The sequence below is a fragment of the Pelophylax lessonae genome, assembly GCF_965119305.1.
Source record: "Pelophylax lessonae genome assembly, chromosome: 10".
NCBI classification, from domain to species: Eukaryota; Metazoa; Chordata; class Amphibia; order Anura; family Ranidae; genus Pelophylax; species Pelophylax lessonae.
The window spans coordinates 183,655,768-183,727,856 of record NC_138777.1 but is presented as its reverse complement, the minus strand read 5'-3'; the positions used below and the strand labels follow the sequence as shown (position 1 = coordinate 183,727,856).

At 44.3% G+C, this 72,089-nt stretch overlaps 1 protein-coding gene across 2 annotated transcripts; it reads left to right on the top strand.

The window, feature by feature from the left end:
* The first annotated feature begins 39,570 nt into the window (after positions 1-39,570).
* On the top strand, positions 39,571-71,320 carry LOC309565656 (uncharacterized protein C16orf46 homolog). 2 transcript variants are annotated; one of them, XM_082270610.1, is made up of 3 exons: positions 39,571-39,759; positions 56,280-56,496; positions 70,273-71,320. In XM_082270610.1, the coding sequence occupies exons 2-3, from the start codon at positions 56,302-56,304 to the stop codon at positions 71,260-71,262; spliced, it is 1,185 nt and encodes a 394-aa protein (XP_082126736.1). In that variant the 5' UTR covers positions 39,571-39,759; positions 56,280-56,301; the 3' UTR covers positions 71,263-71,320. The 2 variants fall into 2 exon arrangements, with proteins under 2 accessions (XP_082126736.1, XP_082126735.1); XM_082270609.1 differs by lacking the exon at positions 39,571-39,759 and adding an exon at positions 39,786-39,857.
* The last annotated feature ends 769 nt before the right edge of the window (positions 71,321-72,089 follow it).

The window sequence follows — 72,089 nt, the reverse complement described above, 5'->3', positions numbered from 1 at the left end:
AACAAAAGAAAAGAACAACAATTTAGATTATGTTTTTAGGATCTGTCAATGGTCTAAAGCAAGCAATACGTTAACTCTACGGCTCCCAGTTTGGAAAAGCCCTCAAGCCGCTCATTCTAAAATATGAAAGGCAATTGCAAGTAATGGGCAGACAAGAATTTAATATCTATTACAAATGACTGCCTTGTCTCCATGACTCAGCGCCCTCGGGTACAATCAAGCTATTTTACATTATCTCATCCCTCATGTTTTCTAAAGCATCATGATTTTCAGATTTTTTTTAATCCTTAATCACAACTGGGCATTCTTTATACAAAATATCTGCAAAGAAGACTGAAGCCATAAATCCATGAAAAGCCGTTCTATTCTATATGTCATTTTTTACTGTTAAACCTAACCTGTCTTTCCCACATGGAGCAATAAAACTGATTTGTTTTAAAGAGGTTGTAAACACCAGAAGGAAAAAAAAAAAGAACCTGTAAGACAACTTCCTAATGAACTAGTATGCATTGCATACTAGCTCATTATGAAATACTTACCTTAGAATGAAGCTGCGCCTGCTCACCGCTAAGACGGCTGAAATCTTCCCCAGTGTTTCTTACGGGTTTACGGTCTCTGGCGCTGTGAGTGGCCAGAGCCACGATAACATCACTCCTGCACATGCGTGTGAGCCGCCGTTTATGGCACGGGCTCTGAAGGTCCTGTATGGTAAACCGGACCTTCAGGGCACATGTGCCGATGACGTCATCGGCTGCATGCACTCTGAATATCTCCTAAACTGTGAAAGTTTAGAAGATATTCACAGTATGTACAGGTAAGTCTTATTATAGGCTTACCTGTAGGTATCGTGAGGAAAAAAAGTATTTGATCCCCTGCTGATTTTGTACGTTTGCCCACTGATAAAGAAATGATCAGTCTATAATTTTAATAGTAGGTTTATTTTAACAGTGAGAGACAGAATACTAACATAAATACCCAGAAAACACATTTCAAAAAAAGTTATAAATGGCTTTGCATTTTAATGAGTGAAATAAGTATATGATTCCCTATCAATCAGCAAGATTTCTGGCTCCCAGGTGTCTTCTATACAGCTAACAAGCTGAGATTAGGAGCACTCTCTTAACCACCTTGGCGGTAATCCCGAGCGTGACTCGGGGTTGATTTTTCCTATTAGGAGCGGTAACCCCGAGTCACGCTCGGGGTAGAGTTGCAGAGTGCCAGCGGAGCCCCCCTTGGCTCCCAGAGGCAATTCACTTACCTTGTCCCGGCGATCCAGCGATGTCCTTCGCTCCGATCGCTGGGTGACCGGCGTCTGACTTCCTGGTTCCGTTCCCTGCGAGCAGAGGCGGCGCACGGGAGCGGAACTGGGCGGGAAATTTGAAAGTGAAACCAAATAAAAGAGGTGATACACTGTAATCTGAGAGGATTACACTGTATCACCACAGATAATTACACATCTGACAGTACAGTGCCCCTTCTTACAGTATACTTGTGATTTGTGCCCAAAAAAAAAATATATATTATGGCATCAAAAAAGCGCCAGTCTAAAACGCTTTTGGACCAGCTGAGTGACAGCGACAGCGACCTGGAGGTGCTCGCGGAAGTGAGCGATAGCGAGTCATGCGGTGATTTGTCGTCTGACACTGACACTGACACGGATCTGGCAAGTGACAACGGCGATGACCCTGACCTGAGCGATGTGCGCACTTGGTGCGCTATTGATTGCGATGCGGACCAGGTAGCGCCCCCAAGATTCCCGTTCACCGGATCACCTGGGATGAAGGTAGATGTCGAGCGTGACAATCCTCTGGCCTACCTGCAATTATTCCTCACTGAGGAGGTAATGGAAAAAATTGTCACGGAGACGAATCGCTACCAACAGCAGCAATCCGCTACGCTGCATGCCAGGCTTTCCCGAAGCAGAAGGTGGGAACCGGTGACGAAAGAGGACATGTGGCTGTTTATGGGACTCCTCTTTCTTCAGGGGTTGGTGGGGAAACCGTTCCAAAAATGGTACTGGACCAACAACAGGTTACTGCCCACTCCGTTCTTTGGCACCGTGATGTCTGAGTTTCGCTTCTCCCTGATTATGAAGTATTTCCACTTCACGAACAATGAGGAGTTTGATGAGGCCACGCATCCTGCGCCCAAACTGAAAAAAATCTGGGAGGTATGGCAAATTATTGTGGGCAATTTCCAGCAGACCTACGTGCCAGAAAGGGACGTCAGCGTGGATGAGAGTTTGATGGCCTACAAGGGTCGCTTAAGTTGGATTCAGTACATCGCATCCAAAAGAGCGCGGTTTGGCATCAAATCATATATGCTCTGCGCGTCATCCACGGGGTACATATGGAATTCCGTAATTTACACCGGCAAAGGCACTAAATTCAACCCCAGGTACAGCGGCTATGGGATGGCCACATCATCCGTCCTGACACTTCTGGAGCCATTGCTGAACCAGGGATATTGTGTGACCACGGACAACTTCTATACGTCCCCGGAACTATATGATGTTTTGCTACAAAATAGAACCGACGCATATGATACCGTTCGGCCTAACCGTCGAGACATGCCATCTTTTTTTGCCAAAAAAAACCTAAAAACCGGAGAAATGGTTGCCTGGCAGAAGGGTAAGATGATGGCAATGAGATGGCGAGACAAGAAGGATGTGTGTCTTATGAGCACTGTGCACACTACCTCCACTGCCACGGTCCACACAAAATGTGGGACAGATGTGCTGAAACCACAGGTCGTGATTGACTATAACAAAACAATGGGAGGTGTCGACAGAGCCGATCAGGCCATGACCTTCTATCCCACTGTACGAAAACAGCAAAAAAAAAAAAATATAAAAAAATATTTAGACATCTTCTGGAACAATGTCTATGGAACGCTTACATCCTGCACAAAGCCAACAGTGACAGGCCTCTTGCTCATTCCGAGTTTGTCTGGAAGGTGGCTGAGCAGATTTTTGTAAAGTACCAGACACCATCAGGAGTTTAAAATAGACCTGGACGTCGCGCTGTTGACGTGGTCAACCCACAGCGTCTGACCGGCCGTCACTTTGCAGACTATATTTGCAGACTATATAACTGCAAAAAAGGCAGCACCGACCAGGATGTGTGTTGTTTGCTGCTCGAAACGCAATAGAAATGGAAAGAAAGTCCGAAAGGAAACCAGGTTCCATTGTCCTGACTGTGACGTTGGACTTTGTGTAGTTCCTTGTTTCAAGATTTATCACACGCAGCATGTGTATTGAATTTTCTTTCTTTGACAAATTTCCTTATTTACTGCATTATTGAATAAAATTACATTATTTATGAGATTATAATTCATGATTTTGTGTTTCAAAATTTATCACATCTGGGATGTCTACTAGAGTCTTGTTTTGCTCAGGTTTAAGTCAGTAATTACTAAGAATTGTAGGCCTATAATACATAACACCAAATTTCCATGAAAATAATTGTACCGCTTTTGGTATAAACTTCCAGACATAATCATACCGCCAGGGAGGTTAAAGGGAGTGCTCCTAATCTCAGCTTGTTGCCTGTGAAAAGACACCTGTCCACAGAAGCAATCAATCAGATTCCAATCTCTCCAGCATGGCCAAGACCAAAGAGCTGTCCAAGGATGTCAGGGACAAGATTGTAGACCTACACAAGGCTGGAATGGGTGAGCAGCTTGGTGAGAGAGTGACAACAGTTGGTGCAATTATTCCCAAATGGAAAAAACACAAAATAACTGTCAATCTCCCTCGGTCTGAGGCTCCATGCATGATCTCACTTCATAGAGTTTCAGTGATCAGGAGAATGGGGAGAAATCAGCCCAGAACTACACGGGAGAATCTTGTCAATGATCTCAGAGGAGCTGGGACTATAGTCACCAAGAAAACATATGGTAACACACTACGCCATGAAGGACTGAAATCCTGCAGTGCCCGCAAGGTCCCCCTGCTCAAGAAACCACATGTACAGGCCCGTCTGAAGTTTACTAATGAACTTCTGAATAAATTAGAGGAGAACCGGGTGAAAGTGTTATGGTCAGATGAGAACAAAATCGAGCTCTTTGGCATCAACTCAACTCGCAGTGTTTGGAGGAATGCAGCCTATGACCCCAAGAATACCATCCCCACCGTTAAACATGGAGATGGAAACATTATGCTTCGGGGGTGTTTTTCTGCTAAGGGGACAGGACAACTTTACCGCATCAGACAGGGGCATTGAAAATGGGTCGTGGATGGGTATTCCAGTATGAGAATGACCCAAAACACACAGCCAAGGACACAAAGGAGTGGCTCAGGAAGAAGCACATTAAGGTCCTAGAGTGGCCTAGCCAGTCTCCAGACCTTAATCCTATAGAAAATATGTGGAGGGAGCTGAAGATTCAAGTTACCAAACATCTGCCTCGAAACCTTAATGACTTGGAGAGGATCTGCAAAGAGGAGTGGGACAAAATCCCTCCTGAGATGTGTGTAAACTGGGTGGCCAACTACTTTGTACAAGAAACGTCTGACCTCTGTGATTACCAACAAGGGTTTTGCCACCAAGTACTAAGTCATGTTTTGCAAAGGGGTCAAATACTAATTTCACTCATTAAAATGCAAATCAATTTATAACTTTTCTGAAATGTGTTTTTTTTATTTTTTTTGCTGTTATTCGGCCTCTCGCTGTTAAAATAAACCTACCATTAAAATTATAGACTTATCATTTCTTTGTCAGTGGGCAAATGTACAAAATCAGTAGGGGATCAAATACTTTTTTTCCCTCACTGTACTAGTGGTGTAACAGAGTTTACAACCACTTTAATGCAGCCCTCCCAAGCAGCTACTTAACCACCTCCCACCCGGGCCATTGTACATATACGGCCGGGTGGGAGTCTCGTCCTTCTGAATGGACGTTCCGGAACGTCCTTCAGAAGGAGCGAGATCGCGCCGCCGCGGGCACGCGCAGCGGCGCGATCCCGATGTGTCCCTCGGACACAGCGCAACAAGATGCGTCAGGAGGGCCCTGTGATTGGCCCTCCTGATCACATGACGGCTGTGTCCAATCACAGCCGTCATGCAATGTAAATACAGCCGTTGTAACGGCTTCGATGTCTTCTCCTCCCTGACAGATCCTGTCAGGGAGGAGAAGAAGAGGATCGATACTGGAGCTGGGGGTGATCAGTGAGTATTTCTAAGTACTCACTGATCACAGGGGGGGTCTGTGCTGGTAATCAGATGATTGATTACCAGTGCAGCCCTGGGGGGAGGGGATGCCACTAGAGCCACCAGGGATGCCCACCCATGACCACCAGGGATGCCCACCATGGCCACCAGGGATGGCAAACAGCCTGCCAGTAGTGCCCTCCTATCAGTGCTGCCCACCAATGCCATATATCAGTGCTGCCCACCAGTGCCAGTTATTGCCATCCACCAGTGCTGCCCACCAGTGCCCATTATTGCCCACCAGTGCTGCCTATCAGTGCCCATCAGTGCCCCCCATCAGTGCCCATCAGTGCCCCCCATCAGTGCCGATCAGTGCCACCTATCAGTGCCCACCAGTGCCTATCAGTGCCGCCGATCAGTGCCCATCAGTGCTGCCTATCAGTGCCCATCAGCGCTGCCTATCAGTGCCCATCAGCGCTGCCTATCAGTGCCCACCAATGCTACATATCAGTGCTATCTATCAGTGCCACATATCAGTGTCCATCAGTGCTGCATATCATTGCTACCTATCAGTGCCCATCAGTGCTGCATATCAGTGCCACCCCATCAGTGCCACCCAATCAGTGCCACCCAATCAGTGTCTCCTCATCAGTGCGGCATCATCAGTGCAGGAAAAAACGTATCTATTCACAAAATTTTATAACCTAAACAAAAAAACTTTTTTTTTTTCAAACTTTTCGGTCTTTTTTTATTTGTGCACCAAAAAAGAAAAAACCTGACAGTGATCAAATACCACCAAAAGAAAGCTCTATTTGTGGGGAAAAAATGACACAAAACGGAATTTTTGTAAAATCTTACCTGTAAAATTCCTTTCTCTGAGTCCTCCGACAGTCGCCGCCTCTTCATATTCGTCACATATGGGGTATTAGACTTTGCTCCGAAGGAGTAGCTAGGCAACAGAATATGTTAACAATAAAGCTTTAACATATCCCACCCTCAAGGGGTGGTCCCCTCAGTCAATACCCTCCTACTTCCTGCAACCATATCTCAGTTTTAGTGGAATAGCAGTAGAGTACACATTCAAACCCCAAAAGAGGGGCGGGGGGCGGCGACTGTCGGAGGACTCAGAGAAAGGAATTTTACAGGTAAGATTTTACAAAAATTCCGTTTTCTCTTACGTCCTCCGACAGTCGCCGCCTCTTCATATTCGTCACATATGGGGACGTCCCAAAGCAGTGCAAACATGAGGGGTGGGAAACGCATCCGCGCCGAAAGGCAACGCAGTCTCCACATCAAAGAAAGGAACCTTACCAAAGGAAGGAAACCAGCTGGGCAACAGCAAAAATAAGTGCTCAACAGGAGCAACAACCCAGGAAAAGACAAAAAAACCAGGGGATACAAAAAACTATCCCAACAGCCAGGAGTCCCCAACAAGGGACCCTATGGAACAGCCGCACTAAGAACCTTGCGGCCAAAGGAAGCATCCGCCGATGCCTGAACATCTACTTTGTAGAATTTTGTGAAAGTGTGCACGGTCGACCAAGTCGCCGCCTTACACACCTGGGCTACAGAAGCCCCATGACGGCAGGCCCAAGACGTACTCAGAGATCTAGTAGAGTGCGCCTTCACAGGCACAGGGGGAACCTTCCCCTGCAAGGCATAGGCCTGTTCAATGGTCTGCCTGATCCATTTGGCGATGGTAGAGGCCGAAGCCGCCATGCTCTTCCGAGGACCCTCTGGAAGAACAAACAAGGAGTCCGTCTTACGAAAAGACTCAGTCGATTTAAGGTAAACCCTTATCGCCCGAACAACATCCAGAGAGTGCAATCTCACCTCCTTTGGATGTTTAGGCTTCGTGCACAACGAAGGCAAAACAATATCCTCGTTAAGATGGAATTCCGAAACTCGTTTCGGCAGAAAAGAAGGATTAGGTCGCAAGACCACCTTATCCAAATGAACAACCAGGTACGGAGACTTGCAGGACAAAGCCACCAGTTCCGACACTCTGCGAGCCGAAGTGATCGCCACCAAAAAGGCGACCTTTTTGGACAACATAGACAACGAGATCTCCCTGATCTGTTCAAAAGGAGCACGTTGTAACACAGATAGAACGAGATTCAAGTCCCAAGGGGGCAAAGGATCCCTCCTAGGAGGAACCAGATGCCGCACACCCTGAATAAAGGTGCCAACCAAGGAGTTGGAAGCCACGGGACGTTGAAACAGAACGGCCAGCGCAGACACCTGACCCTTTATCGTAGCCAGCGCCAAACGCTGATCGACACCCGTCTGAAGGAAAGACAGCACACGGGAAACCGAGTACGTGCGGGGTGAAAACCCCCTGGACTCACACCAGGCAAAATAGGCCTTCCAAGTACGGTAATAAACCTTCCCCGAGGAAGACTTCCTCGCGTTGATCAAAGTATGAACGACCTCTGGAGAGAGACCCTTCCCCTTCAGGACCTCGGTCTCAACAGCCAGGCCGTCAAAGCCAGCGACTGTAAAGCAGGATGGTAAATCGGTCCTTGAGACAGTAGATCGTCTCGAAGAGGCAGACGCCAAGGGGCGTCTACCGCCAGATTCACGAGGTCTGCGTACCAGGACCGGCGAGGCCAGTCCGGTGCCACAAGAATCACCGTGCTGCGTTCCGAGTGTAACCTGCGAAGGAACCTGGACAGCAACTGAATCGGTGGAAACGCGTACATCAGTCTGTACTGATGCCACGGGGCCACTAACGCGTCCGACGCGTCTGCCCGAGGGTCGCGCGTCCTTGCCACGAACCTCTTCACCTTGTAGTTGAGGCGAGACGCGAACAGGTCCACATCTGGAAGACCCCACTTCGCGCACAACATCTGGAAGACAGCCGGGTGGAGAGACCATTCCCCCTGATCCAGGGTCTGGCGACTCAGATAGTCCGCCTGCCAGTTCTCCACTCCCGGAATGTGAACCGCCGTTATCGCCGGGACATGAGTCTCGGCCCAAGACAGAATGTCGGCCACTTCTCGAGCCGCTCGGGCACTCCTGGTGCCCCCTTGGTGGTTGATGTAGGCCACCGCCGTGGCATTGTCCGTCTGCACCCGAACCGGGCAGCCCCGCAGCCGGTCCTTCCAGCGATGAAGACAGAGCCTTATCGCACGCAATTCCAGAATGTTGATCGGGAGGGAAGACTCCCCCTCCGACCAAGTTCCCTGGGCGGACAGAACGCCCAGAACACCACCCCAGCCCGACAGGCTGGCATCCGTGGTGATTACCGTCCACGAGATCGGACGAAACGACTTGCCCCCGGACACCAACGGGGACTGGAGCCACCACAGAAGGTTTTCCCTGGTGCGATGACTCAACGAGATCTGAAGATCCAGAGATTGAGGTCGCCCGTCCCACCTGGACAGGATCTCCGCCTGGAGACCCCGCGTGTGAAACTGCGCGAAAGGAATCGCCTCGAAGGCCGAGACCATCAATCCCAGACATCTCATACACGTCCGCAGAGACGAGTGTGGAACGTCCCTGAGGGACCTGACTTCCTCCTGAAGAGTCCTGAGTTTGTCTTCCGGCAGGAAGACCTTCGCCTGCACCGAGTCCAGTATCATTCCCAGATAGGGGAGACAAACCGACGGACTCAGTGTCGACTTTGGAACATTTATCGTCCAACCAAACTCCTGCAGAGTTTGCATTGTGACAGACAGGTCCTCCTCCAGACCCTGTCTGGTCGCAGACCGAACCAGAATGTCGTCCAGATACCCCAGGACAGAAATGCCCTGGGCCCTCAATAATGCCAGAACCGGTGCAAGCACCTTGGTGAAGACCCGCGGAGCCGAGGCGAGACCAAAGGGCAACGCCACGAACTGGTAGTGATCCTCCGCAATGGCAAATCGAAGGTATCTCCGATGACCCTCGAATATGGGGATGTGAAGGTACGCATCCTTCAAATCGATGGAGGCCATGAATTCCCCCGGAACCAGGGCAGCCACCACCGAGCGCAGGGATTCCATGCGGAACTTGCGAACCCGCACAGAGCGGTTCAGAGCCTTCAAGTCCAGAATCGGACGAACCTTGCCCTCCTTCCTGGGCACGGTGAACAGATTGGAATAAAACCCCCGAAATCTGTCCCGATGAGGCACCGGAACCACCACTCCCTGAGCCCTCAGGTCCCGCACCGCCAGGTGCAGATCCCGCAGGCGCTCTGGAGACAGTTGAAGATTTGAGGGAAAAAATCTGCTCTCCGGCCGAGAGAGAAACTCGATCTTGTACCCAGATCGAACGATTTCCAGAACCCATCTGTCCCGCACACGGGCCAACCAGGGCTGAAGAAAACCGAGCAAGCGTCCCCCCACCCCAAAACTGGGTGAGGGCGCCCCTTCAGGCCGAACTGTTATGGGCCGCAGGTCCGGATTGGCCGGACTTCTGTTTCCCAGACCAGGGCTTCTTCTGAGAGCCTTGGCCTTTGAACGGTTTGCCATTGTAGTGCGGCCGAAAGGCACGAAAGGACCCCTGAGGGGGCCGAAAATTTGCATGCTTCTTCCCAGAAGCCCCCTTAGCCTTGGGGAAATGGGGCAAGAGAGTGCTCTTACCCCCGGTGATCCCCTTAATCAACACATCCAGGGACTCCCCAAAAAGGCGAGACCCATCATAAGGCAGATTGGCTAAGGTCTTACGTGAAGATTGGTCCACCGACCAACATTTCAACCAAACCAGGCGGCGAGACAACACCGCCACGCTGTGCACACGTGCAGCCAACGGAATCAGGTCCAGGTCCGCATCACACAGATACATGACACCCTGGTGGATCTGATCCACCATATCCAGGGTCGCCGCCGAGGCCGAATCGGCCACTAGGACGCGCCTAAGCATCTGCGTCCAACTTGCGATCGCCTGGGCCGCCATGAGAGAAGCAAACAGAGCCTTAAGCATAGAACCCGTAACAGAATAAGTATGACGGGCAAGAGACTCCAGTCTCCTATCCGTGGCATCACGGAAAACAGGGGAACCCTCTGCAGGAATCGCAGTGGCTTTGTTCAAAACCGCAATCGCATGATCCACTGGCGGAGGCACACACCACCGTTCATCAGTGGCAGGCGAGAAAGGATAACGCAGCTTGAATTTATTTGGTACCGCAAAAGGCTTGCGCAGATCGCGCCATTGATCCTTAACAGCGCGCTGAAAATCAGCATTGCAGGGAAAAACCTGCGGCGTCCTGCATTTTCTCTGCGTCCCATAAGCCGCCAAGGCAGCGGGGGGACACACTTCGTCCTGCAAACGTAGCGTCTGCTTAATGGAAGCAATCAACTCATCCATGATTGCAAGCTCTTCAGGCGAGCCAGGGGGAGAATTATCAACCCCCTCAACTTCAGCCTCTACCTCAGACCCCACCAGATCAAGAGAGGAGCGGGACCCCGATAAGGGGGTCCCTGCCAGAACAGCCCCATCACCTTCACCCTCAGAATCAGAGGACAGAGCAACTCTGGGCCGTTTAGTAGATTGAGCAGCCACCAGCATTTGCACCTGGGCAGCAAGGCCAGCCACAATAGTGGCTAAATCCCCCCCTGGGGGGGAAACAGCGGTCCCCTGGCTTTCCACCAATACTGTAGGAAACTTGCCCTCCTGAGAATCCATTGCCCCTGTAATGCCAGACAACCAAGGGTTAACTGCCCCCTTTTAGCAAGCGCGGCAAGCGCAGCCCACCGCACCACACTCAGGCACAATGAGACCCCCACAGGGAATATACAAACTGAGTACAGGCAATGGATGACAAGAACAGAAGGATAAAACCTGAGGAGACCCCGCTGCTGCTGCTGCCTCGATCGGTGTTCCTGGAAAGAGGAAGTGATGCTGCCAGGGCGCTCTATGTAAGCCTATGGAGGCTACAAGAAAATGGCCGCCGTGCATGTAAACCATGCGGCCGGAGCGGGCGCCGGTAAAATGGCGTCGTTTGGCGCCGAAAACGCCGCTCCACAGTGCATAAAAACACACACATTACATCCCAATATATGGATACATGTTAGATCGCCGCAGCGATCGCTGTATATGCCCAAACATGCCAAGAAAAAACATGCCCCACAGCACACAGCTCCTCACACTGCCCAGCCTGACACACACAGTGTCATACAGCTCCCCCCCCCCCCCTTGCAGCCCACAGCATGCAGCCGAGAGATAGGGAGACAAGCAGTGTGATTAAAGGCAGGTTACACAGTCCCAGACTGAGACCCCCCCCAGACAGACAGGTCCCCACATAAATACACTTACCTCACATGGCGTGGGGAACCCGCACAGGCGAACAAGCCGCTGCACATGAGGCAGGGAGAGTCGCAATTCAAGACGCACACAATGGAGGTTAAGAAACCGCACAGCGTCCGGTGAGGTAGCCACCTCACCAATCATCCCTGCACCGAACAGGGATGGGTCGTTCACTGTGCCAGGAGCGTTACCTGGCTGAACGCTCAATGGCAGGCTGGGAAGCCACTGACCCACGACCTGCGACCAGGGGGATCAGCCCGAGACCCAGTCCGCATGATCCTCTTCGTCCGAAGAACTAACTAATGCTGACAAAAATAACAGCTAAGTAAAGGTAGAGAGAAAAACTCAAACAAAATATTAAAAAGAAGAAAGAGTCTGGGACAAAAAGTCCCAGCACAGAGAGAGCCAGCCACTCCTGACAAGCTAGACATTAAAACTGAGATATGGTTGCAGGAAGTAGGAGGGTATTGACTGAGGGGACCACCCCTTGAGGGTGGGATATGTTAAAGCTTTATTGTTAACATATTCTGTTGCCTAGCTACTCCTTCGGAGCAAAGTCTAATACCCCATATGTGACGAATATGAAGAGGCGGCGACTGTCGGAGGACGTAAGAGAAATTTGGTTTAGGTACAGTGTTGCATGACCGCGCAATTGTCATTCAAAATGCAACAGCGCTAAAAGATGAAAATTGGTCTGGGAAGGAAGGGGGTTTAAGTGCCCAGTATTGAGGTGGTTAACTTTATTAGGCAAAGCCTTCTCTGAATGGCACCCCTACTTAGCAAGTGATCTCCTGTGTTCAGAATCAGTAGTGAAGCCGCTCGGCTCAGGACTCAGAAACTAGTGGAAGTCACAGTAGTAGTGATGCTTACTACAGTGAGTTTCACCTTCAAAGAAAATCCCACAGGTACGGTACTGTATGTGCACAGTACATTGATCCAAGCTGGACCAATGTAACTATGTAAAAATATCCATAGCTGGAATTCATTTTAAGGGTCCATGCACACTGGTCTTCAAAAAATCGCTGCTTCTACAGGATTTTTGCTTTTTTTTGCCTGTAGAAGCAGATCAATGTTATCCTATGTCTATGCACATTAGGATATTTAGAGGCATATTTTTAGCTCAGCGGTTAGAGGCAGGAAATACCTCTTTATAGTTCGTGTTTTTGACGTTTTTTGGAGTGTTTTTGGAGTTCGTAGGCAAAAAAAAAGCTACACACTTAAAGAGGAAGTAAACCCTCCTCTGCAACTTTTACCTATAGGTAAGCCTATGATAAGGCTTACCTATAGGTACTGTAAATATCTCCTAAACATGTACCGTTTAGGAGATATTTACCTTATATGCAGCCAGTGACGTCACTGGCGCATGCGCTCTGAAGGAATGGCCGCTGATAGATATCTATCAACAGAGACTAATGTGGGATTAAACAGGTAGACTTATGGGTGTTGGTGGGGATCTGGGTTTGTACAAATTCATAATACAGGGGTAACAATTATGTACATTTTCTGTTAATTTTGGTATTAAGGGTATGTTGATAGATACAGGCAGAGCCAGGACAGGGACAAGGCCATCCAGCACTTAGGGCAGAGATGCCAAGCTACGCCCCACCTTTCCCTTAGGGTTAGGGTCAGGGCGCCTATATCCCTCTAATAAACCAGTGCGCCCAGGGCAGCCATCCCTCCTGCCCATCCCTTTGTCCTGACCCTGGATACAGGATTTCATTAATATATACCCAAAATTAATTGAAATACTTGCTTATAGGAGCTGTCAAAGTAGTAGTGTCCAGATTTAGGAAATTGGCAGAATTAAATTTGCAGTTTCATTAGGCTCTGACTGCTGTTATTGATCCACAGCAATATGACAGACAAACCTTCATTTTAGTGTATTGTAGTCTTTGTAATTTTGATTATTATATATATAGTGCCAACATATTCTGCAGCAAGAATATGTAACCATTTATTTGAGCTGTTAGCAGTAAAATACTTTCCTCTTTCAGGCTTTTTCGTGATGCTTTTTCATATAAAATAACTTTTTCACTTTGATGACTTAAGTTTACAGTATATGGATTATTATGTCAATCACTGTAGATCATTTATAAGATGGTCATAAGAGAAGCAGATGAAAATATACCTTGGGGAAAATCCAAAGCTTCAGTCACATGAATATAAAGGTATTGATTGCTCTGTGTTACATATCTGTGGGTAATGAATGGAGGGGAATTGATGAGGTCGCTATTGCCCTTACCGCAGCCGTGTTGTGGTTTCTTTATGAACCCTGCAGACATGCTGCATATATCATTGACCTTGGCGAGGACAGCTTGTCATCGTATTTATGTACCTATGTGGAATTTAGCTGTATAAACAATTGCAGACAATGACTTCAAAGGGCCTACATTATAAAATGATTTACTCTGCAAATAGTGAGGCTGCTGTTTACTAATGCTAAGCAAACCTTTGATCATTTTTAATTTTTTAATTAAAATTCAACTGTCCCTATTAATAAAAGAGGCATTTTTAAGGCCGGACAATATTTATTTTCCTGTAAATTGATATTGAGAATGAAGGTAAGTATAGATAGGACCTTAATGAACAAGCTATTATTTCTTACCTCCCATCCCCCATTTTTTTCATGCAGGTTCCGGGAACAAAGGAGTAATTCAAAGAAAGACTCTACAATAGACACTTGTTATCCACGATTATTTTAATAATATTTCAAAGGAAATTTTAATATGAGTGGATGATATTAAACAGTATGCAGGCTAATAATAGTCACTAGTGACCTAATTTTGGCACGCCTTAGTGATAGTACTAATACCTAGTGAAGTCTAAGTTTAACCACTTAAGCCCCGGAAGATTTTACCTCCATTCCGACCAGGGTTTTTTTTTGCGATTCGGCACTGCGTGAATTTAACGGACAGTTGCGCGGTCGTGCGACGCTGTACCTAAACGAATTTGACGTCATTTTTTCCCCACAAACAGAGCTTTCTTTTGGTGGTATTTGATCACCTGTGCGATTTTTTGATCATGCGCTATAAACAAAAAAAGAGCGTCAATTTTGCAAAAATAACAATATTTTTCACATTTTTTTATATGAAATCCCCCCCCCCCCAAAAAAAAGGTAAAAATCAAAATTTTTTAACATTTTTGGCCAATTTGTTTTATGCTACATATGTTTGGTGAAAAAAATTGCAAAAAGCGTATTTTTATTGGTTTGCGCAAAAGTTATCGCGTTTACTAACAAAGGGAAAGATTTTTGTCATTTTTGTTGTTTTTTTTTTAACGCGTAATGGCGGCGATCTACAATTTTTTTTGCGGTACTGCGACACTGCGGCGGACAGATCGGACCCTTGACTGACATTTTTGACACTTTTGGGGTTACCAGTGACATTTCTACAGTAATCAGTGCTATACATATGCACTGTTACTGTAAAATTACACTGGCAGTGAAGGGGTTAACTTTTTTAGAGAGGGAGGGGTTATGTGTGTCCTTAGAGGCGTGATTCTAACTGTGATTGGCTGTGGCTACTAGTGTAGGAACAGTGATCAACGGTCCTACATAGTGGAACCGAATAATCACTATTTCTACACAGGGTAGAATGACAGGCGGCTTGTTTACATCAGCCGCCTGCCTTTCTCCCTCTGCACCGACGATCGCCGAGTGACCGGCGGACATCGGGTCCGCCGGTCACACGCGCGGGGGGGTTCCGTGACCGCGCGGGAGCGCGCCTCCGGGGGCGCGCACTCGCTCCCTAGACCCTCACAGGCTAGCGACGTAGTACTACGTCGCTCTGCCTGTGAGGGGCTGACCGCCGCAGTAAATAGTCGTGCGGCGGTCGGCAAGCGGTTAACCACTTCAAGATCGGACTGTTTCACCCCCTTCCTGCCCAGGCCATTTTTCAGTTTTCAGTGCTGTATCATTTTAAATGACAATTACTCATGCAACACTGTACCCAAATAAATTGTATTTCTTTTTTTTTTCTCAGAAAGATTGATCTTTTATTTTTGTGGTATTCAATCACCACTGGGGTTTTTTGTTTATTTTTGTTTGTTTGTTTTTTTTGTTTAAATATTTTTTGCTATATATAGGAAAAAGTGGAAAAATAAGAAGGGATAGTGGCGCTGCCTAGGGAGATGAAGCCTGATAAACATAAAGGAAGTGCAGGTATGTAGTAGAGCACACATGTAAATAGAGTGTCACTTAATAAACTGAAAATACAAAAATACAAGCCAATAAGTATGAATATCACAAAAATAATAATAAAGGTCCGTGAATATTAACTGTGTGAAATAAGTGAATCAATTAAAGTGCAGTCATATTTGAATTGCGATCATCCACAAATAAATAAATATATAAATAAATAGAAAGTGTAATAAATCACAGCAGCATACTACTGTAAGGTGCAATGATAAAGTGACCAAGTGCATATAGTGATGAGGTATGTCACAACTGAATAAATAGATATATAATGAGCAATAGTGAATGATCAGGTGTTCCAAAAAAATATAAATATATGTATGGGTTGAAAAAATGAATTAAATAAAAAGTCCTTGCAACCATGCAAATCCGGTGAATAAAACAGTGGCCGTGCTGTTTCCCAAATAACAGGAGGAACCAGGTGAAGCTGGAGTGCTCGTTTCTATAAAGGAAAAAAAACATTTTTTTTAAAAAATTACTTTTTTCTTAGTTTCTTTCATAAAACTTTGCAAATAAATAATCTTTCTTCATAAATTGAAGCCAAAATGTATTCTGCTACATTTCTTTGGTGAAAGAAAAACCCCAAACAGGTGTATATTACTTAGTCTGTGTGAAAATTGTAAATTCTACAAACTATGATAATTATTTGAAAATAGATCAATCATGATGTACTGATTGCCTCTCTCATTTCTTGAGGTCACAGCGATCACATGGTACAGGACCAAAGAAATTGTCCCTGTACTTCAATCTGTGATTGCTGCATCCAAGGGATCACGCACTAGCAGCGAGAAAGGGAGGACATACTGGTACTGTATGTCCTCCCGGATCGATAAAGCAACACCCCCGCAGAGGTTGCAGATGACTGGTCCCCCCCCCCTCCTGCACAGCCAGGCAACAAGTACTTTTCACTTTCATCCAGACACAATGAACAGACTTTGAGCTTGTCTTTTTTTGTTTATTAGGGGTAATAATTTGGATGGGGCATAGGAATCATGGGATACCCAGCTTGACTGCAACAAAACAGGGACTACTTCCTCCCGATGTACACATTCCAAAACTGTCATCCTCCTGAATACTAATAGTCTCTAAAAATAAAACATGCAAAAGCCCCTTAAAGTGGTTGTTAAAGCGGAGTTCCACCCCCCCTCCAAAAATTAAAAGTCAGCGTCTACACATACTATAGCTGCTGACTTTTAATATTAGGACACTTACCTGTCCTGGAGCCCAGCGATGTCGGCACTGCAGCCGATGTTTCCATTGGCTGTCGGGTGCCATTGGCTGTCGGGTGCTGCCGCCACCATTGCCAGTAAGGGAACCGGGCATTGAAGCCTTGTGTCTTCACGGTCGGGACCCTACTGCGCATGCGCGAAGCACGCTGCACATTCCTATTGGCTCGACGGCGGGGGATAGAGGAGGGGACCAAACATCCGAGGGACGGCGCCACGGCGCCATATCCCGGAAGTGGGGAAGGGAATCTGTCAAAAACAGGTACCTGTTCCCCTCTCCCCCCTGAAAGGTGCCAAATGTGGCACCAGAGGGGGGAAGAAACAAATGAGTGGAAGTTCCACTTTTGGGTGGAACTCCGCTTTAAGCCATGCAACAACCTTGCAACAATTCCCTCTGCTATGTCAAATAATGCCCTCAGTGCACTTTTTTTTAAATGCCGATATCTACCTGATTTCAGAGTGCCAATCGGCGCTCACATGATCAGCCGCCTCGCTCGAGCTGACAGCAAAGCAGACAGGGCTGAAAAACCACTACTGATGTCAGCCAGGAGGAGGAGAGGAGGAGAGAGGTGGTTGGTCACGTGAGCTCCAATCGGCGCTCTAAAATCAGGTATACAGCAGCATTTTTTAAAACAAACAAATGCACTGGGGACATTATTTAGCATAGCAGAGGGGATTGTTGCAAGGTTGTTGTATTGTGAAAGCAGTAGGAGGGGAAGATAGTGGGGTGGACAGAGCTGACAGGCAGGAAGGAGAGGGGGGAGTAGGACAGAGGAGACAGAGAGCAGAGCTACAGATAACAGCGGATGATGGAGGCACCTAAACTGACCACGGTGTCAGGGCTCAGCAGCCATTATAAACCGTGGTCAGTTTACAGAGGGGAGGGCATAGCTAGGCAGGATCAGCCAGGCATTTCAGGTGATACAGGGGACCAAATACACAGCACAAGCACTGTGCTGTATAACATGCTTTAAGGGAACAGGATCCATTTTTTTTTTTAACAAACACTTTAAGGAATAGGAACTATTAGTCCCTTAGAAAGTAGCACAAAGTGTTGTAGGCTGTATTCCAAGGTATCCCCAACCCCACCATAGACACTGATCTCAGCTTTACTGCCTGCAGGAACTTCCAACCCATCTGGCTGCTCTGAAGATCTCCCAGGACAAGGGAAGATTAACCACAACGCTGTCTTCCAGAAAGGTTTGCTACATGTGGCAGTCTCTCCCCTTGTGAATTCCTAGGTGTGTTGATGCACTCACCAGACTTGTATAAAGTATTCAAAATTTCTACTTGAGTAAAAGTACAAGTGCTCGATCAAAAAGTGACTTGAGTAGAAGTGGAAGTGCTCGCAGAAAAAGTTACTTAAGTAGAAGTACTAAAGTATTCAACATTTTTTTTACTTAAGTATTGCAAGTAGTTTTTTCAGAAAATTTGCTACTTAAGTACTAAAAGTAAAAAGTACCAGTAGTTTTGAAAAAAAATTTCTACTCAAGTACTGAAAGTAGAAGTACAAGTACTGTGTTATGTAGTTATTAAAGAAAGAAGTCAAAAGTTTGAACATCATATTGTTTTTTTTATGATTTATTCAAATGATTAACCTAAAGGAAAATCACAATTTCTTAGGCTGTAACTTTTTGTAAACAAAAAACAGATAAAGTATGTCCCTCCCTTCCCCTTTTAAAGCATCCACCTTTTAAAGCAAGGGGTGGTCTCCTTCCTGAGCTTCCTCACTCTCACAGCCAGGCAGATCACTTGAAGTTGAAGGGCCAGGGGTGGAAGGTGGTGTTTTTGGTTCGTCCATCTTTTCAGCTGATCAAAAGGCAGAACAGGAGCATGCGCAGTCTTCTTAATCGCGGTTTGATTTGATTTGCTCAATTGATGATGATGTGCCAGGCCAGCTTCATCAAACCTACAACGCTTAAAGTTAAAAATGCATCAAAAACTACTAACAAAGTGGCTGTGCTAAAAATGCTAATAAAGTGCCTGCAATTATATATATTCTTCTTGTATTCAAAATCATCGCCCACAGTATCAAAAATAAAGTGACATGTCTGTGCTAAATGCAGTGCAAATTATTCCCACAATGTAAATTTAATTCATATAAAATATATATGACAATACCACAATAAAATAAGTTGTGATTGTGAATAAGTTAGGTGCAAGTTTAAGTGTGTAAACTAAACTTTATAACGAAAAGTCCATAAGGCTACATTCACACCTGAGCGTAGCGTTTTCGTGCGTTTTTTTAGCGCGATTTTACCGTGATTTTTATCGCGATTTTTACTGCGATTTTACAGGCGTTTTTTGTGCAGGCGTTTTTAGATTGAATAGAAACCAATGGAAAACGCCTGTAATCTGCCCAAAAAGAAGCTCATGTACTTTTTTGAGCGTTGGGCGTTTTGCTTACAGCGTCAAAACGCTCAGATGTGAACAGGGGCCATTGAAATGAATAGGATTTGTCTTGTTGGGCGTTTTGAGAGCTGATCCTAGAGCAGAAAAACTCCCCAAAAACGCCCCAAAACGCCTACATGAGGACGGAGCCTAACTGAATTCCAGTGTGCAATCTAAGAAGTGCTTGTCACTTGCTGTCAGATGCTTCCACCTTTCTTCTGTGATCTGCTCAAGTAAAGTGGTGGACTGGATAGCCTCTCTCTCAGTCTCACCTTAGTAGCACTGGCACTGCACTGGTTCAAAAAGCTGTCTATATTATTTTCATTATAAGAACTTGTCAGAACATGCTTCCACCACCTGTCCTTCACACTAGTAGTGCTCATTTGCTTTGCTCAAGTCAAGTGCCACTGCCAGTGGCCACTGCAGTGCGGGCACAGGCGCACAGGCAGAGGCAGGCCGCAGGAAGCACAGGCACCACCACAACACAACACTTATGGTCCATGGATGGTCGGATAATCATCAGAGCCGTCAGTCTCACTCTTCTTGGTTCAAAAAAGCCACCCATGACCCGTGTGTAAATAATATATTAATATTTTATATTGATTATTTGATTCTCAAATGGCACATTTGCCATGGCAAGGATTAGGCCCTCTCCCCGGTCCACCTCACTCACCTCATAGAGAAGAAGATGAGATAATGAAGAAAATGCTCCGAGTCCCGCTGCCCGTGTCACAACTCCTCTCAGTAAGGGCCCTAAGGGGTGGAGTCTGAGTGACACACAAAAGGTCTAGAGGCAGAGACCTCGAGCGGGAAGACGGCAGCATGGCTCCTCCAGTGCGGTCTTAACTTGATGATCATGACAGTGATTCCACGGGCCGCGGCGCGAGCGAGGCTGTGGGATTGATTGAATTGAGTTGTGCTGCCTACTGCTACACGCTACCTACTACTAAATTGTGAGTCAGTTATTTTATTTAATTTTTATATATAAAAGCGGTATTGTTGAGCACTACTAGCCACTAGATCTCCTGGCTGTCACTTTGTCACATGTTGGGGAATCACAGCGGCTCGGCTCCAGAAGTGGCGGGTGTCCCCGTCATCCTGCCAGGGCCGCCAAGAAGTTCATCACCTAATCTTAAGTTATTAATATCTTATGAGGAGAGGACCAATGGGATTGAGAATTGAAATAATTAAATATATATGGCTTTTTGAACCAGTGCAGTCAGTGCCACAGTGCCACCCAGACGCTATCCACCAGTGCCACCACCATTAAGTGTGTTGGTCGGTCACTCGAACACTGAAGGAGGTGGAAGCATCTGACAAGTGAAGTGACACTTTAGATTTGCACACTGGAATTCATTTATGGACTTTTCGTTATAGATAGGTTTACACACTTCAACTTGTTGCACGCACCTGACCTAACTTATTTCATAACTTATTTTATTGTGATTTATTGTCATATTTTATATGAATTGAATTTACTGTTACATTGTGGGAATAATTATTTTCACTGCATTTAGGTTTTAGCACATTCATGTCACTTTATTTTTGATACTGTGTGGAGTGTGGGCAGGGCACTGGGGGCAACAATGATATTATATCGATTGCACAGGCACTTTATTCGCACAGCCAAGTTGTGTTTGTTAGTAGTTTCTTGATGCACTTTAAGCGCTGTAGCACAATTTATTTGTTTGTTTCATATTTTCTTTTTATTGGAAAGATTTGGTATAGCAGCTTTTATTATACACAGCCTTTTTTTCGTATGCGCTGATTTAGGCTGGCCATACACTATACAATTTTCTTGTTCAACTTTCCTTTAGATTTACCAAAACCATGTAATATAGGGTCAAACCTAAACACTTTCAATTTGTATGCAGTCAGGCAGGCCCTTGCACTACATAGTTTAAGGTAAATCTAAAGGAAATGGAATAAGAAAATTGTATAGTGTATGGCCAGCCTTACAAATGACATTATACACATTTTTTTGAGCTTTATGTAACCTGCCATCTACTGTTCTGGCAGTGGTAATTTTTTTAAAAGTAACTAGTAACTATGCAGCACAAAAAAAAAAAATACTTGAGTAGAAGTATCGAAATCATCGAAAAAATGTAGTGAAGTAAAAGTAGAAGTAGGAGAAAAAAATTCTACTCTAGGAAAGTACAGATACCGCATTTCGGTACTTAAGTACAGTACTTAAGTAGTTCTACTTCGTTACTATACATCTCTGGCACTCACACTGTCCTCCTTGCTCCTTCTGCTCCCTAGGTAAGATTCCTTTCAAACCGCACTGCTGTCAGGATCCTCCCAAGCTCCAACCCAAGGCAGAGCCCCCCCTAACCAGTGACCCCTCTCTGAGGCCACCGACAGTCCCCTTAGAATTTCCCTCAGCATCTTCCACCCGACTCCACTGCTGGCCTGACTCATCCATATTTAAAGTGATGCTAAAGTCATGTTTTTTTTAGTTAAAAGTAACAAATATGTTATACTTACCTGCCCTGCCTCAGGTCCCTCTTCTGTGCTCCTTGCCCCTCCCTCCTGTTGAGTGCCCCCACAGCAAGCAGCTTGCTATGGGAGCACCGAGCCGGGCTGCAGCTCCATGTATCCATTCAGACATGGAGCTGCGGTTTGGCCCTACCCCCCTCTCTATCCTGATTGGCTAACTGACTTTGATTGACAGCAGCGGGAGCCAATGGTGCCGCTGCTGTGTCTTAGCCAATCAGGAGGGAGAGTCCCGGGTTTGGCCGAGGCACTTGTGCACATAGCTGGATCGAGAGGGGGCTCAGGTAAGTATGCCGCACACATAAGGCTTTTTATCTTAATGCATGAAAACCTTCTGCCTTTACAACCACTTTACCATGCCAGGCCCAGTGCCTGGGGATTGGCCAAGTCCCCCTAAGTATGCAGCTCAACCCTCCTGGCCCCTGCCCACTAACTTCTAGAAATGTTTCCAAACTTCTAGAATCAGAGGGAAGCACCAGAGACCTCCATGTATGAGTCATCCAGCCTGACCTACAGTAAACCCATGACCCAATTAAGACTCATAAGTTAAAAACATAAATGTGCCTACACTCACACTAGTAGCACACTAGAGGGTGCTAAATATATATATATATATATATATATATATAAGGGCAATGCATGCAAAATGAAACCAGAGAAATTCCCTGCTCAACTTACTATCATCTAAAATTCAGCCTGTACAGTAGTTGGCCTTGTTCGCACTACCCAACTGGATAAAAAGTACATTTTTCAATTGGTTTATGTTGGATTAAAAATTTTCAACCAAACAGGGACTGCATCCACTCAGTCACTGTTAGGGTATTCAAAAGCTGTGGGTCCCATCAGCTGCTGAAAAAAATAGCTATCAGGGGAGATTCCTTCTTCAAAACTGCTTAGTGTAGATGGGGAAATCGATTGATTTCTCTTGTTCTGGTTTCTATATACAATAGCTTTGGTGTGTGTAAGTTCAAACATTTTTTTGTTTAAAGCGGGAGTAAAATTTTTGTTTTTGGGCCCTGCAGGTGGGTTATGCCATAATGTGCTTGTTTGCACTGCATTTAATACATTATGGCAAACTTACCTGTCATATGGTATCCTCCAGCGCTGCGGTGGGATCGATCGCCTGGCCCTAGTACTTCCATCTTCACCTGCTCTATTTCCTGGATCCTGTGCCTTTCACCCATTTGATAGGCCAGGCCGCAATGATGTCACTCCAGTACATTCACGGGAGTTACATCGCCACGGCACAGATTGGGGCCGTAAATGTTCGCTGAGCTGTGCATTCATGGCTCAGTGAACAAGACAGCTGACTAGCAGAAGGATACATTTGAGGTAGAAGAGACAAATAGGGGTCTCTTCTGTCATTATTACCCTGCCTGTCAGCCATTTGTTTAACCCCTTGCCGACCTCTCACAGTAATACTACTGCGGCAGGTCGGCTCCCCTGGGTCCAGCGACGTAGACCTACGTCGCTGGACTCCTAGTGGTCTCGGAGGCTCGCTCCCGCTGCACTAAGACACAGCGGGAGTTGGGCCGGAGGAGGAGAGGCTGCGGTCGCCGCCTCCCTTCCCCGATCATTGGGGAAAGTGTGAGAAGATCTGCCTACTTGTGTAAACAAAGCAAGCGGATCTTCTCTGTGACAGACAGGGAGAGATCTCTGTCTGTGTCACAGAACCCCCCCCCCCCCCCCACACACACACACGTCAGTAAGCATGAGGCATACATTTAACCCTTTGATCACCCATAGGGTTAACCCCTTCCCTGCCAGTGTCATTATTACAGTAACAGTGCATATTTTTAGCACTGATTACTGTGGTAATGTCACTGGTCCCCCCAAAAGTGTCAAAAATGTCAGTTAGGGGTCCGATCTGTCCGCTGCAATGTCGCAGTCCCACAAAAAAATCGCAGATCGCCGCCATTACTAGTAAAAAAAAAACAATAAAAATGACATAAATCTTTCCAGTGGTTAGTAAACGCGATAACTTTTGCGCAAACCAATCAAAATACGCTTATTGCGATTTTTTTTACCAAAAATATGTAGCAGAAAACAAATTGGCCTAAAATGTTAAAAAATTTTGATTTTTACATTTTTGTTTGGGAATATCATGTAGCAGAATGTGAAAAATATAGTTTTATTTTTTTTAAATTGTCGCTCTTTTTTTGTTTATAGCGCAAAAATTTAAAATTGCACAGGTGATCAAATACCACCAAAAGAAAGCTCTATTTGTAGGGAAAAAAAGGACGTAAAATTTGTTTGGATACAGCGCAATTGTCCATTAAATTAACGCAGTGCCGAATTGCAAAATAGGGCCTGGTCAGGAAGGGGGTCAAATCTTTCGGTCTTAAAGTGGTTAAAATCAGCTTTACTTACACTTTAAAAAAAGCAGGTAAGAGTTGAACCCCCTATAAACTTAATTTTTGATTCTTTGTAACACTTGTCAGATTTATATTACTGTCATAGAGATGCAACAGGCAATCTTTCCAAAGTGAATGGAATTACCATCTTAGAGAGTTGTCATAGGAATAGGTATCAGCCCTAGTTCTGGTGACAACTCTAATGTTCTGGTTTTCCCATCACTTTCTGTTTTAGTGACTTGGGTAACCAAGGAAAAAATTGTGAGTTGACTTACCCTAGCAGGGATATAGCAATAACATTGGGTAGGTGATCTACCACTTCCTCATTCTAAACAAAACCAAGCAAAAAAAAGTTTGCCCTCACATATACACAGTGGAGGCTGGTGCTCCATGGGCCGGGAGAGGGGGGCGGCAGACAGAACACACCATACCCCTCCCACCCGGACCACACCAGCCCGCACACCATACCCCCCCCCCCCCCCGGGTCGCCAGCTCACTCACCATGTGGAGGGCAGGCAGGCAGCAGCAGCGGCGACTGCGGCTTCCTCTCAATCTCCTGAGTTTCCTCCCTCCTCCTCCTCCTTGGCCAATGGCATGGCTTCTCCTTTCGTCCAATCGGGAAACGGGTCTAAGGACCCGCTTCCTGATTGGCCAGGAGGAGTATCCGTGTGACAATAGCCCACCCTTTTTTGAAACCTATTAAAGCCTCTGGCTCTAACCACGTGCTTCAAAAAAAATCCCATTGGAATCCATGCGTCCGGTGCCCTGCATGTAGATTGGGGGGCCGAACGCATGGATAGGGGGGGCGGCGCCCTCAATGGATGGGCCGCCACTGCATATACAGTACTTCCAATACTAGAAGGGTTGGTTTCGCTTGCGCTGAGGACAGGTACACTTTTAAAGCTTTTCTTAAAAAAAGAACCCTTAGGAACACAGCAGTTCACAAATAAAGAGAAAAAGTAATGAATTATCTCCTGCAGGGTCCAGCTAAATGTTAGAATTAAATATTTTATATATTTTTGGTGTAATTCATCTGAAAAAAGCAATGGAATCCTGACTTCATGCAGACTGCATCTAGGGCCAATGATCCGCAGGTAACCACTACATACATGACTGATTACATGCAAACAGCAGCTAACAGTTGTGGGCAGTTAGTCTTCCATTGCTTTGAATGGGGCTTCCCATTTAAAGCTATTCGCAAAGAACACCGCTGAGTCTCCCTCAGGTAATTGCAGTCAGTCCCATTGTCAAGTGTGAATAGGGCCATAGAGCTGGGGATTTAAAGGTCACTGCGGTGCATTTTCATTTTGAGTTATGATTGCACAGATTGCATACAAATATTTTGTATGCGTTGTGTCATTTTACCTCTTTTCTGTTCAATTATTCATGACGGTATTTCATGTAGTGATGTATGCTATCTCTGTAATGGTTCTCTATATATTAGGCATTCTATTCCCTGCAAAACCTATTATGACATTACAGAATAAATCACATTAAATATATAATGTAATTCAGACTAAGTAGACAGATATACTAGTATTAAAGTGGAGTTCCACCCATTTTTTGAAGGTCCAATTCCTGTCCTGCCCATCCTAAATGCTGTAGAAAATGGCATTTTTTTTTAAAAAAATTTATTTGTACATACCTTTTTTAACTTTTCTTCTGCAGCACTTTTGGCTGCGGCCGCCTAGGCGATTACGTCACTAGGCGATTTGCAAGGGCTCCTGGGATAGCGGCGTCACGTATCCCAGGAGTCCTTGCGAATCGCCGAGTGACGAAATCTAGCGTTTTTTCCAGACTGGAAATGACGCAAATGGGAGGATCGGGATGTCGTAAATGACAGGTTGCTATAGCAATGGGGCAGGAACTTCCGCCGATGCCGCCATTGTTATGGCAACATGTCGGGAAGACAGAGAGCCACTCAGTGCGCAGGCACGGGATCGGGAGGTGCATGCTGGGTAGCCAGCTGCATCGAATCCCGGAAATCAATTGAAGAGGGCTTCAGATGCCCACAGATAACATGGACCCTGCCTGCTTCCGAGATCTGGTTAGTCTTCAAATATTTTAACACAAACTACAGGGACTACACCTAGGACATGTTCTAAATGTTACTAGATATGTTTAAAGCGGAGTTCCGGGCACAGAAATGATTTTTTGATGAACATACCCCCGGGACAGTCAGGGCTAGCACATTCCACAATGGCTAGCCTCTGATCTGTCCCGGTTCGCACTTACCTTTTAGAAGAAATACTTACTTAGAAAATTTCTTCCACAGCGTTTCCATCTCTGTTGTGGGCAGCTGAAGCCGGCGCGGTCCTCTTCTCTGTCTTCTTCCGCGTCTTCGTGTCCCAGAATGCACTGCACCGGCCCCTCTCGTCACTTCCGGTGCGGCGCCGCATTCCTAAACAGCTTCTGGGCATGCCCAGAAGCTGTTTAGCAGGGGAATGCGGCTTCGCCCGGAAATGACGAGCGGGGCCGGTGCCGTCGCATTGATTCCTGGGAGCGATGACGTTTAGCTTCCAGGAATCATCGCGAGGCAGGAAGTGACGGGGTGAGCCTCGGCGCTGGAGGAGGAAGCTGTCATAGGTGAGTATTTACGATCTTCAATAAAAAGGTGAGTAAACAAAAAAAATAAAAATAATTATCCAATTCCTTTTCAGGTGAGCTCTACCTAGCGGAGGGGCACAAAAAAAAAAATCGTTTTTGAGCCCGGAACTCCGCTTTAAGCAAGTACGGAGGAGTGTTAGAAAATAAGTGTTTGGGGGACTTGAACTCCGCTTTAAAGAGGAAGTAAACCCTCTGAAAAAAATGTGAAGAAAAAAAAACCTGTAAAGACAAAGGCATAATGAATTAGTATGCATCACATACTAGCTCATTATGAAGTACTTACCTAAAAACGAAGCCCCCGCAGTGCCGACAGGACTGCCGACATGTTCGGCCGTCCTGCTTCCTGGATTGCGTCCGACGGCCATCTGATTGGCCGGAGGCGCGGGAGCCCACGTTCACGGCACTGGGCTCTGAAGGAATGGCACGGATGGGCGTTCCTTGAGAGCGCATGCGCCGATGACGTCATCGGCTGCATGCACTGTAAATATCTACTAAACGGTGCATGTTTAGGAGATATTTATAGCACCTATAGGTAAGCCTTAATATAGGCTTACCTATAGGTAAAAGTCTTTAAAGTGGGTTTACAACCACTTTAAGGAAAAAAAAGGGAAAAGTGCAATTGCTGGTGTTCTGAAGTGTTTAGGAGTATTGCAGTTGTTTTCCGAGTTCTTTTTTGCACTTGTATCAAGCTTTAGGAGTTTGCTTCCTTGGCTCGGCAAGGAGAGTAGAGCAGTTCTTTAGAGCAAAGGGGTTCTGTGTCTTTAAAAAATGCACACAAATACATGCATACTGCATGTTTACCTTTCGTTCACACCTATGCTTTTTTTTTTTGTGCATTTTGCAGAACTACCTACAGTCCATTTACCATAGTTTCCTACGGTACACATTCACATCTATGCATCCCCATTAAACACGGGGACAAGGTGCTTTGGGGTGGGGGCAGAGCTGCTCTGAACCAAAGCACCCCTCCCGTGTTGAGGGTATGCGGCCTGGTATGGTTCGGGGGTGATCGCTCGTCCCCTCCCTTTCCTGACCTGCCAGGCTGCATGCTCGGAAAGGGTCTGGTATGGATTTTCAGGGGGGAAATGAGCTGACAAGGAACAAGCTAAGGGGGGGGAGAAAGCAGAGTTATTAGAGAGATGACATCATCAATCTGCTACTCCTTCAATATCCAATCACAGGCTAAAGAACAAACAGATAGGGCCACTGTATTATTTTAACTACAACAGTGGTGCCTTGGTTGCGTGGACAGGAAGAACAGCTCATATATAATAGACCAATAATAACAGACAAAATATATATTCATCAAATGAATGCACAAACATAAAGAAGCTAGTGTGGATTTCAATATATTGCAACAAAAGGTAGGTAGTGGGATTTTAAATACCCCTCCAGTGATCACACAATATGCGCAAAATCTTTATTTTAAACAATAAAATATTTAAAAACACATATCAAATTATCATGGATGCATACTGATACCAGCAAAACATTATCCACTACAAGCATGTATGGCTGTTTGTCGAGATGAGGAACTAGGGTCAATGCATTTCGCGGGAATGACCGCTTCTTCAGGACCTCCTAATTGTTCCTGATCACAAAAGTAGATTCTTTTTCTGGAAGATTTCATTTTATATATTTTTCATGAATCTTGTAACTAGACCACACAGTATACAGAGTAGGGCTGCACGATATTGGGGAAAAAAGTACATTGCGATATTTGGTTTTATCTTTTATATATCGCAATATTTCTCCCGGACAGTCTCCGGAGGAGGGATCAGTGAGCAGAGCTCAGCTCTCCGCCAGGGGATCCGCCACACTTGCAGAACTTCTCCCGCCGGAGCCAGAGTGTAGAGGAAGCGGGCTGAGTGAAGTGTCCCTAGCAGTAGTATGGTGCAGTAGTATGGTAGCAGCCTTTGTCCCCCAGTGCTCCTCCGCCATGCTCCGGACGTCTCTCCCCCCTCTCCTGCTGCTTTGCACTGTAGCGCTCTGCAGCCTCTCCGCCGCCATGCAATCCAGCCTTCCCAGCTCTGCCTCTTAGTCTCCTGCTGACCATTACTCCGCCCTGCTCCGCCCATTGTCTCTCCATTGAATCTATTTACAATACATTACAGCCTGTTCCGCCCCCGATGCAGCCAGGAGAGACAATGGGCGGAGCAGGGCGGAGTAATGGTTGGCTGGAGACTAGAGGCAGAGCTGGGAGGGCTGGATTGCATCGGGCTGGAGGGGCGGAGTTCCGATCACATCCGAAAGCAAAACAGATGTGTCGGCTGCCAGCACTGTGAGTCCTCCTCCTCCCCCCGAGTCCCGACTTCTCCCTGCCTATGCTAAATATCGCATCTTCGGCGATATGAATATCGCCCACGCCCGCAGAACGATAGTCGATATCATATCGACTATCATTCAGCCCTAATACAGAGATGTACTGGTGGAATATCCAGTGAGGTATAGTCTCGCCGGTCCATGGCCCATGACCACACAGTAAACAGAGGATGTTCTGGTGGAATATCCAGTGAGGTATAGTCTCATCAGTCTATGGCCCATGACCACACAGTATACAGAGATGTACTGGTGAAATATCCAGTGAGGTATAGTCTCGCCAGCCCTATGTATACTGTGTGGTCCTGTTACAAGATGCAATGAAAATATATAAACTGAAACATTTCCTTGAAACGCGTTGACCCTAGTTCCTCATCTCAACAAACAGCCATACTTGTTTGTAGTGGATAATGTTTTGCTGGTATCAGCCCCCCCACCAGGAGAACACAATGGCCCAGCAAAAGGGATTCCCGTATCAAACACTATCTGTGTTGATGGGGGAATCAAGTGAATTTCTTTCATGTAACCCGTGCTGTGTATGGCCCGCCTTAGTTGTATAAACCAGATCTGGAAACAATCAGTATAGCATGGTATAGTAAAGAAAAGCGTAAAAAGTGGAGTAGAGAGGGCTGCCTTCAGAGATAGTAATGAGATGGTAATTGTGTTGATATTTATGAATACTTTGGAAAATGGGTGTATCCTGTAAGAAGGGATGGAGAATGGTAGCCATTATGTTGTTAAGTCTATAATTATGACTTAGGTTTTGCAAAGGTCAACAAAAAGTTGTTGGCACTCTTTCTCATAAAAGGATCCCCCCCTTAAATTTAAACCGAAGACCAGTGTTTATTTCGATGACAAATTACCATCTAGTTTTAGTCATAGTCTTTTGACTAAAATGCCATTTTATTTTAAATCATATTTAAGTCATCTGCAATTGTTTTAGACATATTTTAGTCAACTAAAATCTCCAGTTCATTTTAGTCAACTAAAATCATTTTAGTCTACTAAAATGGAATGGGTTTAGTTAAACTGTAATGAATTATTTAAGCAATTCTCTGTAGCACTCTACAGGTAGGTGCTAGGTAAATGCATAGTGGGCCTTGTCTGCCTAACAGCAGGGCCATGTTTTTTTTTGGTCAGGGTGTCATGGCTTCCATTGTGTGCCTGCTGAAGAGGGGAGTCTCCCCACTGGTTCCTGTGAGAGGCTTCTCATAGGGCAGTGGAGGAATCCAATCAGGGGACACATTCAGGCTTGTAACTACCCCAGAAGGCAGATTATGCCGCAAGGGATTCTGGGAGTGGGTATAAGTTTGAGGGAAGTGCGTGACACGGCGTCTTTGGCGGGAGCAGAGTTCCAGGAGGGAGAGATTGGCTGTCTCTCCTCCTGTCTGAGGAAGAGGATGTCTCGGGGTGTCGCCTGAGAATCCAGAGAGTGCTGAGTTGAGCTGAGAGGATCCGGTGTGCCGAGAACCAGCGGAGAGCGAGAGGGGTCCAGTCCCAGGAAAGCCTACACAGGTCGTGAGTACTGAGGATTGCCCCTGGGGGTCTGCCTGAGGTGTTAGAGGAGACTCCGGAAGAGGTTCTGGGATCCAGTATCAGCTAGCTGTAAAGGGGGTACCTAGGTTGAGGACCCTGAAGTGACAGAGGGGGTACATAGTCAGTGGACCCTGAAGAGTTAACGGTTAAAGGGGGCGCCTGCAGTTTGGGCCCTGAATTGTACAGAGTATCAGTTGGGAGTTGCAGCCATACAGGATTTCACCACAGTCTACCTCAAGCCAGCGCAAGGCTGGAGGGAGTAGTCAGTGACTCTGCAGTGCAAACAGTGTCAAAAGCTCTTTATTCTTCAGTCCTGGATCTTCTGGACTCAAAGTCGGGGATCTAGCACTTCTTTCAAGTTACAGGGTGTTACCGAGTGTCAGTGAGCGTTGGCTGGCTTCAAGGCAGCGTTAACAGACATTTTCTGGATAAAGTCCCAAGTTGTATTTAGTTGAGCCTAAGGGACTATCCCACTCATTCCTTTCTCCCATCCCCTTAAATACAAAAAAAAAACACAAAACAAAGATGCCGGAGTTGTCCATGTCTCAGTTCTCACACCCAGGGTCGCAGCTCACATGGGCTGGAGAGCTAACCGGTAACAATGGCAGACCCACATCAGGCCCAATGCCTGGAAAACCTGCTACATCTCTAAAATTTTCAAACTATTTTTCAAAGAATTTTCAAACCTATTAAGACGGTGCCATAGAAAGACATTAGGTGCAAATTAAATGTCACAAAAAAGAAATCTAACAGATTCCTCCATCCCTGTGCTGGGCTATTATATTTTGACATCCAGAATGAGCTGTCAGAATCAACCAACAGTGCAAGCATCTGATTGGTGCTGTTTGAACAGCAATTTTCCAACAGGTTCCTTTGTTAAAAGCCGATTGAACAACTGACTTTTGTCGAATGGAGGTGTGCCAGCAGGGGCAAATCTTGAGTTTTCGCAGGAATCTAACATAATTCAAGCAGTGTATGGTCAGCATTACTTTTTATTAATCAAACTACTTGTATTGAAAAAGGAACTCAGTTCTTGAGAATTTTATTTTACCTATAGGTCTTACACATCCTCTCCCTTTTTAGCCCAGCTGTCATGAACCCTGGGTTCTTTGGTCTACAATGCTAATGTAATGATGCTGTTACTGCTAGCAGTGGCCAATCCCAGTTACAGAGGCCTTCTGCAACCAAAGCCGCAATGCCTGCCCACTGCAAGTACATCTATCAGCTATGATGTACAATTATTTTTGGGACATGCAGTCCATAAATGGATATTGGTGCTAAGAAGTCACCTGTGCGCGTACTCCTGAGCCAGGCTGTGTGTATCCATAGACACATGCAGCACTGGCAAGCCACACACCCACTCCCTCCCTCACAGGAGTTTCACTGACATTAGCAGGAGAAAATGAATTTAGGTGAAAAACTTTTGAGTTTGGAACTACCTTAATAACTTCCCGACTGCGCTTTAGCCAAAAGAAAGCTACAGCCCAGTTGTCCAGTTCTGGGAGCGAGTCCCTGGAAGTCCTCCCAGAAAGATAACCCCCACATGCTTTACCATGTAATCAGCTGTGTCCAATCACAGCTGATCATGTTACCAAACTTGCCAGTTATTGGCATTCCTTTCCTCACACACTGTCACGGGACAGGAGAGTCGGCAAGTGTGACGGGATATTTACACTGATAATCAGGGCCAGATACAGTGCCTATCAGTGCTGCCTATCAGTGCCTTTTCATCAGAGTTGTATAAAGTACTCAAAACCCATATTTGAGTAAAAGTACAAGTGCTCGATCAAAAAGTGACTTGAGTAGAAGTACTAAAGTATTCAACATTTTTTGTACTTAAGTATTGCAAGTAGTTTTTTTTTAAATTTTGCTACTTAAGTACTGAAAGTAAAAGTACAAGTAACGTGTTATGTAGTTATTAAGGAAAGAAGTCAAAAGTTTGAACCTCATATTGTTTTTTATTATTTCAAATGCAGCTTTTATTTATACATACAGTAGCTTTTATTTTCGTATGCGCTGATAATACACATGTTTTGAGCTTCATGAAACCTTCCATCTACTGTTCTGGCAGTGGTAATTTTTATAATTGTAACGAGTAACTATGCAGCACAAAAAAAAATACTGGAGTAGAAGTATTGAAATCATTGAAAAAATGTATTGAAGTAAAAGAGGAAGTAGGAGAAAAAAATTCTACTCTAGGAAAGTACAGATACCGCCTTTCGGTACTTAAGTACAGTAGTGAAGTAGTTCTACTTAGTTACTATACATCTCTGCTTCTCATCAGTGCGGCCTATCAGTGGGCATCAGTGCCACATTTCAGTGCCTTCTCAACAGTACCCATCAGTGCCGCCTATCAGTGCCCATCAGTGCAGCCTCAATAGCACATATCGGTGAAGGAGAAAAATTACCTAATTGCAAAATTTAAAATAAAAATGTTTTTTTTTAGGCAAAAATCTAAAAAAACTCAATGGTGATTAAATACCACCAAAAGAAAGCTCTATCTGTTTCAAAAAACGATAATGTCAAATGTATGTATACAGTGTTGCATTATCATGCAATTGTCATTCAAATTGAGAAGGAAAGGGGTGAAAGTGCCCAGTATTTAAGTGGTTAATTGTGACTTTTAACCCCCAAAAATCCCAGAGTTTTAAGCCATGACAAAATTATGTCAGATTACACTAATAAAAAGGTTAAGGTTATGTCAAAATTGCTATTGGGCAAACACTGCAATAATAACTCATAATATAGCCTTTATAAAAAATACGCTTTGATTTCCCTTTAGTCAAAGGAATAGAGGGAAGGTCATTTGTACGCAGAACCTTGTGTACACAGCCATTCTTCAGCCTACCCATGCCACTTTAAATTTACTTCTATTCCAACAGGATGAGTGCAGCTGACCTGAAGCTGCAAATAGCATTTATTGAAAATGCAATCACTGCAACTGAATATGGTGTGACATAAGCACACTGAAGAACTTTCATATTCACTTCCCATGTATAAAGGTATTTTCATGTTACCTATTTTTTTTTTTTATACCTGTCCTTTGGGGGTTTTAAATGACAACTAGAAAGTAAAGGACGCACAAAACATCAGCAGTCACTCTCAGCAAAGCTCCATCAGTGTATACATCGGTGTTGGTTGGAATTTAGCTAATGACTTGTTTTTTCCCCAACATAAGAGCAGAGCCAGGGCTTTATATTATACAGAATGAGGGGAAAAGGGGATACGCCTGTATAAGGCCCCCTTTTCCTTATGGGATCGTGGCAGTTAAATAATAAAGACAGTACTTCAGGCAGTTAAAATTAATAATTCAGGGCTATTCAGTAGCAGTTTTTACAGGAAATTAATTGATTGGTTAGTCAAATTTTATCCTATTAGGATAGGTCAATAAAAGCAGATTACCATGGAAAATTCTGGAAATTTTTAATTTTCCTCTATAAATAAGGGCAGCACTCCAACGGTTTTGCCAGTTATCTTGGAAGAAGACCGTCAACAGCACTTCCCGCCCCCCCTTCCCCTTGTCGCGGCTTTTTATGTGGTGTGGTCCCTCTTGTATTTAATTCGGAGGGGATAGTTTTATTTATTTGATATTGTTTTCATATGTTTAATGTCGGTTCGAGTCTTAGTGGCTGAACTTTTTTACTGTTTGAGTAAATATGATATTTTATTTTATGGTTAATATCTATGTATACCAATACTAAAGCCGCGGCCAAATTAATTCCAAATAAATAATTCAAATTTATTTACAGTGTCTTCGTTTTTGTTATGTCCAGGTTAATAATAAAAAATACTGCCTGCGATCCCATTATATGCTTGTTCGTGGGATTCAGGTATGCATACTTACCCTTTAGCAGCTACTGGAAAGTTGGGTCCCTCCTAGCCTAAAGCTCCGTACCCACGAACATATTATCGAACGATCTGCCGTCCGTTTTTTGTGGCATGCTTGTCTGATGTGGAAAGTGAAGAGGTTATTTTCATACGAATTTTCCCGTACGACAGAATTCTACTTCAGAAGTGATGTCATGTGCTGGATTGTTTTGTATATGTTCTTTCGTCTCTGAGCATGCCTAGTCTTGCTCTTAAGATTTTTTTCCGTCAAAATCTGCACTAATGAGACGAAAATCGGACGTTGTTTTGATGGACAACAAAAATTATATAGCCTGCACATCAGGATTTTGTCAGCCGAAAAGTCGGAGTCAGCTGTCGAAAGCACCATACTAACAATCCGAAAATGGACAGATCGGTCGTCGGACGAATTTTCCCTACAGATTTTCTTATCGTGTGTACGGGCCTTTACTCTAGGTGCACTGAATTGCTGTTGCCTCAAGCATTCATTGACCCATCAGCGGCGACCCAGTGATTGACATCCACTCCATCAATCTTTTATTGCAGGTTTTTTTCTGCTCAATGTACATGGGAGAGAGGGTTAGGGATTACATGATACCCATAAAATAGCAACATAGTCCTCCCTCTGCTCAAAAGAACTTAAAGAGGTTGTAAACTCGCATTTTTTTTTTCACCCTGCAAGAGAAAGACATAATGAGCTAGTATGCATCGCATACTAGCTCATTATGCAATACTTACCTTAGAACGAGCCCCCGCCGTGCCGCTCACTCACCTCTATGACGGGCGACATGTCCAGTCGCCCGTCTTCTGGGATCGCGGCATTCGGCCATCTGATTGGCCGGAGCCGCGGTGACGTCACTCCCGCGCACGTGCGCGAGAGCCGACAGTCACGGCACGGGACTCTGAAGGAACGGCACGAGCGGCCGTTCCTTCAGAGCGCATGCGCCAGTGACGTCACTGGCTGCATGTAAGGTAAATATCTCCTAAACGGTACATGTTTAGGAGATATTTACAGTACCTATAGGTAAGCCTTATCATAGGCTTACCTATAGGTACAAGTTGTAGAGGAGGGTTTATTTCCTCTTTAAGTAATGCCTCTCAAAGGCTAACAGTGTGCCTTTAAGTCAGGGATGTAGATCTTTAATTGTGTGCATTTGAAGTTGAGAAGGGGAAAGGACTGAGCAATCTTTTGCTGAAGGTGCTCCCCTTTAACATCCATCTTCCTGTCTTCCAGGCAGGCCCTAGCATAGAACTATTTCCAATCCTTGGAATTTGGCTCTGGAACAACTTTCTTTGCAGGCAGCAAGAACCGCTAGCCGACCGCCGCACGACTATTTACGTCGGCAGTCAGCCCCTCACAGGCAAAGCGACGTAGGGCTACGTCGCTAGCCTGTGAGGGTCTAGGGAGCGAGCGAGCGCCGCCAGAGGCGCGCTCCCGCGCGATTCACGGACCTCCCTGCGCGTGTGCCCTCGTGTACTCGCGATCTTCCGTTACACCGGAAGAAAGGCAGGCGGCTAATGTAAACAAAGACGCCTGTCATTCTTCCCTGTGTAAGAATGTAGATCAGACGGTTCTACTATGTAGGACAGTTGATCTCTGTTCTTACACTAGTAGCCACAGCCAATCACAGTTAGAAACACGCCCCTAGGACACACTTAACCCCTCCCTCTCCAATACAGTTAACTCCTTCACTGCCAGTGTCATTTTTACAGTAACAGTGCATATGTATAGCACTGATTACTGCAGTAATGTCACTGGTAACCCCAAAAGTGTCAAAAATGTCAGTCAAGGGTCCGATCTGTCCGCCACAATGTCGCAGTCCCGCAAAAAAAAATCGCTGATCGCCGCCATTACTCGTTAAAAAAAAAAAACAACAAAAATGACAAAAATCTTTCCCTTTGTTAGTAAACGCGATAACTTTTGCGCAAAACCAATCAAAATACGCTTTTTGCGATTTTTTTTTTTTACCAAACCTATGTAGCATAAAACAAATTAGCCGAGAATGTTAAAAAATTTTGATTTATACATTTTTTTGGGGGGGAATTTCATATAAAAAAAAGTGAAAAATATTGTTATTTTTGCAAAATTGATGCTCTTTTTTTGTTTATAGCGCATGATCAAAAAATCGCACAGGTGATCAAATACCACCAAAAGAAAGCTCTGTTTGTGGGAAAAAAAGGACGTAAAATTCGTTTAGGTACAGTGTCGCACGACCGCGCAATTGTCCGTTAAAGTCACGCAGTGCCGAATCGCAAAATAGGCCCTGGTCAGGAAGGGGGTAAAATCTTCCGAGTCTTAAGTGGTTAAGAGGCGAAGAGACCTTTTCTCCAATTACCCTCACCAGGCAGCATGCCTGGAAGGCAACAGACCAGCCAACACTACATCCTCTTTAGGCAAAGCCTGGGAGGTTAAGGACAATCAAATACTACATCCTCTTCAGGCGAAGGGACAGCTAACGCTATGTCCTCTTCAGGCGAAGAGACAGCTAACGCTATGTCCTCTTCAGGCGAAGGGACAGCTAACGCTACTGTTCGTCCTCTTCAGTCGAAGGGACAGCTAATGCTACGTCCTCTTCAGGCGAAGGGACAGCTAATGCTACGTCCTCTTCAGGCGAGATGACAGCTAACGCTACATCCTCTTCAGGTAAAGGGACAGCTGACACTACGTCCTCTTCAAGCAAAGCCTAAGTGCCTGTTCACACTAGGGCGACCTGTGAGGCGACCTGGTCGCCTCACAGGTCGCCTCCCATAGGGAAGCTGCGGACCCGTTCTAATAGGAGCGACACAAGTCGCTCCGACCTAGAAAAAGGGTCCGGAGCTTCTTTGGGGCGACCCAGAGGCGACCGCCATAGACTTCAATGTTATGAAGTCCGTGGCGGCTGCTCCGAGGTAGCGGCGCGCTGCTCGCACCGCGACCTCGGAGGTCGCGGTGCGAAGTAGCGTCGCTGCAGTGTGAACCGGGTGTTAGAGGTTAAGGGCTCTTCTAGAAAGGCTCCCCAAATATTTATCTTCTTTCTGAATCCACATCAATGGCAATAAACCTCCTAGTGGTTAGCCGAGGTGAAATAAATACTCATAACCTGTAAAATTGTATCTTCTTGCTCTATCTACTAGAGAACACTCCTAAGAATCAAGCAGAAGTAAAAACAATGTATTAGGTTTAGGGAAACCCAACAAACTAGAGACGTTCCAATGAAATCGGAAAAAACGTAATGCAGGAACCTTCTTCAAAGTCGCTGCGACATGAGTTGCGGCAATTCTAATGGTTCCATTGCCACTCACAGCGCCAGAGCCGCCGAACCCGGAAGAGACGCCGAGGGAACATGACAGCTCCCTTAGCGGTGTCCGGGCGACAGTGTGGGGGCTTCGGTCTTGCAGAGTTTTTTTTCTTTTTTTTTGTACTCAAGGGATACTACCGCTTTAATGTCTAAACCACTGGCAACAAAAGTGAGTACACCCCAAGTTAAAATTTCCAAATTGGGCCAAAGGGTCAATATTTTGTCTGGCCACCATTATTTTCCGGCACTGCCTTAACCCTCTTGGGCATGGAGTTCACCAGAGCTTCACAGGTTGCCACTGGAGTCCTCTTCCACTCCTCCATGACGACTTCATGGAACTAGTGGATGTTAGAGACCTTGCGCTCCTCCACCTTATGCTTGGCCTGTCCATCACCTTTACCCTCAGCTTCTTTAGCAAGGCAGTGGTAGTCTTGGAGGTGTGTTTGGGGTCGTTATCATGTTGGAATACTGCCCTGCGGCTCAGTCTCCGATGGGAGGGGATCATGCTCTGCTTCAGTATGTCACAGTACATGTTGGCAATCATGGTTCTGTCAATGAACTGTAGCTCCCCAGTGGCTGCAGCACTCATACAGCTCCAGACCATGACACTCCCACCACCATGCTTGACCGTAGGCAAGACACACTTGTCTTCATACTCCTCACCTGGTTGCTGCCACACGCGCTTGACACCATCCTAACCAAATAAGTTTATATTGGTCTCAGCAGACCACAGGACATGTTTCCAGTAATCCATGTCCTTAGTTTGCTCGTCTTCAGCAAACTGTTTTCTGGCTTTCTTGTGCATCATCTTTAGAAGAGGCTTCTTTCTGGGACGACAGCCATGCAGACCAATTTGATGCAGTGTGTAGTGTATGGTCTGAGCACTGACAGGCTGACCCCCACCCATTTAATCGCTGCAGCAATGCTGGCAGCACTCATACATCTATTTCCCAAAGACAACCTCTGGATAGGACGCTGAGCACGTGCACTCAACTGCTTTGACCGACCATGGCGAGGCCTGTTCTGAGTGGAACCTGTCCTGTTAAACCCCTATATGGTCTTGGCCACCGTGCTACAGCTCAGTTTCAGGGTCTTGGCAATCTTCTTATAGCCTAGGCCAGTGATGGTGAACCTTGGCACCCCAGATGTTTTTGAACTACATTTTACATGATGCTCAACTGTACTGCAGAGTGCATGAGCATCATGGGAAATGTAGTTCCAAAACATCTGGGGTTCCAAGGCTTGCCATCACTTGCCTAGGCCATCTTTATGTAGAGCAACAATTCTTTTTTTCAGATCCTCAGAGAGTTCTTTGCCATGAGGTGCCATGTTAAACTTCCAGTGACCAGTATGAGAGAGTGAGAGCAATAACACCAAATTTAACACACCTGCTCCTCATTCACGCCTGAGACCTTGTAACACTAATGAGTCACATGACACAGGGGAGGGAAAATGACTAATTGGGCCCAATTTGGACATTTTCACTTAGGGGGTGTACTCACTTTTGTTGCCAGAGGTTTAGACATTAATGGCTGTGTGTTGAGTTATTTTGAGGGGACAGCAAATGTACACTGTTATACAAGCTGTACACTCACTACTTTACATTGTAGCAAAGTGTCATTTCTTCAGTGTTGTCACATGAAACGATATAATAAAATATTTACAAAAATGTGAGGGTGTACTCACTTTTGTGAGATACTGTATATACATCTCCTATAATGTACTGTACAATATATATATTGCATACATCTTCTGTCTTGTACACTGTAGAGAATATAAATGTATATACATCTCTCCTGTACACCGCACAGGGATGGTCATAGTATGTATGAGCGATCATGTGCTGTCACATGTTCTATAACACAGCGATGCTCGTACATTCTTCTGGGTGACATTTCAGATAATGAGATGTCTGCAGAACGTGAGATCGCCCCGCCCCTGCATCAGAACCAAGGTCAGCGGCTCACACACAAGGACTGCAGGGTCACCTCCCGGGCTGACGTCACGTCCGCCTCGAAGCACGCCCACCCCACGTGGTCTCCATGGTGACGGCGGAGGCTTGTTTTGGTGCGGAGAGCAGCGGCAGGGGATGGAGTCGGCTGTGTAGAAAGCTTCACCACCTCAGTACTGGGAGGGCTCGGTATGTACACAGTGCCTGGCCATTGGAAGAAGGAGGGCATGCTGAGCTTTGTAGTGCCACAAGCCTTGTAGACCTACACTGCTTACCCGGCTTTTCTGGTAAAGTACCATGAGTGTTGTTTCTATGTGTGTGTGTGTATATAGTGGGTGTGTGGTAAGGGGGAAGTATTTATAGGTAACACACTTCTATGGTTTTCAGGGACAGCGCCAGACCCTAAGTTATACCTTCACACACAACCCCCCCCCCCCCCCACGCATTTTTTTTAAAATTATTATTGTTATGATTATTATTTAGCATATTCCAGCCCACGTCCCATCCTCCATTATGGTAGATGGGAATGATGTGCTGCGCTCCCGGTGCGTCCTCAGAAATGCCCGTCACTGTGTCACATACCCCAGGAGTCAGCGGCTTCCATTCATGAAAGGGGGCGGGCCGTGCAGCACATTATTGGCAGATGCACCTGGAAGAGACCGCAGCTTTCTGATGATGTCACAGAGGAAGACGACGGCGCAGAGTAGTGGATCACTGCAGGACAACGCTGGATCTGCTGGGTGGATAAGTAGCTAAATTGAGGATGAATTAAAAAAACAATGGGGGGGGGGGGTGCTTTTTTGAATCACCTCCCACCCGGCCTATTGATAAATGACAGCCGAGAAGGAAGGGTGGACGTCATGTGATGTCCTCCAGGTAGGCACACTAGGGGCACCGGTGTTCCGTGAAAAAACCATACCCGTGAGAAAACCATACCCTCGTCACTTCCGGAGGGTATGGATTTCTCACGGAACTTACACTTGCCGCGGTTAACAGAAAACAGCTCCTCTGCAACATAAATTATCTCCGCTCCTTCCCCTCTCACTTCCCTGCTCTCGGCTAATAAATATAAAAGCGCATCACGAAGACGAGATACACCCCCCAACGCTTTTATATTTACTAGCCGACATCAGGGAGGTGACAGGGATAGCAGAGGAGATGATTGATGTTGCAGCCGAACTGTTTTTAAGTACCCGCCGCAAATATAAGATTTTCCACACTTCTGTAATATTTTCATACCCTCCGAGCATGCGCACTTCTAAACTTCACAGCTGTTCTATGCTGTTTTCGGGGCGGAAGTGACGAGGGTATGGAAATCTAACGAGGTATGGAAATCTAACGTTACACCAGGTGTGCCCAGATCGTTGTACTTGTCCGGCCCCGGTACCATGTGAGTGCTGTGACCAATCACAGCTGTTATGTCACTAGTACACAATGAGGTTGATTTACTAAAAAGCAAAAAAACTGCACTGGTGACAGTGTATTGCTCTGGTCACTGTATGTAGAAAAATAGGAATACTTATTGTCACCAGTCAGTGTCCCTTATCAGTGCCACGCCAGTCATATGATGATACTGTACTGCTCTGGTGACAAAATAAATGTGTCTGAGGAAGTTTCAGGCAGGGGGGGAAGGGGTGTCGTAGCAACTTTCACTCCTCTCGCCTAGGCCCGCTCTCAGGGAAAATAAATATTCCAATATAGGCGGGGGAGGAGGGTTTTAATTGAACTTCCACTTAAAAGTCCCCTCTTAAATAGCCCAGCACTGTACCCCTGAAAGGTAAGTATACTCACCAGTCATGTGAGTTTCTTCAGCACTGACATCTCTGCCTCATCTTCTTCCAGGTTTGGTGCCTTCAGCCAGCCTGAGATCAAATAAATCCAATGCATGCACAGCTCAGTGTACACAATAAAGCAGATGGCAAATGGGAAGATAACAAAGCTTTTACTGCAGAACAGAGTAAGGGTCCTTTCACACGGTCCGCCTCCGGCGGCGGACTCCGTTCTGCTCAGCGGGGGATCGATCCGCCGATTCCCGCTGAGCAGGCGGATGACAGCTCCGTCTCTGCTCTGTGTGCGGAGAGTGAGCTGTCAGCTCCCCGCTGTTCTCTATGGGAGATCTGATGAGAGCAGACCGCCTGTCTGTTCTCATCCGAACCCCTGGATGGATGGAAAATAGGGTTTCCATCTGTCTGGATTTCTGACAGGATCGGAATCGGATAGCAGCGGGTGTCAGCAGACATGTCTCTGCTGACATCCGCTGCCCCATAGGGATGCATGGAGGATCCGATCAGATCCGCCTAAAAAACTGACAGGTGGATCTGTTTGGATCATTTGTGTGAAAGGAGCCTGTGTCATTTCTGCTTTAAAAAAAAAATGTTACGTTTGAAATTTTGTTTAACAGCTAAACAGTGGCACCCCGCCCCCTGAATGAGCTGCAGAGCTAAATGGGAAAAAAAATAAAATAAAACGCCAACAGAATCCACCCCACCCCTTTCTCCCTATGGCCAGGACATTTGTATTCTGCTGTTGTCAGAATACACTGATAAGCAGCTGTAGCCAAGTTGGCTGCAGCTGCTGATCGACTTCTGTCCAGTGAGGACGGCCCTGCTGAACTGGCTGAATCTTGCTCAGTGTATGGCCTAACGTTTATTATGTTTATAGTCTTTTTAGTGGGGGATAAAGGAGCTACAACATAAACGCAGCATTAAACCCAAAAGAAAACATTTATTATATTGCAGCTTACCAATTCCTAGATGTGATGGCTGTATTAGTTTCCTTTTTTGGCTTTCTTTCTTCTAGTTCCATCTGGTGATGCAGCCAGCAAGTCTGTTGTTTTTCAGAAGCAGAATCAGTTTACACGGATGAGACAAACCACTTAACGCTGGCAGGGGTGATTAAAATGGTCATATTTTATTTCTTCATGCAAAACCTTTATCCCAAAAAAAACAAAAAAAAAAACTGTTTGCTGTAACTCCTTATAAAGCGTGAGCTGGAGTTTGGCTTCAATTTGTTAGTGTATCAAAATCTGCTTCTACATTTAACACTACCCCCCCCCCCCCCAGACTGACAATGCTTCTGTCTGCTGTACTTTCCGTGCTCATTCCTCCAGAGTTGTGTCTTACTAATACAGAAGGTGTGTTACTGACCAGATCACCAGGTATAAACAGAGTGGAAAAAGAAAAGAAAACCGATGCAGCCACCACATCTAATAAATAGGTAAGCTGCAATATATTATGTTCGCTTAACCTAACTTAAATATTATGACCGCTTAAGCAGGCCTTGCCGTTTGATAAGGGTTGGGCAATGATCAGATTCCCAGTAGCACACGCCTGTTAGCATGCATTATGCTGTGCATTAATGTGTGATGCAGAGATGGAGAAGTTACGGATATGTCGCTTGCCAAACAGATTAGATATTCAGCTGGGAAATACAGAGCGGGTTAAAGGTGCTGCCATCTCTTGCTTTGTGCATGCATCTCTCCCTTCAATTCCTGTCCTGGAGATACCTTTCTGTATCAGAACACACAAGTTGTTTCCTCCTAGGAACATGGGATATCTCCCCGACTGGGACAGGGATAGCCAATAAAAAATGATTTTATTTGCATAGGAAAGGGTTAAAACCTAATTTGTTGCTGTTTGTATACAGATTTGTGGGATATACCCTAACATTTCATCAAATGACTAATTTAAAGAATATGTAAACCCAACATTTCATATTCCTTAGAGCAGTTTCTCAACCTTTCTTCAGTCAGGGCACCCTTTAATATGATGGCCAATCTCAAGGCACTCTCTGAAATTATGAACAGTCTCGAAGCATCCCATTCTAAAATGTAAAAAACTATTCCAATAGTTTTACATAATACATTAAAGTGGAGTTCCACCCATTTTTTTCACTATGTAATCCCCTTTAAAACGACTTTTACCAATGGAAAGTTTTTTTTTTTGCTTTATTTATCCTCTTCTCACTTCCGGGTCTGGTCGGCGATTACGTCATTCGGCGATTCGCAGTGTGTGCTGGGATGGCATGAAATCTTGCATTATTACACAGGAGATGAGCTGCACTGTGTGCTCTTCCCCGCCTCCACCCCACCTCCTCTCAGTGAGCTGTATGTATGTAGTGTATTGAGGTTGTGCTCAGCCCCGCCTCCTCTCAGTGAGCTGTATGTATGTAGTGTATTCAGGCCGTGCTCCGCCCTGCCTCCGCCCCGCCTCCTCTCAGTGAGCTGTATGTATGTAGTGTATTGAGGTTGTGCTCCGCCCAGCCTCCTCTCAGTGAGCTGTATGTATGTAGTGTATTCAGGCCGTGCTCCGCCCCGCCTCCTCTCAGTGAGCGAGGACTGAAAGCATTATAGCTCACTGAGAGGAGGCGGGGCGGAGGCGGGGCGGAGCACGGCCTGAATACACTACATACAGCTCACTGAGAGGAGGCGGGCGGAGGTGGGGCGGAGCACAACCTCAATACACTACATACATACAGCTCACTGAGAGGAGGCGGGGCAGAGCACACAGTGCAGCTCATCTCCTGTGTAATAATGCGAGATTTCATGCCATCCCAGCACACACTGCGAATCGCCGAATGACGTAATCGCCAACCAGACCCGGAAGTGAGGAGAGGATAAATAAATCAGAAAATCAGGTATTTACTAGCAACAAAAAAAAAAAAACTTTCCATTGGTAAAAGTCATTTTAATGTAAAAGTCATTTTAATTGTAAAAGTCATTTAACTGTAATCCAATTTATTTAAAATGGGTGGAACTCCACTTTAACAACCACAGGTAGGACACTCAATGTTCGAGGTGATTTATTCTTCCAAATCCATTACACTTTTGCATACTGGTACTGACTAGTATTCCAATGTTTCTCTTCTCCCTCAGTTTTCTCCAGCATTTAGCTAATGTGACCCCCCCCCCCCCCCTCAGCGCTGACAGAGAGGGGCAGGGGAGGATCATTGTTAGGGATCCCGGTGGCTAGAAGATCGTAATGGTGCACAATGCAAACCTGTGGCTTTGTGTAACTAAGACAGGGTGCATTCATCTGCTGGCTTGTATACATTTTTGGGGCAGTTTTTAAGGCATTTTGCTAAAGCACCCCTGATGAAACCTCAAGGCACTCCCCTGATTGAAAAAGGCTGCCTTAGAGGTGCACTGAATGGACATTTTGGTGCTAAAACCAAAAGTTCAGGATGTACTTGGCCAAAAACCGAAAATGTGTTTTTAAAATATATATATATATATATTGTATTATGTAATAGTATTAGATTCGACTTTTTAATTAATATTATGAATTTCAATCAATGTGAATTTATTGTTGGCCATTATTGGCACATTTAGCGCCAGAAAAGCTTAAGAAAAATACATCCTTTTAAAGTGATGTATGCATGTCTTCACACTGGTCTGTTGCGCTTCCGTTGGTGTGGTAAAAATCTTGCTTGGTGCATTTTTGGTCAGTTAAGAAAAATGCACAAAAAACGCACTTCCCCGTTGAAATGCATTAACTGCTTGCCGACCGCCGCAAGTAGATTTACTGCGGCGGTCAGCCCCTGCCAGGCAGAGTGACGTTAATTAACGTCACTAGCCTGGGAGGGTCTGGGGAGCGAGCGCGCGCCCGCGGAGGCGCGCTCCCGCGCGGTCACGCACCCCCCCGCGCGTGTGACCAACGGACCCGATGTCCGCCGGCCACTCGGCGATCGTCGGGGGAAGAGGGAGAATGTCAGGCAGCTTGTGTAAACAAGCTGCCTGTCATTCTCCTCGCTGTAAAGACACTGATTACACGGATCTAGTATGTAGATCCGTTGATCAGTGTCCTTACAGCTAGAGCCACAGCCAATCACAGTAAGAATCACGCCCCTAGGGACACACACAGCCCCTCCCTCCCAAATAAAGTTAACCCCTTCACTGCCAGTGTATTTTTACAGTAACAGTGCATATGTATAGCACTGATTACTGTAGAAATGTCACTGGTAACCCCAAAAGTGTCAAAAATGTCAGTCAAGGGTCCGATCTGTCCGCCGCAATGTCGCAGTACCGCAAAAAAAATCGCAGATCGCCGCCATTACGCGTTAAAAAAAAAACAACAAAAATGACAAAAATCTTTCCCTTTGTTAGTAAACGCGATAACTTTTGCGCAAACCAATCAAAATACGCTTTTTGCGATTTTTTTTTTACCAAACATAGGTAGGATAAAACAAATTGGCCAAAAATGTTAAAAAATTTTGATTTTTACATTTTTTTTTGGGGGAATTTCATATAAAAAAAAGGGAAAAATATTGCTATTTTTGCAAAATTGTCGCTCTTTTTTTGTTTATAGCGCGTGATCAAAAAATCGCACAGGTGATCAAATACCATCAAAAGAAAGCTCTGTTTGTGGGAAAAAAAGGACGTCAAATTCGTTTAGGTACAGCGTCGCACGACCGCGCAATTGTCCGTTAAAGTCACGCAGTGCCGAATCGCAAAATACCCCCTGGTCTTTTAGCAGGAAAATCCTCCGGGGCTTAAGTGGTTAAAAAAGGCAGCAAGAACACATCAATAACGCACCATGTTACGTTTTTTTATGCAGATTTTGAGTCGCATGGCCTATGAAAAACATTCCATAAGCACAGTAAAATTTTTGGTGCCATTATTGGGCAAAATGCCAAAAACTAAATTTTCAGCCGCCAAAATTTCAGTACACCTCTAATACTCCTGATATGAGCCTGCTGTACCATGTACTTGTTGGAGAAAGTATCCTGTTCTCTTCGTATTGCTTCCTTTGTGTGAAATCCCTGGTGTTCCTGCCAGTACCTCTACTTTCTTCTTAAAAAAACTGACCACACTAAGCAGGGAACACACTGTGGTCAGTCCTCTAGCTGTGCTGAGAACTCAGCCTGCTCTCCTCCAGTGATCAGGCTTGTCCTGACACGCCTTCCTGCATAGCCATTCACTGGGAAGATCAGTGTTCTGCTGTTTCTCCCCCCCAGCTCTTATGCAGCTGAGGTAAAGAGTATATGGGAAAGGGTATTTAGAATGTTTTTGTTGATATCTATACACACACGTTTTGCCTTTAATTTCTATTTTAAACAGAATGGGTTGTTTTTACAAGGTAAGGGATTACATATACTTTGATAAGAATGTCTGTCTGTTACATCAAAAATAATCCCCAGACAGACACCAGACAGGTTGTGTCAACTTGATGTTTCTTTGTTGTTAATGGGAGTTCTAGTGGTCTCTGCACTGAAGTTTACTTTACCAAGTCTAGCTCCATGGTTACTATTGTTGAACGTCCATGAACCCTGTACTTAGCACTGAGGCAAATCTTGTCATCTGTGTTCTGGCCTTTTTCAAGGCTAATAAGCTATTGTTAAAAAGGGTATGGGTAGCTGGGCAATGACATGGGGACATTTGCCAATGCAAAAAAGTACAAAAAATATCCTTCAGCAGGAAGAAGGTCTAAAAGTATTAAAAAAAAAAAATTCAAAAAATGGCATGGGGGTTTTCCCTAAGAATGCCAATCAAGCCCATATCCAGGCACGCAGCCTGGGTGGCCAGGAAAGGGAGAGCAGTGAGCCAGCCCCCCTCCTGAAACAGACCAGGCCACATCATTTTCAACATTGGGGGGCTACTTTGCAAAGAAGGTGGACAAGACACCTTGTCCAATTGTTGACAGGACAAGGGTCTCTGCCGCACATTTGATGCCCCAGGAGGATGTGGGGGACTTGTAGAAACCCCAGAAGCCCCCTTTATAATAAGGGGGCCACAGATGTCAAAACTTCCCTCAGGGGAATGAGTGTAGGGGTACATTTAATACCCCTTTCCGATTCCCACAGCATGTTAAAAGTAAAAAAAAAAAGACACCCATACTGTGAAAAAAATCCTATATTGTTAAAAAATGATGTCCCCTAATATAAATCAATGTCAGACATGTGCAGTGGTATAGATCCATTGTCAATCATGCCGTCACTAAATGACCTGACACTGTTGTAATTTAAAAACAGCCCTGGGGATCTCGGGTGATCTAATTAATCGGATATGGTCATTGCTATATTTGGTCAGCAATATCTCCTGGGATCCCTGGTTGTGTACATACAGCAACTGGGGATTCAGGCGGATGAAGTGGACAACTTTGTCCAAAAAAATTCACCTGTCCATAAACAGGCTGGGCTTGAGCAAAACCTGAATCGCATTCTTTGTCCTGGGTATACACAGAAAATCTAGTTATATAGTGAGGTTAAAAAAAGACACCAGTCCATCCCGTTCAATCTATGATGTGTGTATAGATGTTTGTCAATAGTACATTGTATACCCCTGCATGTTATGGCTGTTAAGTTGCCCATCTAATAGTTTTTTTAAATTATCGATGCTCCCTGCTGATACCACTGCTTGTGGAAGAGAATTCCACATTCTTACCGCTCTGACGGTATAGAACCCTTTAGGACGTTTAAGGTTAAACCGCTTCTCTTCGAATTTTAGTGAATGGCCGCGAGTCCTTTTATATTCCCTTTTGCTGAAAAATTTGTTCCCTATGCTAGAATCGCCAGTACAGTATTTGTACATTGATCTCATATTCCCTCTCAAGAGAGGATAAATTCAATGCTTTTTCCTCATAGCTGAAGTCCTTAATTCCATTTATTATCTTTGTTGCCCTTCTCTGGACTCTCTCCAGTTCCAGCACATCCTTCCTGAGGACCGGTGCCCAGAACTGGATGGCATACTCAAGATGCAGCCAGACCAGAGTCTTGTAGAGTGAGAGAATTATTGTTTTAGCTCTGGAGTGAATCCCATTTTTTTTATACATGCCAGTATTCTGTTGGCTTTGCTTGCAGCGGTTTGGCATTGCATGCTGTTGCTGAGCTTGTCATCTACTGGGACCCCCAGCCAGATCATTTTCCATCTTAGATTCCCTTAAAGGCTCTCCCCTTAGTGAGTTCCTTGTGTTCGTATTTTTGGCACCCAAATGCATTACCTTACGTTTTCCAGCATTAAAACCTCATCTGCCCATCCCATTGTTTTGTTCAGGTCTTCTTGTAAGGTTTCCACATCCTGCGTAGAAGTTATTACCCTGCTTAATTTGGTATCGTCTGCAAATACGGAGGTCGTTTATGAAAAAATTAAACAGGATTGGTCCCAGGACAGATCCTTGGGGGACCCCACTTTCCATACCAGACCATTCCAAGTATTCTTCATTTATCACCACCCTTTGGACTCGCTCCTTAATCCAGGTACTCATCCTATGTTCCATACATACGTACCTTAGTTTGTACAGTAAACGTTTGTGGGGAACTGTATCAAATGCCTTTGCAAAATCCAGATACACCACATCCACAGGCCTTCCTTTATCTAGATGGCAGCTCACTTCTTCATAAAAGTCTTGTATATAGTCCCTTATCATCCCCACCAATATATTACAGACTATTGATGTTAGGCTAACTGGCCTGTAGTTCCCAGGGATATATCTCAGCCCTTTTTTAAATATTGGTACCACGTTGGCTTTTCTCTAGCCAGTACCATTCCTGTCAGTAGATTATCCATAAAAATTAAGAATAATGGTCTGCTATCCCCTGTCTTTAAGGACCCTTGGGTGTAAGCCATCTGGCCCCGGTGACTTATTTATGTTACGTTTTTTTCAAGTCTAGTTCTGAGTCTGTCTTTTTTTTTAACCACAAGGGTGCTTCCTGTGATGTGTTATTAAATGTAACATTACAGTCTAGGTTACTGTATTCCCCCCCCAATTATTTTGTGAAGACTGAGGAGAAGAATTTATTTGGAACCTTTACCTTCTCTCTGTCCTTTATAGCCAGATTCCCTTTGTTGTCCTTTATGGGGCCAATATGTTCTGGCCTCACTTTCTTACTATTTATATACTTAAAGAATTTTTTTTTTTTTTTACTATCTACCGATATGTGTGTAACACCCTCCTAGGTAGGTGCTGGTGAGAGAGTATAGTTTTTGTCTCTGTCTGCCTTTCGGAGGAGCAGCAGGGAAATCCTATATTGCTTTCTGCCTACCAAAGAGCAGGATCTGTGAGTTAGGTCTGCTCAGTGTGTGATTCATTGGGTCTAGAGAGTGTTTCACACTGGTCCAATAGGGAGGCATGTTGGACAGTGGGAGGAAACCTGACTAATGGGTACACAGGTTTTGATACAGTCCCAGTGATTGGTAGAGACTGGCTGTCTCGGTGCATTATGGGATACTGTATAAAAGCCAGGAGCACATGTGCTGTGGGGTCTTTGGCTGGTGAGAAGAGTCCCGTAGGGAGGGTGGTGGCAGCCTCCTCCTCTGTAGCAATGGTACGGGGTCACAGGCAGTCCGCCTGGGGAACAGAAGAAAGGAACTGAACCCAGAGGTCCAGGAGAACTGACTGGAGGGGTAGAGACAATGGAGAACAGTATCGAAAAACAGTATCGCGAGTACAGGGGATCGTGTCTAGGGGCCTGACCTGAGGGGGGCCACCCCAGTGTAAGATAGTCAGAGGATGGGTGTCAGTCTGTGGAGTGAAAGGGGATACTAGGCAGGTATCCTGAAGATAATCTACCCAACTAAGTCATCTGCACAGACTTAACCTAAATTCATCTAGTGGCAAAGTGAATCTGCAGCCTGGCTGTATCTTCAGACAGGTGTCCTCATCCATTGTGACTAGGTCAATTTGGGGTATCCCACTCTTTTCTTCTCCCATCCCTATTTAAAATAAAACACCAAAAACCACTATATATCCCTGGACTGATCATTGACTGAGCCAAGAAGTAAAGTGTTAATCTGTAAATGCCAGTGTTGCTAATGGTAACTCAGGGGGACCCGAGAGTGTGTTATCCAGCAGTCCTCAAGGGGGCAGTGCTACATGTGCCTTTCATGTTCTTTCTTAGCTGCCTTGATTGCACAATTACATTTCCTATTGCATTCTTTGTAATGTTGGAATGCTGCCTATGTCCCCTCAGCCTTGTATTTTAGTTTTTATATGCTTTTTACATTGGAGTTTAGGCACCCAGGGTTTATTTTAGCTCTTTTAAACCTATTCCCCGTTTGGAATGCACTGGCCAATACCTTTATTTAGTATGTTCTTAAAGCACTACCATTTTTTTCTCAGTGTTCTTTGTTCCTAGAATTCCATCCCATTTTATATCGTCTAACAAAGAGCACAGTTTAGGGAAGTTGGCTCTTTTGAAATTCAGTTTCCTTGTATCACCCTTGTGTTTCCTATTTCTATGATTTATACTGAAACTAATTGACCTGTGGTTACTCTTTCCTAAGTTGCCCTGTATTTCTACATCCGCAATCAGTTTTGTATTGTTAGTAATCAGTAGGTCTAGTAACGCATTGTTTCTTGTTGGTGCGTTCACCATCTGACCCATGAAATTCTCCTGCAAAACATTTAGGAAATGGCGAGCCTTAAATTAATGCGCGGTTCCTTCCACCCAGTCTATATCTGGATAATTAAAATCCCCCATTATAATGATCTTTCCCATCGTTGCCGCCATTCTAAGCTGTGATAGGAGGTCTGCCCCCCCCTCTTCCTCCCTCTGGTTGGGGGGCCTATAGCATACGCCCAATATTACTTTCCCCATAGTACCTTCCCTTTGAAGCTCTACCCATAGGGATTTCACCTCCTCCCTAGCTCCATTTGTGATATCGTCTCTCATATTAACTTGCACATCGTTCTTGATATACAGGCATACCCCTCCCCCTTTTTTTACCATCTCTATCTCTGCGATAAAGGGAATACCCCTGAATGGTTGCCAGCCAATCATGAGAGCTGTCAAACCAAGTCTCGGAAACTCCCACAAAATCAAAATCCTCCTCATACATTAGCAGCTCAAGTTCTCCCATCTTGTTAGCCAGACTTCTAGCAGTGGCATACAAACCCCGTAATTGTGCGGTTGCATACTATATCCTCGTTAGATGTTATGAGGCTTTACTTTCTATTTGTCAGCCTACCTACCTTGGGTTATGGATCTCTGGCCACCCTACCGCAAATGCCCCCAATAGCGGTAGGGGACAAAATAAATATTTAAAGTAGATCATAAGCTCTTCTATTAAACAATACATCCAGAAACAAAATGCAGACACGGGTGAGCAGGTCTTCCTACTTGTGTTTTGCTTGCCATGAACCATTATCATTACATAGAACTGCAGCAACTTAGAAGAAGCACATGGGTAATTATTTTAGGTAAACCTAATTTCATTTGATAATAGCAACACACTTAACAGAGACTCATTTAATCGATGTGGTTTAATTAGTAGAGGTAAACTGAAGATTATCTGAATACACTGCAAGAGCAAACCAAGGTCACTTTACCACCTGAACACTTTCAATAAATAATTACACAGGACGCTGCCTTTTACTTTACATTAATGTGTCTCAAATAACACTCCATAAATCATGGAAGTTTCCATTACTGCAGACACTTTACACTCCCAGTATAGGAATCACATAGCATTTATTCTTATAGTTCAGAATATTTAGTGTTTAAAAGATGTAGCATGTTATTAAATAACCTGCTGACACCCCGACGTGATCCCACATTGTGACAGTGGGCGGGGGTCCTCTCCCTGCACCCGCTGTCACAATTCGGAAAACAGCGCAGCCGTGTGCAGCCATTGAGGCTGACCGCTTGTAATTCTCAATATACTACGAGGGTGCTGGTGGTGAGCACACTGGTAGTTCATTGATCTTCCTGCAAATTAGTAACTGCCTACCCATATCAGAGGTAGAGGCAGACCGCTCAACTGACAGTCTGCAGGAGTCTGGCATTGCAGGATCAGCAGATTGCAGGTGCAATCCACTACAGGCTCCTAAGGGGGAGAAAAAAAATGAATAAATGCACATTTTTACCCCAGACCATGACACTGGCACCACAATGCTTGACTGTAGACGGGACACACTTGTCTTTGTACTACTCACCTGTTTGCCACCACACACGCTTGACACCATCTGAACCAAATACGTTTATCTTGGTATCATCAGACCACAGGACATGGTTCCAGTAATTCATGTCCTTATTCTGCTTGTCTTCAGCAAACTGTTTGCGGGCTTTCTTGTGCATCATCATTAGTAGAGGCTTCCTTCTGGGATGAAAGCCATGCAGACCAATTTGATGCTGTGTGCGGCGTATGGTCTGAGCACTGACAGGCTGACTTCCCACCCCTTGAACCTCTGCAGCAATGCTGGCAACATTTATATGTCTAATTCCCAAAGACAATCTCTGGATATGATGATGAGCACATGCACTTGAACTTCTTCGGTTGACCATGGCGAGGCCTGTTCTGAGTGGAACCTGTCCTGTTAAACCACTGTATGGTCCTGGCCACCATCCTGCAGCTCAGTTTCAGGGTCTTGGCAATCTTCTCATAGCCTAGGCCATCTTTATGTAGAGCAACAATTCCTTTTTTTTCAGATCCTCAGAGTTCTTTGCTATGAGGTGCCATGTTGAACTTCCAGTGACCAGTATGAGAGAGTGAGAGTGATAAAACCAAATTTAACACACCTGCTCCCCGTTCACACCAGAGACCTTGTAACACTAACAAGTCACATGACACGGGGAGGGGAAAAAAGCTAATTGGGCCCAATTTGGACATTTTCACTTAGGGGTGTATATGTGTGTATGTATATGTGTGTATGTATGTATGTATGTATGTATGTATGTATATGTGTATATATATATATATAATATGCAGAGGCTGGCTGAGTGGACTTTAACGCTGAGCTGCCACACATATTCGGGCCTTGGGAATGTTTTTCTGCGTCAAGACCACACTTGCTGCTTGTTCCCAGGACAGTGACCCAGCTGTCGCAGGTAGTTCCTGATCCCCTAATACTGTGTTAACCAGTCATAGTGGTCACATAAATGAGAAGCCCACCTCCACCTCCCAGCATTCAGATCCTGAGGGCAGCTGTGGTGGCAAAGGGTTAAAACCTATCTCTGGAATAATGCTCTCTCTCCTAGATGATTGCTGTAGTATAAAATAAAAAGAAGACCTGTCTTAATGCCCCATTTTACTCACACAAAGCTATGGTCACGTGACTGACGTCCCGAGTCTTCTCTTTTCCATTGTTTATCTCCTGCAGGGTCCTTTTTCAAGCGTTCACACCACTGCCTGCATATACATGGACATTTCCCATTGGCTCCCCAGTAGTGGGGTTCTCTCAGGATCCAGAAGAGGCATGATGTTGGCATGTGGGGAAGGTAAGAGACCGGACCATTTTCATACTGGATTAGCAATCTCCTGCACCCGGAAATGGCAGCGGCGAGGGACCTGGATGGGAGACATAGTTGAGTATATCTTGCTTCACCAGGTAAGACAGAAAAAAACCCTTTCAGTTAGGGTAAGAGGGGGTTTATATTTTGCCCTGAATAGGGCTTTAACCCATAAACATTTTTGACTTCTAAAAGTTGAAACTTGGTTTGTTGCCGTGAAGGCACTGTATCGTTGCATGATGCTACTAAAGACCTTTCAAGAAGCTTATTTACAATGTATAAAAATATCATTAGAATAGCATTGCCCCTACTGAACATTGTAAAAGAAGAACTGGAGTGCTATTGTAAATCCCACATATGCTGTGTTGTTGGCAGACATACAGAGACCGGAAAATTAGTTAGAGGAATTTCTAATGGCACTAAGCTTTGGTATTAAGTAGGTCACACTGCATGAACAACTGAGGAAATAAGTAAAGATACATGTATCCTGATACAGCATCTGACAATGAAACCGACCGCTCGACGGAGAAGGGGAGATTATGAGGGATTCTTGCAACCGCTTTATAATCCGGGGTGGATTCCTAAAAAAAAAACAGGGAGAAAATAATGTATCTGTGGTGAGTGTTAGCAATACATCAAAGCCCAGTTTTGTGTTCTAGTGCAAGCCAGAAAATAAACCAATTTTATTAGATGGTATGGGCAACACATACATTTTACTCTTCTGTAGTTTTATTATTCAGCTTCATTAATGTCTTCTTTAAAAATAACAATATTTTTTAAAAAACAAAGAGGTTTATACATATCTGCTCTGTGCAACAGAATTGCACAGAGCGGCCCCCGAACTTCCCCTTCTCGGGTACCCTGCCAGTGCTCCTGGCGCCTCTCCTCTGGCAAGTGCCCACATGAAAAGCCACTTTCTATGGGGGAACTCTTTTTTGGGTTCGCTCCTGAGCTTCCCTGTCTTCATTTGTTGACGCGAACAGCTGGACTTGGACCCGCCCCCTCCTCACTTGACAGCAGCGAAGCCAAGCTTGTGAGCTCAGTTAGTGAGGGGATAGAAGAGCAGCAGACGTGCACAGCGCTGGATCCAATGAGGGCTCAGGTAAGTAAAATGAGGTTAAGGAGGAATGCTGTTGCCCATACTGAATGCATTCAGGTAAAAAATATTTAGGCTTTAGAACCACTTTAAGACCCAACTCAAGGCTGGGCAGCCCCCGAGTTTCCGCGCCCCCCCCCCCCCCATTTTTCCAAGTGTCTTTTTAGCTAGTCACCTGCCAAGTCCTCTTCCTCCAGCTTCTTCTATTCAGCATTAGACGGTCCTCTCTGCGCTCCAAATGTGGTATAAGGGCCATTCTCTGCAGTATTTTGTCCAGTGGATTCAGGCTAAATGATACCCACCCCAGGACATGTGCCAATGATGGCCTGGGCTCACAGGAGGGGGGTTGATTGATGCTGGGCTTGGGTTGAGGAGCAGCCATGCCAGACAGAGAAGGATGCTGAGGACCCCACAGGAACATGGAGAGGGTGAGTGTTCTTCACAGAGTAAGGGGAGGCATTTAAAGAAATAAAACTGTAACTGGAGTCAGCCTTTAAGTACCCAACATTTGCAGGGCATTGAATTAGGAACACCATATATTGGGGTCCTGGGATCATTGTCTAGGGTACAAATTTCACATGCCTGCCAAGGTGGATGTACAGTAAATTATCAATCATCATTGAAAATAGGTCATACAATTAAAGTCTTGATTTAATGAAGAAATCTGGCAAAACACAAAGCTTACAGATGAATGGAAAATCCATTTAATGACGACTATTTTTTGTTTTGTTATTTGGGGTTCTTTTTAGAGGAAAGAAATGTTTACAAGCTTCATGGGTCTGTAACTGGAAAGCAAGCCTGCTTACACGATGTCTTTTTTCTTTAACTTCTGAAAATTGTACTTGCAATATCAGTTTTACTTAAAACCAAATCCCCCCACGTTCCTTTTTCCTTGATTATTGTATGATCTTTTTCTTAGATGCTTTAAATAGTATAAGTGGCAGGTTACAATCAGAATGAAATGGCAAGTGTGGATCATTCGAAATTATAAGGGAATATTCATGATTTTTATCCCTGCATATACAAGATACGGCTCCAGGGAGTCTTGTTGCTCACCTTTACTGACTAAGGGTGCTGGCTAAATGGGGCTGTCATTTTCTGACTTGCCAAATTCAAATAAAAAATTAAACACAAACTTTTTTTTCTTATCCTCTTAAAATGTTAATGTAAAATGGATGAATCCACAAAGTTCAAGCACTTTGCCGAGACCCTGGGAGACATAATCACAGAGGGTGATGTGCTTGTATTTAATGCCGTGTAAAAGTTTTTTGAGAAAAACAAAAATATGTCCCATTGTTCGTCTTTTTCTTTTTTCTATTTAAATTTATTTTTTGCTCGCAATGGAATTTTAGCTGTTATGGGTGTATTTTTTGTTTGCTATTGTCAAATACTCAATTTATCAGTAGTTTTGGCTAGTTCTGGTCACAAGCATTTTTCATTTGTGTTTCAGGATTACTTGAGAAGACAATCCAATGGCCATCCTAGATAATGACATACTGTTAGAAGATTTGCAAGATCTAGAGGAAATCCCAGGGAAAGTATGCTCCCCGTGTGAAGGGAAGCGGGGGAAGGTTTTAACTGAAGCACTTGTGGAGATCAGCGAGAAGATGTTATATGATGATCAGAAGTCAACGGAGCTAATAATAGGGACAGGATGGGAAGAAGCGGTAAGTAGACATCACATCTCCAAGTCCCAATTATAAAGAAAAGCCAATTTTGGTTAATAGGCTAGGTTAGGGAGGTAGACTATCTTAAGCCACTATAAACTGTAACACAACATTATCTGCATGGAACACTTTGCTGAATATAACTCTTCAAACATGAAACAGTGATTCAGTAAATGTAAGATAGAATAACTGTTGGTGTTTTGGATGTGATAACAAATCAGCTTCTAACTTTAATTTTCTAAGGATCATTAAAAACCTATTTAGGATAAGTTGACTGATTTCAGTAAGCAACAGCCAATTTACCTTTTAGACACTATGGGGGAGATTCACTAGAACTGGTGCACACAGAATCTGGTAAACCTGTGCATAGTAACCTATCAGCTTCTAACTTCAGCTTGTTCAACTAAGCTTTAATGATAAGGCCCCTTTCACACTGGCAGAGTCCACCAGCGGATCCGTGATGATCCATGTCTGCTTTGCATCAGCCCGCTGCCCTCTATGGACTGTCTGACGGACCGCCTGTCTGTTTTTCATCCGACTGTTATCTGATCTCATCTGCCATACAGATGAGGAACAGATCCCCCATCAGTCTGTTTTTAGCAGACTGGATTGGATGTTTGCAGGTGTCAACGAATACATGTCGATTGACATCCGCTGCTCCATAGAGAGCAATGGATAGTCCAATTGGGCCTGCCTGAAAAATTGACAGGTGGACCTGTTCGGTCTGTCCATGTGAAAGGGGCCTTCAACCTAGGAGCTAATTGCTTACTATGCACAGCTGCACCAGATTCTGTGTGCACCAATTTTAATAAATTTGCCCCTTTCAGTCATGAGGCCTAACGTCTTTTCCAGTTATTGGAAAATAGATTTTGGAGCCCATTCAAACCTATGTATGTGTTAATACATGGCGCTTTGTGTCTGCACATTCTTTTCCTATGGACCCCTAATGAGGTTCAACAGATCGAAAAACCTACCTGACCCTTTTTAACCAATGACCTGCTCCATGTGTGTTGTGGTGCACTAGTAAATCTCTAAAGGCTCAAACCTTCAGTATGCAGTCCCCTTTTATACTTACCTGAGCCCAATCTCAATCCAATGATGTGCATGAGAGCAGCAGCTCTCCCAGGTCTCTCTTCTCATTGTCTCACACAGCAACTGGAGCCATTGGCTCCTGCTCTGTAGTTACATAGTTAGGTTGAAAAAAGACACAAGTCCATCTAGTTTAACCAATTAAATAAAAGAATCATACAATCCGTCATACACAATCCTATACCCACAGTTGATCCAGAGGATTCACAACAAGCGAGCCATTGAGGAGAGACCAGGGGGGCTAAGCCACGCACTGTGTGTTAATGGACACACAGGGTGCGTCTTGGGAGCGAGCCTGAGGCTTGCAATTGGGGGCACTCAGCAGGGGGGAGAAGCCAAGACTGCCGGTGGGGGACTCAAAAAGAAGCGGACCATTGCACAGAGCAGGTAAGTATAACATGTTTGTTATTAAAAAAAAAAAAACAATTTCCTTTTTAGAATCACTTTAAAGTCAGGTGCATTGTTTTACTGTGTTGACCTATGTTGGGGGCCCATTAGGAATGAATGAATGCATGCATGCATGTACATTGTTTCTGTATTAACAGGCACAAAAACAGCCTTTCACGCTACAAAACACATCGAACACAGGCCCTTATTAGTAGGTGTTTGCATGTACTTTTTAATTCTTTCAAAAGTTTCTTTTGAAGGATTTCTACTAGTTCTCCAGGTCTAAAATTTGCCACACATGTAGTGTAAGAGCCTATTTTATTGGATTGTATAATCTCTTTGCAATCTTCTTTTAGATGTACCATCAAAAGGTGATGCATGTGACCAGCCTAAGTCAGTAATTTACCCCTTCTCATGGTATCCTACTGTGCAGCACAAGTCCATCAGTATATAGTAAAGAGTGTTTCACACTGCATTGTGGGATGGTGGACTTTGAGCCGGAGGTCTGACTTGAAACTAGCATAAGCAGTGTGTGCAAGAAGGAGTCCGGGAGCTTCTCAGGCCCACAGAAGCAGCTTTGCAAGGAATAAACACCCTCCACATTACCCCTTAACAGGGCTTTTTTTCCTCAGAAAATAGGTACAGGAACTCAACCACGAGACACACACACACACACACACACACACACTCCAAACTGCATCAAATAGTGGGTGTGGCCAAATTTCACTAAAAGTGGGAGGGTTTTAAAGAGGCATTAAATACCCGAATTGTATTGCGTACAGAGTGCAAAGTTCGGGGAGGGGGGGGTTACAAATAGAGTGCAGAGTTTGGGGGTGCAATACGTACAGAGGGCAGAGTTCAGGGGTGCGCTGCATACATAGCACAGAGTTCAGTCTTCTTCTACAGTGGATTACCTCTGCAGCTCCTATCCACAATCTCACTTTCAGCCCTCTTCAGCGCTCACCGCTGCATGCAACCCCCACTCCAATGCCCCCATCTTCTCCCCACTACCTCTAAAGCTCTGCCATCTTCTATGTCTTACTTTTGTTGCTTTAAGCAGAAGCACCCAGCCGGGCCTAGTACTTCCCCGCACACTGTAGTTGGCTCTGCCTCTCTCACTTTCAGGGAGATCATCCACTGGGGTTGTCGGCATCTGCATCTCCCTTGTCCCCATCCTGCACTTAGCGGGAGACACTCGGGAGATCAGATCTGTGGGAGCCGTTGGGAGACAAGCTGTCACTTGTAAACCCAGAAGCCGGACTTCTGTGTTTACAAGTGATAGTGATGAGCAGGAAGCAGAGGGCCAGAACCAAAAGTGGTGGAACTGAGTTCCACCAAGTTCCTGCTAAAAAAAAAAAAAAAAAAAACCCTGCCCCTTAATATAATAGCACTGACCTCAAATCAGACAATAACAGTTTTCTTATGTTGAATGTTGTGACCTACACTAGGCTAGACACTGCTACTCCTTACAGGAGCTGCTGTACTGCTCATATCCAGCTTTTTACTATTAAAGTGTTATTAAGCCCCAATGTGAAATGTAATATTTGAAGCACCACCTGGCACACCGCCTGGGTGCCTCCGCCAAACACAGTGCCTTCTGCCCTCCAAACCCTTCCACCAGACCTATAGCTAATACCAGCTCTTTACCCCAAGCATCGTACACAAACAAGATGTTGAGGTAAAAAAACAAAGGAATCCCTTTATTGAAAAGAAATACAGATTTTTATACACTTCAAAAAAGGGGGGAGTTACCACATGATCAATAAAAACAAATATCACACATTGGGTAAACATCCCACAATGGTTAGGTAACAAGATAAAGTTGACACAAGATTGGCAACAGAGAGAAACAATAGGCGACTCAATTACCAATGGGAATTCACACACAATGGGGACATTACACAATGGGAGAACACTTATAGTGTTACTAAACCCAGGAGCCTGCATTCACTATATCTGGTCTTCCACAGTACATGAAAAAGCAATTATTTTAGTAAATATAAACTGCTAATTACTTTTCTCATCAGCAGTTTATAGCAGTCTTGCGACTATCAGTGTCTGGTAAAACTTTTAGGAGTTTTTATTCTCCCCTGATTGTCCTATGAGGCTGCAGGACCCCTGACCCTCTGCCTGGACAGTGCTGATTTCTCCCTGTGCTGATCATATGCACCCTCTCAAGAAAAAAAACTCTTTAGCAATGCACATTAAACTGAGCATGTGCAGCCTGTCTTCAAGGCTCTGTACTCTCTGGAGTTAAATTGGTGACAGTAAAAGAAGGGGAGGATCAGAGAAGACAGGATCATACAGCCTTTTTACACAATGCAGAGGATTAACCCCTTAGGTTCCACAGTGAATATAACAAGCATGCTTTACTGCATATACAGACTGATTTTACTGTTGTGGGTAGGGTTGCCACCTCATCCCTTTAAACCAGGACACATTATAATTACACAGGTTCTTAGGCTAATATAATACACATAAGGCGCTAAGTGAGTTTAATTATCACCTTAATCAGCCACAGAACCTGTTTAATTAATGTGTATCCTGGTTTAAAGGAATGAGGTGGCAACCCTAGTTGTGGGTTTAGTAACAGTTTAATAGTAAACACATAACACCTTACTAAACAGACTACACATAACAGCAGGAGAACCTAGCATTAGGTTGTTTTGAACCAATTCTAATCTTCTGCTTTGAGTCTAGGAGGGGGTCAAAGCAGTCAATGCTGGTTTGGTCTTTTGATTCTATACCTCAACAAAACAGATCTGTAGCTGGGTCATCCAGTGCTCAGATTCTGTGTGTTTCAGGAAGACATGGACTTGAATATGAAGTAAAACTACTCTAACGGTCCCCCAGGCACACACCTTTAAAAAAAATATATTCCCCCTCAAATGCCAAGGCCTGTAGCCAGTAGGAAAGAGGCTAGCCTGCAATCCCTTTCAAAAGCCCCTGTCCCGGTTGGGTCTGTCACGGAATATATACCAGCATACAGGATCTACCATGTTTGCTCTTGCCTCTCTTTCTGCGTCACTTGTTTACATTTTGCTTTAGAAGTTTCTGGCTTCACCATTTCTATCTTGGGGATGGCTCAACTGCTTTGCAGGATCCCATGGGGGCCTCCTTACATGTGCCCCTCAGCCTGTGACAAGATGCATGCACCTTGTCGTGGCTCTAGAAATGGGGTGGTCATGTGGCCATATTTTGACAACTAAGATGTGCATGCATTGTTTTATCAAAGGGGATAAGCTACTGTATATACCGCTATCAGGGGTGGGCATGTGCTGTGTGATGAGTGAGAGTATGTACAGGTATCTTGGGAGGGACTGGGATGGGCATGCACTATGCAATCAGTGATAGTATGTTGAGCTTAAGTGGGCAGGCCTGGGAGGGGGAGCAGACGTGCACTGTGCTGTCAGTGGGATGAGGGACCAAGTACTGTGACGTGAGCAGTCATGTGATCTATACAGTATTCACTCCCTTTCCTCCCCAGGTGGAAGTTCAAGCTAGCAGCAGAGATTAGTAGAGGAAAATGACAAGAATAACTAAGACACATGGGAATATATTCTCCAAAAAAGTTGATGTTGTAAATTGCCTTGTAAGCAAATATTTTCTTGTCCAATACAATTTTATTGGAGATTTAGAGAATAATTGACAAAAGCAAAAGATAAATGCAATAAGTTTCTTATACATGACAATTTATTAACATTGGTAAGATTTCATTTGACAATGCATCAAAACAAATTGCCAACTGTGCAATGGCACAGAGCAACTAATGAGAGACTCAATAAAAGCATTTTTTGGTTCAGTAAAGACTCTGAAAATGGCATATGAAATTGAATAAAACCGGGGGCGAAAAAGAAACCGGCAGAGGAAAAATTTGAGTGATGAGGAACGAGACGGACTGGGGAGGGAAAGAGTAGTCCTGTACATAATAATGGTGGTTTCTATAGTTCCAATAGTCGACGAGTAAAATCTTGTGGGAGGTAGTTCTAAAAACCCACGGTTCCTAGACTTCACGAAAATTAGACATACTGTATATATTGCCCTGAAGCCTAGCAGTGAGTTTCTTATTGAGTGCCAAGTGAGTTTCTCATTGAGGGTCCAATGAACCCAGGATTCAACCTGGAAAAAGGATAGGCGTTTTGAGAGCCATGCTTTCACATTTACCTTCTTTGTGGCTGTAAGGATATGCATCATGAGAGTAAACTGAGATTTGGGCAACCCCTCCATTTAATGAGGGCTTCAAGCAAGCTCATTGGCAGTGCTTCACGAAAAAGGGTTTGCATAATGCTATCTATCTGTCATCGGAGCCTCTGCACCACTGTGCAGGACCACCAGGTATGAATAAAGGAACCCGTCTCCGAACAGCCACAAAAGCAATGTGTGGAAACCTTAGAGGTAATGTGAGCTAGCCTAAGCTAGACCATGTACCACCAAAGCAGTACTTTGTAGCTCGTTTCCACCACCATAGCTTTGTGGGAGCAGTATTTTATGGTGGCCTGGATTTGATACCAATGTTCATGGTCCAGGGTCAATTGTAGATCTCATTCCCACTTACTGACATAATTCAAGGGTGCTGTCAATTGTTTCAAAGTTCAAGTCCTGTAAAGTAGAGAGATCAGCCCTGCCAAATTGTGGTCATGTTTGCATGGAGACTCAAAAGTTGTTAAGGTTAAAGCATCTCCCATTAAGCTCAGCATTGATGACACAGTGGGGTCAATTCACTTAGGCTGGGTTCACACTAGCTGTGACTGTGGCTCACAGCAGGGGGTCTGGTGTGTCCCTATTCTCCGTTTTTAGGTGCGAATCGGGTCTGAATATTTGGCTGCATTCGCACCTGAAACAGACCAGAAGACGCACAGGTCCCTTTTCCAGTGCAGACCGTGGCCACCAAACTAAATTTTGGATGGCGGCTGGACCTCCGACCTATATCTCAGCTCGAGCTGAGATATATGTCTGAGGTTCAGCCGCCATCCTAAATTTAGTATGGTGGCTTTCACAGTAAGTGCATTACCATTATCTGCACTAGTTGTGTTGCACTTTATGGACCTTGCGTAAAGTGATAGTATTCTCCGCTTTTTAATTTTTACCTACAGGTAAGCCTATAATAATGCTTACTTTTAGGTGAAATTAATATCTCTTAAACCTGCACGGTTTAGGAGATATTCACCCTGCATACAGCCACTGACACCAGCGGCACATGCACTCTGAAGGTCCGGCGTATCTTGCTGGACCTTTAGAGCTCCTTGCTGGATAGTGAACTCCCGAGCGCATGCGCGGGAGTGACGTCATTGCGGCTTCCGCCACACACAGTGGAAGAGACGCCAAGGGAACATGGCGTATTTCATAATGTGCTAGTATGCGATGCATACTAGCACATTATGCCATTGTCCTGCAGGGTTTTGTTTTTTGGGGGGGGGGGGTACATTAAGGATTTGTACCAGTATTTTGTTTTTTATTCTGACCACTGACTTTCGGTTCAGTGAGTTAGTGTTTTCATTTTTTTTTTTTTTTTTTTCTTGTACCATTTGTTTTTATAAATACTACACTATGAGATTTTTTTCTCATGCTTGGTGATTTATCCTTCATGATCGGCTTGAATACCCTGTGTGATGACATTGTTTTGAAAGCGCGGGTGCGCACAAATCTCTGTTGATGACACCACTTCCAGAGAGATATCATATTAATATCATTGCATGTTTGCTGTCCTTGCTGTCCTATAATTTAGACCGCATATGTTTCTGGTGAGTTCGCATTTTTACTATCTGGTGGAGGATATCACCGTCGTGACACCTGAGTTATTATTGAGCATCGGGAACTACAGCATTATGTTTCACTTGGACTCTTGCAAATGGACTCTATTAGGCTTATGTTCTTCTTATATTTATGATTTGTTTGTTTTACATTTAGTTTTGTGATGCGTTATATTATATTTAATTTTATAGCGCTGTAACCTGTTGTTGATTGTTCACTGATAGTGTTGGTATATTTATAGTTTGCATGCTGCTGATTTCACTACTTTTTGTGGCGCTGACATACTATTTTTCTACCATAAATAATAACACATTTTTTTTGGTGAATTGACTACTTTTGAGATCTTTTTTTTTTTTTTTGGGTTATTTTAATGCAAAAACGAATGCGGAATTTTCTCTTAGTGAATTGACCCCCTAATGTTTGAACTGCAGATACCAAAATAGTTCAGCAAAAGGTAAGTTGTACAATCTCTGGAGGTCAGCAAAAGATTTGAATCCTTTGGAGGTCAATAAAGAGTGAAAGCCTGTTACCTCCTGAAGCTTTACAGTGTTTGAAGACCCAGGGGATTCAAAAGCCGGCCATGAAGGAGGGGTTGCAAATGATAAGCAGTAGGTGAGGGGAGAGTAGACCTCCCGAATATTTAATACTGTCTCAAAGATAAGCAATTATTTGAAAATAAAAAAGAGGTGGGTTTAATGCTACTTTATCTATACTGGTGATCTCATCTCTCTAAGTGCCTGCCTGCTAATGGGCTATCAGGGCTGCCGCTAGAAATCCTGGGGCCCTTATATAAATCGCCAGTAGTGCTATACCAAGTTGACCAAGATTCTCCATTGAGGACAATGTTAAAAATCGGGAGTAGTGCTATGCCAAGGTGACCAAGATTTCCCATTGAGGCCAATGTTAAAAATTGGGAGTAGTGCCATACCAAGCTGTCCATAGTAGCGAATAAATGTAAATGCCTCTGTATTGCACCTCTTCCCAGCTGCTACAACCTCTGCAACACACACACCTCTCCTCTGCCCCTTATCTTCCCCAAAGGTCCCCCATCTTCCACATGATTACCTTTCTAAAATACCTTTCTGTTGCTGGCTGCCATATCTTCCTTCTCCTTCTTCCCTATGCACGTGTTGCTTGACATAGGGGGCGGGTCTGAGTAGCAGTCCCGCCCATTACCGACATCACAGCGTGAATTTGACAGGTGCAGTCTCTCATTGTGGCACCCAGCTGGTTTGTTAGCCAATCCCTGGCTGTTCTAAATGTTCCCACTGCTGCAGGTCCTTCTGAGCTAGAAGGTATCATTTATCACCAGAATTATGCCGGTCCTGCCCAGGTTGGGAGGTATGCTGTCATCCTACCGATCTTCCAGCTGTCCGGGCCCCCCTATGTGCCGGGGCCCCATACAGGAGTAATGGCTGTACCCCCCTGATGGCGGCCCTGTGGGCTATCCATTGATGTCTGTTGTAAAAAGTTATATATGCATTAAGACAGTGGTTCTCAACTCCTGTCCTCAGGACCCACTAACAGGACAGATTTTAGGTATTACCTTGGGGAGATGCAGACTAGAATACTGCAATCACTGAGCAGCAAATGATATCACCTGTGATGTATTTCAGTTATCTTGCAAACCTGGCCTGTTAGTGGGTCCTGAGGACAGGAGTTGAGAACCACTGCATTAAGGCCTCATGTACACTGGACGTTTAAAAAAACCTCTTCTAAAAGCTGGAACTTGACAGCTTGTAAAAAAAGTAAAAAAACATCCGTTTGCCATGGCACGTTTACCAACATTCATGAGCGTTTTAGTTTTGAAAGCGTTTTTGCAGATAACAGATTTTACTGACCCAAATCTCTCTCTGTCTCTCTATGCCAATAAACGTTTCTACCGCGTTTGGACATGTTTGCAAGCTGTTAGAAGCATTTGCCCTTCCAAATGCCTATAAACTTTAGTCCTGAACGCATTTTTTTTGCTTTCAAGAAAATGCCTCTAAAAGCAACTGCCTCCTAACATCTATGAAAAAACTTTTTTTTTTTTTTCCTCTCTCTTTCCTATTCCAAATGCCTATAAACGTTTCTTCCACGTTTGGATGCGTTTTAAAGCTGTTAGAAGCATTTGGTGTTTCAAATGCCTATAAACCTCCTTCCTGAATGCATTTTTTTTGCTTTCAAGAAAATGCCTCTAAACACAACTGCCTCTAAGCGTTTATAAAAAACCTGTGTACATGGACAGATAAGATAACATATAGGAGAGTTCAGGGGCTGCTGAGAAAAACCGCCTAACTGCTCCTAAAGTCCGTTTATGAGCAGCAGTGTACATGAGGCCTTAATGGTGCTCCCAGAAGTGGCAGGAGGTGCTTGACCCTGTGTAAACAGCAACATCAGTAAACGATCTGAATTAAAGTGGTTGTAAACTCTTACATATACCCATTGAATATCACAAACAAGAACCCTAACTGGGGGAAAAAACAGCACTTCAATATCAGGTTTGACAGGTAAACATGTCCAGGGTAGATAATCTGCAGCTGAATTGTCCAAGGGGACAGGACTACTAGCAATATAAACAACACCCATAAAGCACATGCAAGCTAATGGATAGATAGGGGGCAGGTGAGCCTGAAAGTAGCCCAACCCTCCTAAAGGAGACACTAGATGCCTTTGCTGTTGTGCTATTGGCTGGGCGTCTATTGTGCCCCCAAGTACCTTTAGGAGGGTTGGGCTACCTCTAGGCTCACCTGCCCCCTATCTATCCATTAGCTTGCATGTGCTTCCACTGTGGAGACTCTCATAAATTTACAAGAGTTAGGACTGCAGGAAATACAGGGTGCCGTGGAGTGGCCCTGCAGCTTACACATGCATTTGCAAATGTGTGCTAACTAAACCCCTGTTTTGACGCAAACTGTTAGACAGGTTCATTTAGTTGGTAAGAAACCTGGTTAGCAAATTGAACTGGGAAATTTTAATCGGTATTTGTCTCATATTGGAAGGTTAATAGAGTCCTGTTTTAAATTGGCTTTAGTATGTATGTGCGTGTATGTATTTAAGATAGGGCCCTCCAGATTGTTAGCTCCTTGAGGGCAGAGTGTGATGTGAACGTACAGCAATGTAAAGCACTGCGCAAATTGTTGGCGACATGTAAATTAGCTGTAATAAATAACTATTCTTATTTGATCTGATGATCTGTGGTCAGATCTATCTATCTATCTATCTATCTATCTATCTATCTATCTATCTATCTATCTATCTATCTATCTATCTATCTATCTATCTATCTATCTATCTATCTATCTATCTATCTATCTATCTATCTATCTATCGAAGATTAGGAGCCTAAAATGCACTTCTCCGTAATGATAAAAAAGATATGTCACTTTTTTAAGGTGCTATCTATTTTGTCAACTCTTCCATTTTGCAAATTACTTCAGTCTTAAATTAATTGAGGTGTTGATCGTATCTTTGTCTTCTTCTAATAGGCTGTCACAAACCTGAACCTTCTTAGCTATTTTATTATGTGGATTTGTAGCCCAAAAGATAGATTTGGGAATCTAAAGGGATTTCTACCTTTGTAACATGTTTGAGGAACTCTGTTACAATCTAATATTGTTCGGCAAACTGTATATCCACCAAGAGTTCATAAGACTACTATTCTCTCTGCATCCCTTATTATTACTATTGACTAACCCCCTTACACAGTCTAACAATGACATTAAACAAAGCAATATATGAAACACTAGGAAGCGCTCCTAAATAAGCTTAGAATATAAAAGAAGAGGGTAAGAGGGTTTAGATACACCAGGTGAGGGATATAAGCATTTAGGTCAAATTAGCATGACCTGGAGAGAGTCACGAGATGCTGACCTCTGCTTTCAGTCTGCTCCACCATCTGAAAGTTATCCATTAGCGAAAACTTTGTTACAATCTGTTCTCATATTGCTACTGACTACAAAACCCTTTTTTTATTATTCTGTGTGCACAAATATTTCTCCCCCAAGGGATTTGTTCAAAGGGGATAAAGAGATTCAGATGCATCATTTTTCTTTTCTAAATTTGATCTAAAGCAGCCTGAAAATAATATTGTGTGATCATAGAAAAGATATTGGCTGGGGTATTGCGTACATCCAAAATCAGCCACTGTGAAATTCTATTATATTAGAAATTCTTACAAAGAAATCCTTGTAAAGGTTCACTAGACCTAAAGGATAGTGTGTCTTCCATTGGAAAAGCAATAATACTTTCATTTATCCATTTTTATGATTTATTGTCAAACTATATATAAAGCTTTAGAGGCAGATTTCTAATCAGTAAACATAATAGGAGAAAATTATTTTTAGCAGAAGAGCTTACATTCAGATTGTAAGATATCCTGTTTTATGTGATTACTAATTAACTCATTTTTAGTCATTTTTTTATATATGTATATCATTTTTTTTAAATCCAGAAATTCTGTTTTTTGTGTTTTAAGTCAATAAATATTAAGTCACAATTGTGTTTTAAGTTAATAAGAAATTATATCATAATATTTATTTTTATTTTATATAACTGTTAGATCCATCACAGAATTCTTCATTAGCAGATCTTTGGCATTCTATTTCTATTCTATTCTATTCTATTGGCATGCGTTCATTTGCAAAAAGGGGGAATTTCCATCCATGCCTTCTGTATCTCTATCCAAAGGTGTGACTGGTCTGAATAGAGCCAGTCCATAAAGATACTACTTTAGGTTGTGCTGTTTCTTTACGTAATAGGTTTTCCAACCATAGACCTATAATTTAGATTGTTGATCTGCTGTGTGATACCATTTGCACCAATAAGCACTGGGATGGTATGACCTTGTAAACCAGTGTGTTACACTTCCTGGTTCAATATGTAGTCTCACCTTAGCCCACCAGCATCCAAGCAGCCCTGATGTTTTGAAAAGGAAACCCTCTTGTACATTCATTCTACCTTCTTTGGCTGTTTCAAGAGAATAGGGAAATGGGATAAGAGAGACCTCAAACTCTCCAATTGTAGAGGTACTCACTGGGAAGGGGGGATGGGATTGGGAGGAAAACTGGATTTTTGGGGTACCAATATCTAGGTGTTAGAGAAATTAACCGCTTGCCGACTGCTCACAGTATATTTACTGCGGCAGTCAGCCCCTCACAGGCAGAGTGACGTAGGTCTACGTCGCTCACCTGTGAGGCTCTGGGGAGCGAGCGCGCGCCCCCACACGGTCACGGACCCCCCCCCCGCGCGTGTGACCAGCGGACCCGATGTCCGCCGGTCACTCGGCGATCGGCGGGGGAGAGGGAGAATGTCAGGCAGCTTGTGTAAACAAGCCACCTGTCATTCTCCTCGCTGTAAAGACACTGATCACATGGATCTAGTATGTAGATCCTTTGATCAGTGTCCTTACAGCTCAAGCCACAGCCAATCACAGTAGAAAGCACGCCCCTAGGGACACACACAGCCCCTCCCTCCCAAATAAAGTTAACCCCTTCACTACCAGTGTATTTTTACAGTAACAGTGCATATGTATAGCACTGATTACTGTAGAAATGTCACTGGTAACCCCAAAAGTGTCAAAAATGTCAGTCAAGGGTCCGATCTCTCCACCGCAATGTCGCAGTACCGCAAAAAAAAATCGCAGATCGCCGCCATTACACGTTAAAAAAAAAACAACAAAAATGACAAAAATCTTTCCCTTTGTTAGTAAACGCGATAACTTTTGCGCAAACCAATCAAAATACGCTTTTTGCGATTTTTTTTACCAAACATATGTAGCTTAAAACAAATTGGCCGAAAATGTTAAAGTTTGATTTTTACATTTTTTTGGGGGGGAATTTCATATAAAAAAATGTGAAAAATATTGTTGTTTTTGCAAAATGTACGCTCTTTTTTTGTTTATAGCGCAAAAAGTAAAAATCGCACGGGTGATCAAATACCACCAAAAGAAAGCTCTGTTTGTGGGAAAAAAAGGACGGCAAATTCGTTTAGGTACATCGTCGCACGACCGCGCAATTGTCCGTTAAAATCACACAGTGCCGAATCGCAAAATACCTCCTGGTCGTTAAGCAGGAAAATCCTCCGGGGCTTAAGTGGTTAAGATATCATTGTTTAAAAAGACATATCTTTATTCAATATAAAATCAAATCCAAAAGACATACAAAATGACAATAATTGACAAAGATTGCATATAGTCAACGCAATTGATGACAGCTAAAAATTGAAAAGGATGTGGAAAATAGTCGGAATGTCTCCACAGTTTTTCTCTACATGTTTCGCGGACTGAGCCGCTTCTTCAGGAGAAAGGAATTTTTTAACAGAGTCTATTGGGTAAGACAAAACTAGGGTGAGAAACAAAGAAAAAAGCCAAGAAAAAACATAAATCTACAAGAACCAATCATGCAATGTATGAAGGTATTACCAATGTGTATGGGGAGAGATATTCATATTACCTGAAGTCATGTATGTGGATTATCCTAGGCACTCAATATTCTTTGGCTGTTTATAATTTACAGAACTGTTCAGTTAGGATATCAATGACTGATTGTTTTTGTTCCTTTGGCACTATAGGTTTGTGGTTGGGGCCCAGTTTCTGCTACGGCCTGCATGTACCCTGTTAAGAAACCGAAAAAACTTAAACAAATAGATGTCACAGACTGTCTCCTGTGCCTTGGCTTGTACTCTATACCAGACAATAAAGATGTGACGTCATCAGAAACAAAAGACACAATACACACTAACCATAAAGAGATTCCTGGAGCTGAACTGAGACAGGTCAGTACCATCCCTGCAGAGGAGGTCCTGCCCTCTGAGTTTACAGATCACTGCTCTTCTACTGCCATGGTTTCCACAACACAAACAGATTGTGATACAGTAAACCTATTATCCCCTGAAGAACAAAGACAAAACAAGGACAAGAATACACAAAGAATCTCATCTCCATTTACAGGCAAAGCCATTCCCATTTGTAAAAACTGTTATAATGTGAATGAATTCCCTATCTTAAGTTCACCAATCTTACTGCCACCTCTTAAAGTGACTGCTGGAATCGGGTACGCCGAACACATGGCAAGAAGAAGGGATTTTCTCATGCAACAGCTTGAAAAGCTTCCTTCAAAGGGTTCTGTAAGGGGCACTCTGAACGGTCACATCCTCAGTAATACAGATTTGAAGGCAGAGAGGAGACTCCTTGAAGCATTAACAGAACTTCCTCAAGAGCAGCTGAAAGTGCCAGAACACCTATCCTTTATCACGTCTTGCCTTCCAAAAACACCCGTCAAAGAGCTTGACTGCTTCCAATGGTCCAGGTCACCTGTAGAGCAAAAGCTGAATGCAACGAATGCCCAGCCGTCCATAAAGCAGATCATCAACTCCGCTCCTATAGGCTTCCTTCACACCAAAACAATACAGAACAAGCGCAATGTGCGCCAGGAAATAAGGCCTCTCGATGCAAGGTATAGAAGAGCAAAATCGGATACCACCCCGGTGCTTAGAAACACTATATTACCTTCTCTGACTGTCACACGGGTGGACATACCATCAAAGATTAAATTGTGCTAATCCATTGTCTTCCTTTCAGCATTAAATGCATTACATATGCGAGTACATATGGCACAAGCAAATACATATGGATTTTAGATAGAGCTCTGTGTACAAGTTTTTACATATGCCCTTGCTGAAAATTGCTGTTCTTGGCAAGCTTAGAGCAGCAGTGGGATGAAACCTTGCTGCAACCGGTGCTAAAAGTTTTACTTTCCCTTTTTTCCCTGTAATATCTGTCAAACTTTGCTTCAGCATGCAGGTGGTGCCATTCGCACATCTTTACCTTTCTGCTGGAATGGTCTTGCCAAACTTCTGAAAGAGTGCCAGTAAAACCCATGTTTAACAATGCTATTGCAGTGTATTTATTTCTAGTTTTAGAAATACTAAAGCTGAACTACGCCCATAGTGAAATTGAGAATTCAGTCATACAGCTCGCTTGTGATAATTATATTGGTCAATATTATTCCCTGTATTATAATTATCAACTTTGTGTGCAATAAGTACTGCCTAAAAAGCACACCTGTATCCAGGTGTTAATATGAAACTAAGTTATATTGCAAAGAAAGTTCCAGCGCTGACACTGCGGCACCTATACTGCGAGAAGTCCCAGACCAAATTGGTGCTGCTGCCAATGGAGTGCTGTAAGCCAGCCAGAAAAGTAACCAAGAAAAGAGAGCAGCACTGTCCAGATATTGATGTTATCTAAGTGCTGTATAAACAAGCCGATGGTTGTGAAAAACATTTAAAGCGGAGTTCCACCCAATTTAATAGGTTGAGATGTATGCAATCCCCTTTAAAAATGCTTTTACCAATGTAAACTATTTAATTCTTTTTTTTTTTTTTTT

Bases quoted from the DNA above. Each gene is read 5' to 3' on its own strand.
- LOC309565656 (XM_082270610.1), top strand. From the start codon at position 56,302: ATGGCCATCCTAGATAATGACATACTGTTAGAAGATTTGCAAGATCTA. The intron at 56,497-70,272 runs GTAAGTAGACAT...TTGGCACTATAG, and splicing joins GGACAGGATGGGAAGAAGCG to GTTTGTGGTTGGGGCCCAGT.